The following is a 69873-nucleotide window of genomic DNA, read 5'->3' as shown; positions in this document are numbered from 1 at the left end:
TTTTCGAATTGATTGTTTTGGATCAATTAAAGATGGAACACATCGAGGAAAGGGTAACTGAGATACAAACGTTTGTATGAGTCATCTGTGGCGAAAGTTTTAGTCGCCATTGTTGAAAGTAAAGCAGGAAGTGGAAACAAAAATGCACAAGTATAAATGGCTCGCACCGGCGTAGGCTACGTACGTAGGCTACGATGTTTATGTACAGCAGAGTCATAAACTGCGCTTTATGGTGATGGTGACGGCCAAAGCACACATGGAATAAATTAAAGGATTATCTATCTATCTATGTACAGTCAATGGTTCAGATCCCGTGCATTAATTAATTAATTAATTTTATGCCTTGTATTGGTAATTTAATTAATATTATCTTAAACGATTTCCAATTGTGTTTTTAGATCAACGTCATCAGCTTTAAACTGTCTTATTAACGCTGTTAAGGAAAATCTTAGACTAACAGGAGACGTATATGGGATTTCAAGTCATTTAGACAGATTAACATTGAACCAAATAATAGACTGAGATGCAGAGTAAAGACTTTATCAAGTGCTACGACCACAATGTGAAACTCAACGTACTCAGGGCGGCAGACGCGTGGCTGTAAGAACAGTAAGGCCGAGCTCTGATCAGAATAATTTATAATTTATGACACTCGTGCACCGAACTGACAAAGCCTTGCCGATAGTAACGTTCACATCATATGAGACACCGCAGCGCAGGAAGAAAGAAAAGCCTGACGTCACTGCAGCAAGTCTTTAATGGAAGGAGCTACAGCTGCATGGCAGGAACAAAAGATGTGGAGGGATAAGGAAGGAAAGGGAAAGATGGGTTTTGATTACATGTCTTCTACTTATTAATATTTATATATTCCCTGAGGAAGTTTCTGCTTTATTTCTTCATTTGTTTTTGTAGATAATTGGTGTTTTAATATGTTCATACAATTATGTGAATGCAAAAATTGCAGGTGCAACGTTTCTCAGCTCCACATATTGAGAAATTAACGCATCACTCATGCATGCACCGCTCTACAATGCTCCTCGACCGTCTCTCTCTTTGCTTACATGCATTAGATTGTGTCACGCTGCAGAGCTCTATTACGGTAAATACCAAACACGCGGCCATCAATCACACTCAACCGTTAACATGTCTCTTGGTCGTATGTAGCATGTGCTGCTCAGCCACCTCCGCTCCCTCCTGACAATGCTCTGCAGCCGAGGCACAATAGCCCTTCAGGGAGGCCGTCGTTTCTCCACAGATGATCTCTTGTCTCAGCCCTGACAGGCCCTTAGCTTTTAATAGGTCGCTGCATCCTCGCCACATGTTCCAGCAATCCATTACTGTTGGAAATGGCACCGAGCTCAAATGAAAACATACACAGGTTATTGGGTTTCTTTTTCTTTCTCTGTCAGATTGTGTGGATTTTTTTTCTCTAACTTTCATCTGGGCAGTGAAACTGGAGATGAGTCAGTGAGGTGACACCACCCAGGCAGCAGGACGGCTCTGATTAATCTGAACAGCTCCTTATTGCTCACCACTCCCTAGCAACAGATCTTTAAAGGGATGCAGTTTCCTTCATCCGTCCTCAACGCTGCGACGGCGAGGATGTAGAAACAAGAAACTGCTTCAGCTTACGATCAGCATATCCAGGGTGGTGACCAGTTCATGCCTTCACGTATTACCAGAACACAAAACGTGTATCACTTTATAATAACTGCACACAATAAAACATTAGTAAACACTTAATTAGTCATTTATAAAGCATTACGCTTAAGCATTTACAGCTGTATTTATAAACTGCTTCCTAACATCTGTTAATGTCATAAATAATGCTTCATAAATGTTGAATCAGTTTATTATAAAGATCTACCAACATTTCTGTCTCAGTTATTTATTTGATGAAGATGTTAAAATTTTGGAGCCTTCTATTTTTGCAACGGTTCTAGCATTGATACTTAAATCTTCAGCTACTCATAACTTTTTGAACATGTCATTATTACTATAATATATAAAAATCAGCCACAACATTAAAACCACTGACAGGAGAAGTGAATAACATTGACCATCTTGTGACGATTCAATGTTCTGCTGGGAAACTTTTGGACCTGGCATTCATTGGTGTGGATGTTACTTAGACATGTAGCACCCACCTAGACCAGACCAGACACCCCCACCCCATAGCAATGACACTCCTTGATGGCAGCAGCCATCCCCAGCAGGATGCAGCCTGACACAGACACACACACAAAAACGCTTTAGGAACAACTCAAAAAACATGAAGAACAGCACAAGGTGTTGACCTGGCCTCCAAATTCACTAGATCCCAAACTGATCAAGAATCTGTGGGATAATCCACAGAGGTCCCTCCCCTCAAAGGCCCCCCCACTAACAACATTAACTGTTACCAGACACCACAGGACACCCTCAGAGGGCCCATGTCCATTCTCTGATGAGTCACAACTGTTTTGGAGGCACAAGGGAGACCTACACAATATTAGTCATAATGTTATGCCTGATCGGTGCCTTAACCTGAACCAAATTCTACAAATATTGATTTGAGGTTTCATGATCAGTCAAGTTTGATTGATAACCTGCAACATCTTGTCTTAAAACATATTACGCTATTATTTTGCTGCAACTTCTAAGTCAGAACATCTTGAATAGATATTCAGTCTGAAGTTTATTAATTAGCCCATCCCACGTACATTTGCAATAGCACCTGGTTTTTTTGTGCATGTAGTTGAATTTTCCAGAGTCTACATATACAGTAGTTAAAGGAAGAGCTTTAATATGATGTTCTCTAAAAAGAGCTTCGTCAGGCTGGACCTCCATCTCCCTCATAATGAAGTGAAATCACAGCACAGTGTATTTATTCCCTATTTTCCTCATTTGACTGAGATTTCTAAACGACTGTTTAGATTTGAAACACGACACACACCGAGTCCAGTGTCTCGGAATGGAAACGAGATATCCTACACCGACAGTGTTGGAAAAGAAAAATTGAATCTATGGCCCCTGTGGGAATCCCCTTGAGAACCAGAAGGATCAATTGCTAATGGTAACATCTGGCTGGATGGTTAGTATTACTGACAGAGTCCGGCTCAAAGACTTTTTTTTTTTTTTTTGCATGTGAGTGTTTGTGCCTGACACACACCCTGTCATTTAGAGGGTAGAAATGCCAGGGCTCTCGACGCCGATAGGAAACTTTGAAAGGGTGCTGTACTGGCAGGTTGGAGCTGGATCTGGAAAAACCATTGATAGCGAGATGAGCTGTGTGCAGAGAGAGCGAGACAGAAGGGGGCAGGGAAAGAGAGGAGAGAGTTCCTCACAATAAAGCGGGTTGATTAGATTACAGAGCTAAGTCAAGCCGGCCATTTGTTACACAGAGAGCCAGACCTCGACTGTAGAAGTCGTGCAAAAGAAAAAGGAAAAGCCACATTTGTGAATGTCACAGACAAAAAAAAAAAAAAGATTTTTACTACAGTGTGCTGCAGATGATCTAAGAGGAAACCCAAAGTTGTCATAAAAATGCTGCATAAAGGCTGTTGACTGACCTGTAACAGTGTGCGCGTTTAAACCGGAAACTTAATTCGTCACAGTAAAAAGTGGTTGTGTGATATAAAACGTGCACAAGAGCACACACGAATATATCTCTACTACAGGTACCAAGCATCAGTGGGGACACAAAGGAAAAGAAGGTGCCACACCCAGTCGGCACAGAGCATGCTCTGTATTACGTCAACTTTATGCTGGATTGGTAGCACCGTCTGCAGACACAATTAAAATGACCTTACTCACACACACACTGCAGAGACTGCAGGAGGATTTAAAGATGCTGCCTCTCAAACTACAGCCTACACTCATGTTTAACATTTCATTTATAGCTTAAAGTCACTGCACATATCTAAATACCTAAAACTCCTCTGTCATGATACAGAATGATACAGAAAATTGTGAAAGCCTTGATATGTGCAGGCTGTTTTCACATTAGAAAAAAAATGGGATGTTATAACTTTTTAGTTGCCAGTCCTTCTTCTATTTCTTGCAAATGATCTTTATATTCCCATATTTCTAGCTTCTATTTAGTGACTTTTTCTTTACTATATTAGCTGTTTTTACTTCAGCTGAAACCAGGACAAACTCTGCAGGAGAGCCTAAAGCACCACATATACAAAGAGAAGTGTCATTGAGCATTAACTGTCCTTGCTTGGCTATATTGTGCATCCGCTTGTTAAATAATCTCGTTAAAAGTTGCATCAAATTCAAAATGAAAAAGGTGAAAAGGATGACATTTACTGAAGCTGGTAGTCTGCGACCTGTGTTACCTGTAAGTCCCAAGTCTATGTGAACTGACTGGTAGCCCCCCCCCAAAAAAAAACAAACAAACTCAGAAACATCTGACCACTCTGACCATACTCTAACAGGGATTACTGGATATTGAGCATTTTTCAAAGGATAGAATAACTGCAGAGTCATGGCTCTGCCCCAGACTCCCAGAATATCAATAAAGTATTCCATTACTGTAAAAGGAGAGGCGGCCAAAGAGGAGGGAGGGGAGGGAGACAAATGGAGGGGTTGGAAAGGAATCTAATCAATGTATTTATTTGATTCAATTCAGGTTAGAATTTCACATTTCTTTATGGAGAACCAGGTAACAGAATCCTGAGCGGACACGTCTGATAGTAGGAACATGAGAGGTGAGGAAAGAGGAGTTGTATTTCACGGTGTATGTATGGGAATCATGTGGAGGAACACTGACAGAGTAAGCATGAGTGAGAAGTGTCAACGAGGGGACAACTATAAGAGGGGAGGGGGGGGGGGCGGACGTGAGGAAACGTCTTCCGCCCAGAGCAGTAATGTGGATGGTAGTCGGGCTTCTTGCCAAGTTCTCTGGTTAAAAGGGTGGAACTGTCCAGACGTAGGGAAGAGACGGAGCATCGGTGGAAGCACAGAGGGGGGCAGGGTCTCTCTCTGAAGGGCAGGGAGTGGTCAGGGCTTGTATGCTGATGAGTGATTGAGAAAGGAAGGCTTCGTGTGGGTGGGGTGAGCAGAAATGAAGGAGGGGGGAGGTGTGTGATGCTGATAGGGTAACCAGCCTGAGTGCATAAAAGCCCTGAGCACGCTTCAGTCTGGTGTCCTGTTGCTTGACGAGCATCTCGAAGCCTTCAGCTCTCCATCTTCACACAGCGGCAGAGAACAGAACCAGACCGACCATGAGCCATTCATCAATGCATACATCCACCTCCTACAGGCGGACTTTTGGAAGCCCGCACCCCATCTCAATGTCCTCCTACTCCCCCGTGTCCTCCCGTATGCCCATGTCCGGCGGGCGCTATGTGCGTTCGATGTCGCCCGTGGTGACATCCCGCTCCACCACCTACCACCAACAGCGCTCCCGCCCCAGCCCTCAGCCCCCTCGCCTCTCCTACGACAAGGTGGACTTCACCCTGGCCGAGGCCATCAACCAGGAGTTCCTCACCACCCGCAGCAACGAGAAGGCCGAGCTGCAGGAGCTCAACGACCGCTTCGCCAGCTTCATCGAGAAGGTGCGCTACCTGGAGCAGCAGAACGGCGCGCTGCAGCAGGAGCTCAACCAGTTCAAGGGTCAGCAGCAGCACGGCCAGCCCAACCGTGCCTCCGAGCTCTTCCAGGAGGAGCTGAGGGAGATGCGGCGCCAGATGGACGCTGTCGGCAAAGAGAGGGACCAGTACCAGCTGGAGAGGGACAACCTGGCTGAAGACCTGGCTCTAATCAAGCAGAGGTTGGTTCTCTCTCTAATAAATTCCAGTACTGTTGTGATTCTGTCAGTTGTGTGTGGCCAACTGTGCTAACCCTCATCATCTCATCTTTCCCTGATGCTTATAATACACTACACATGATCTGCACTACACCATTGAGCCCAGCTGAGGCAGAGTCCTTAGGCAACTGCCACTTTACTCCAGTAATGATGATGATGATGGTGGTGGTGTAGGGCGTGGCACAAGGGCAGCAGCCGGATACAAGGAGCTGCACTGCATTGTGTTGATTGTATGTCATGTATGATTGACTGTCTGTACTGGGCATCATGTGTTATGTGAATTAAAAGTAAGACGAATAACCTTGGTACCGGAAGACATGAAAAAGTCAGGATGTCTTGTAACACAACTTTGTAAGCTTTCAGAAATGCACACAATTATGTATTAAGAAAAAAATAATTAAATAAATGACAGCAGAAGAGAGGAGGAGGATGGACGGACCAGACACAGGGTGGGGCCGGCTGAGGAAAAGGGAGGAAATGGGACCAGAGGAAGAGAGGTTGGATATCAGGCGTGGCAAGAACAGCGTCAGAAAAAAATCAATGTGACTCAATGACTCCATTAGGTGTGTTTTCAGTGTCCCTCTGTCCTGATGGGATGGTGCCAGAGAGCCCATTAGGACAAGAGGGCCAGTGTAGCACCACATGAATTAAAGATGAGGGGAGCAGGACCCACTAATCTACTTTATGTATGTCCAGCCCGGGGAAGACTCCTGTCCTCTGACAAAACAGATGGAGCCGGATTCAGCCACATGCAGCACATCAGTCAGGAAAAAGCTCATACACTAATTAAGATGCAGTTCGTGAGAAGTATGTGATAAAAGTCAAAGTTTAAATTGAATGAAATGTTCTTTTTCATTTCACTTCTTTGAGGATTTTTAGTAAGAACAATTAAATTTTGGCGTCCAAAACCATCCAAATCTTGCATAGCCTTGCAAACGTGACTAGTCCTGTTGTTCCCCGAGCTAACAATACAACAATAAGAGTTAAAATCGTTAAAAGACGGGAAGTGTGTGTGTGCAGATGACCCTATTGAACTGCAGAGATCCCACATTAGTTGAAAGGAGCAGCTGCTGATCCCAGTGGGCACGCTCCCAAAACCCTTTTTACAGGACAGTGAATTAACAAATTGATCCAGAAAGCTTTTTGCCAGCTGATGCCCCGGTGCAACAGACAGAAAGGGAGTTCTTGGGAGGGGGTTTGTCTCTTCTTCTCTTGCACCTTTTTGTTGAAAAGGGAGATTGTTGGTGCCTGAAAGAAATTTGATTGAATTATTTCGTCTCACTCTTAGGTTGGAGGAAGAAGCCCAGAAGAGGGCCGACGCCGAGGGCAACCTGGTTGCCTTCCGCAAGGTAAACGCTCGCTGGACCATGATTTCTCTATCGATTGCAGTGTCCTCATCTTCAGATAACATGTCAACAGTTTTGTTCTGTCTCCAACACTTCCATTATAGTGTCACAGAAATATGACATGATAGATTTCTCAAATGTTATTGATCCAGACCTCTGCACAGGAAACATTTTTTGCTAATGGACCTTTCTATAAAAATAATTTCCCCTCAGGCTGCAATGATTTACACAAGTGAAACAGTCAAATGCATCCTAGTCGTAGTTGTTCAGCAGTATGTAATAGAGTTTATTTTTTATTTTTTTTCCGTGTGTGTGTGTGTCTTTTAAAACAACCAGGATGTGGATGATGCCACACTGGCCCGTCTGGAGCTGGAAAGGAAGATCGAGTCTCTGATGGATGAGATCGAATTCCTTAAGAAACTCCATGATGAAGTAAGTGATGCTATCTCTGCACTGGGCTCATAGAGATGGAAAAATCATTTTATCTGTCATCTATTGACATAAATAATCCGTAGACCGGCGGATTAACCGACTGAACATACTGAACTTCAGTAAACTCATCCCAGTGATCAGTTAATCGATAATGTGTAAACGCTGAAGAGGTTTTAGATCAGATGGTTTTGTCTTTAATGGGTAGTTGTGTACGGTTGGGAAAGGAGCTAGATATAAAGGCAGCTTGTTTGATCTTTAAGCTGTATATAAAGAAAAATATATGGGACGTGTTTTGTAAGACTTTTGTAAAGGAGTCGCAGCGTACTTCACAACAACAACAAACGAATTTCTCATACTATCAGGAAATCCAGGATGTCCAAGTGAGCGTCCAGACCCACCAGCTGAAGATGGAGGTGGACAGCACCTCCAGGCCCGACCTGACTGGTGCTCTGAGGGACATCAGGGCCCAGTACGAGACCATCGCCTTAAAGAACATGCAAGAATCCGAGGACTGGTACAAGTCCAAGGTAGGAAAGACGGACAAACAGACGCATGCACCGCACGGCCGCAACACGAACGCGCACAAAAACTCATTTGTTCCTTTTTGTTCTTGCAGTTTGCTGATTTGACTGAGTCTGCCAAGCGCAACACTGATGCTCTGAGGCAGGCCAAGCAGGAAGCCAACGAGTCCAGGAGGCAGATTCAGTCTCTCAACTGTGAAGTTGATGCAATGAAGAACACTGTAAGGCCAAATACCGCCTCTCAATAATCCATACTGTAGGAGTGTTTCAGATGTAAAAGCTGCTTAAAAATCCGACTCTTTTAGAACGAAGCCCTGCTGAGGCAGATGCGTGAAATGGAGGACCAGTTCGGCAATGAGATCGGCAACTACCAAGACAATGTAGGCCGACTGGAGGACGAGATCCGCCACCTGAAGGATGAGATGGCTCGCCACCTCCGGGAGTACCAGGACCTCCTCAATGTCAAAATGGCTCTGGACATTGAGATCGCTACTTACCGTAAACTGCTGGAGGGGGAGGAGAGCAGGTGAGAGCAGGCCCCCCGTCTCTGCTATTTAGTTTTTCTTTAACCTATGCCAATCTCAAACCGATATGCAACTTTAACATCATGCAAAGTGAAGCAAGTTACTTTTCCTTCAAGGATTTAACACAATAACTGTATTTCTCCTGTTTAGGATTACTGTTCCCATCCTCAATATTGGCATGAGCAATCACTTTGGTGACCGAGGTGAGTTGTAGTTCTTTTTTATTTCCCATGCTCAAATATAAGTTGATTAAAGTCTCTTTCAGTCGTAGTTGTGATGGAGAGCTGCTCGTTCTGGAAGTACTGTCCCTACTCTGATTTTTATCTCGTATCATCACTTATTCTCAGCATGGGCATGTGAAAGTTAAATTATCTCCACTTTATTTCTGAGCATCCTTGTTTTATCCATCAGTTTGGTATGTGGAACAGCTCTAAGCACTACAAAACCCTTGATCCTCAGTATGTATGGAGGTGAAGAAGATCAGAGGCACAAATCATTATAGTTCAGCTGAATTAATACAAAATTGATGCAAAGTAAATTCTAAAGTAATATGTTTCTTGCAGCATAAACGTTTGTTGCTGAAATGCACCATGGGAACTGTAGTTAACTTCTCATCTTTCCACGTCCATGTTTTTCTTTTACCTTCGGGTTATTTAAATCAAAGATATTTAACAAACCAGATTAGTTTAATGCCACTGCCAGCTGTGGAAGTGATCTAGTTGTCCGTCCACACCTCATCACTGATGGGATTTTTACTTCCAGAACCAGCGCTGTGCTGAAATCCCATTCGTCTCATCAGCTGGTGGTTTCAGCTTTCGAAATGATTCTTCAAAAAAATTAAAAATTAAAATAAAGTATATGTGTATATTGACATTATACATGTGTAAAAGTCTCAATCTGACTTTTCATAGACTATGAAAAACCTCCAGAAAGCCAGAGCAAGAGGACTGTGGTGATAAAGACAGTTGAGACTAGAGATGGAGAGGTACAACGACTTATACAAAAATGACATAATAACTAGCTTGACAGCATTCATGTGCAATTGCAAGCAACATAAGCACAAAATACTGAGCCTTGCGCCATTTTATTTTTTAAACTAACCTGGTGCTGTGTTCTTCATCAGGTGGTGAAGGAATCCAGGAGGGAGAAGGAGAGAGACTCGGATAAAAGTGACAAGGAGGACAAGGAGGAGTAAAAACTCATTAGATAATGTGAAGGCCAGTGCCATGATAGAAAAAAAATAAAGTGGAAAAAATAGAAAAAAGACAACTCCGATCTATATAGCCCTCATTCCTACTAGTTATGTGTTTTATTGTCTCAGCATAGGCGCAATGTTGGATGAATTCCTTCAGAGAGTGTCCATTTGGTGCTATTTGGAGCCACCCGACTTTTGCTAAACACTTTGTGTCTTCTTTAGAACTGTGCAAAACCACTTTATTAACAGACCACCTGAGGCCTTCATTTACAGTGCAATCCCGTGGAATCCTTAGACGACCACACGTTTGTAGTCGAGCATTAATCTACTAAATAGGCAGGATTTCATTCAGTAGAGAGTGTCCTAGATATGACTTGCTAACAAACATCCTGACACTGCCCTTTGGCCAGCACACCTTAAAAGGCAGACATTTATTTTAGGTGCTTCGCTATCGTCTTATTGTGCAAACTACCTTTTCACCAAAGACATGCATTCTTAATAAACGCGTGACACGCAGGAAATGTTGACACTGAAAATCTGACAGTCACCAACTGAGTAGACTTTTTTGCTGAATGTGCTTTGTAACGCTGTGGTGTGTATCTGGCACGACTGATGAAAGAATATGTACTTGCAAAATAAACCTGATTGGATCAAATCAGTGGTCTCTGGACTTTTTTCTGCTCATTTGATGTGTTGTTTCTTGTGATCTACTGATTTCCTCTTTTGTTCCATCCAAGCAAGGTATCTGCAACGCAGTGCAGTGCTGTTATAGACTGTATAATAAAAGACAGACATCACAAACCCCCTCTAAATGTCACCCACTGAAGAATGCTCTGCTCCACCACTCTTGGATAGTCCAAAAATGGGAATGGGGATGCAGCATTAGGCTTACTGACACCTGGCTGTTGAAACATGCCCACCCCAACTCGAGCTTTCCACGCTAGCTAAGGCCTCCAAGCTAGGCTAAGTGCTGCTCTCTGTTCCACCCCCCCACTCACGTTTAAATTAGCTATAGAGAGTAAAACCATGCTTTGCAGCAGGCTGTAAACGTGTTAATTTTTGCTGTAAAGTTGATAATTTTAACTTGGGAGCAATAAGGCTGCTTTAAATGAGAGCACCTTCAACTCAGCTTATTTGAAACAGGTTGTTGTCCCAAGGCACAGCGAAGTGATACAGGTCGAAAGTTCATTCATAGATTTTCAAACATGTTGTTGGCGCACCAGAGCACCGAGTGCCTCTTATATTTTCAAAGAGCTGATGAGATTTGGTCATTTTTTTTTTCAAATCTAAATTAAAATGAATTAAAAGACGAAGAAAAGGTCAACAAACTCTCTGCACAAATATTAGTGTTTTATCGGTGAACCATAAACCACTGGATCAAACCTGATCTTCTGTCTCCGTCAGCAACGAGCAGCAAAGATCAACGCCGTCACACAGACCATCGTCAACCGACTCACGTCCGTCAAACACCGCCAAATACTCCCAACAACCCGTTCTCGCACACGTCCGGCATCGTTGGCCACTGACAACGAGCGCCACCTCGAGGACATAACTGTCAACTACAGTTTCTTACAAGTGATATATCCTGATCATAAATGCATTCACATCAGGCATCGAGAAGAGAAATGTTTATTGTAACTAAAACCTAAGACACATGGGCCGACTAGGGCCTTTCTATTTGGAGTTTACATGTTCTCCCTGTGTCTGCGTGGGTTCTCTCCAGGTACTCCAGCTTCCTCCCACCGTCCAAAGACATGCTGGTTAGGTTCATTGGTGATTCTAAATTGCCCGTAGGTGTGAGTGTGAATGGTTGTCTGTCTCTCTGTGTTAGACCTGTGATAGACTGACGACCTGTCCAGGGTGTACACCGCCTCTCGCCCCAATGACAGCTGGGATAGGCTCCAGCCCCCGGGCCACCCTTCACAGTACAAGCGTTTACAGAAGAAGATGAACATGTATGTATGCATTATAGTTCTCACAGAGCACAGTGCAAAGGGGTGAATAAGTTTCCTTCCTGGTTGCTAAAAAGTTTTCACACAAGTCCTGACAGTAAACAAAGAGAACCCAATAAAACAAAGTAAACATATATATATATTATATTTCTGTATTTATTTATTCAAGAAAATGAATCATTTGTATATATGTGTGTGTGTTGCTACAGTATGTGAACCCTTCTCACCAGTATCCTCTCTTGTGCAGCTTTAACAGCAACTAAGCGTATCCAGTTGTTGATGGAGCGTCTGGGAGGGGGTTTTAGCGAATTAAAAGAAAAAGAAAAGGTCAACAAACTGCACAAATAATCGTAATTAATTTGATCTTCATCATCGTGGTCATCATCATCTTCATCGTCCTCATCCTCAGTCATGACGTCATCACATCAGAACAGAACGAGAACAATGACATCAAAGGAAAAGTTTTTTCCTGTGATGTTCTTTGATGTGTTACGATGACGTCACACTCCAAACCTCTTAAAGCCAAATCAGAGCAGAAGTTTCTCAACAATTAGCCACGATCAGCAACGATCAACGCACTCAGACTACCGTCAACCGACTCACGTCCGTCAGACACCGTCAGATACTCCGAACAAACCGTTCACACACATCCGGCATCGTTAACCACAGACAACGAGCGCCACCTCGAGGATTTAACTGTCAACTACAGTTTCCTACAACTGATCAATCCTGATCATCAATGCCTTCACAACAGGCATCGAGAAGAGCTCAGGCTCGCACCCACCAGGGTAACTCTCAACGTGCAGGAGTGCCCCCCAGCTCGGATATGCACTCACATCAGGCATCGCGCAGAGCTCAGGCTCGCGCCCCCCAGCAGCATCGCCAGCACCGGGATAACATGCAACCTGCAGGAGTGCCCCCCAGCTCAGATATGGGCTCACAACAGGGATCGCAAAGAGCACAGACTCACGCCCCCCAGCATCCCAGGCCATGGCACGACATACAACCTGGAGAGATGTATCAAAGCTCTGATGTGCTCGCAGTCAGAGAAGAACTTCATATTGCGAAGAACCAAAATCAGGGGATGAAATCTGCATTGAGCACCGTGTCAGGTCTTGCGACCCAACAGGAGCACACAAATATGCAGATGGAAATCAACAATCGCTGCTTACAGAGCAAGCTGGGCAGAAAGCTGTATATGGCCAACGAGAAGATCAGCCAGTTGGAAAGAGCTTTAAACGCCGCAAGGAAAGACGAGGAGCAGAACCTGATGAAAGAAGAACAAATCCGCTCACTCCGTGCTGAAGTAGAGGCATCAGAGAAACGCAAAGTCTTCTGGATGAACACTGCAGACCGTCTGAAGGCTACCTATGAGAATGAGCTGACAAAGCTCAGATCGACATACGACACCCAGCGCAGCTCTGACCTGCAGCAAATGGAAACTGAATGTCAGAAGAAGGTGAACCAGCTGCAGGAGCAGGTCACAGAGAAAGACAACCTGATTGACACCGTCAAGAATGACCTATCGGCCATTTCATCTGAGCTCAGCCTCAAACGAACTGATCTGGACCAGAGCATCAACAAGTGTCGGGCTCTGGAGGAGAAGTTTAATGAGAAGCTGGCTGAGGAGCGCAAGAGAAGTGAGGAAATTATTCTGGAGAAAGACCGGGAAATCTCCTCTCTTCAAGAAACTCTTCATGCTCAGAAGACGGAGACAGAAACAGTCACAGATTCATTGATGAAAACCTGTGACCAGATGAAGACTGACTTTGACAATGAGCTGAAAAAGCTCAGATCGACATACGACACCCAGCTCAGCTCTGACCTGCAGCAAATGGAAACTGAATGTCAGAAGAAGGTGAACCAGCTGCAGGAGCAGGTCACCGAGAAAGACAACCTGATTGACACTGTAAGAAGTGACCATTTGGTCATTTCATCTGAGCTCAGCCTCAAACAAGATGAACTGGACCAGAGCATCAACCAGTGCCAGGCTCTGGAGGAGAAGTTCAAGGAGGAGCTGGCTGAGAGAGAGGAGAGCTCAGAGACCAGACTGAAAGAGATGGAGAAGCTGTGGCTGGAGAAAGAAGAGGCCCTGAAGGAGAAGGCCAGCAAAGCCGAAGAAGACCTGAAGCTTGTGATCGCCGAAAACATCCGTCTTCAAGAGCTTGCCCTTCAGAACAAGAAGAAACCAAAGAATAAGAAGAAGAAGAAGAGGGGCTTGACGTGTGAAAACCAGCAAAACGGCAGCACTGAAGAGGATGCTGTTGTATCTCCATCTCAGGATGAACAGAAAGACGACAGAAAGAAGAAACATCATGGCTTGTGGTGCAGAGCTCGCAAGATGATGAGCCGCCGCCACAGCGACACTACACCGGACTAGACACCCCCCACCCCCAACCCTTACCCCCCTCCCCCTTTGTGAAGTTTCTCAGTCATCCAGATCATTACATATTCCTCCAAATTCTACAGACAACTGGACATTTTTAAAAGCTTTAAAAGTGTTTTAAAAACGTTGCACCACTCTTGCTAGGGGCTTCCTCAGCCCTTAGAGATGAGTGGTGCAACCAGTCCAGTTGTTTTTGTTCATACACCATGATCTGGGTGACTGACAGTCTTCACAAACATTTCCACCCCAACAAAAATAAATAAAAAACATTAGCATTAGCCTCTGTGAGAGTGTGTATTAGCTTACTATCACATAAGTTAAACTGTGTACATAAAGCACTAATCTGTATTAATCATGAGGTCAATGTCAAGTTGAAGTTTTATAGAAATGACTCAGGTTTAAATATTTATTTACAGGATATTAAGGTTTCTGTGTGTTTCACTCCGTGTCACATTAACAAGTATTCAGAAATAGCTTAAACATTTCAAGTTGATGTGTTAAACACAAGGTAAATGTGGAGTGACTTTTACAAGGTCCAACTTCTGATGCTTATTCAATTGGGTTAGAGTCTGGTTGTCCATGCTGACCCTGTCCACTGCGAAGGACAGCTGAGCATCAGGACCAGACCACGCACCAAAGTTCAATGTCCATGTGGTTTTATCTGTTAAAGTAACATCTGCAAAAATGCCAGGATCAGGCCAGGTGTCCTGGTGAAACATTATATAGTAATGTATATATATATCAGTGTTATTCACTTCACAAGTTGGTGGTTTTAATGTTGTGGCTGATCGGTGTCAGCAGGCCAAGACTGGGAGATCGTGTCCCATAGTGGGATACTGAAACTTGGGCCTAAAGAGAACAAAACTCTGACCAAAAACACACCACTCCACTGTTGTGCTGCAGTGGCATGTGCCGGTGTTAAGTATATCGCTATTTTACCCTGCGTTTAACCTCTCAGGCACTTTAACATAAATTGTAAACAAGTTCCACGAAGTTCACAAAGTCTGGCACACAAACAAAAAAAATATAATGGCCTCAGTCTCCCTTTCAAGTCTCTCCAACTCTCTCTCTTATATAGTTCGTTAAAGAGAAGTACTCCGTCTATCAAAGTGCTGCCTGAAAGGCTAGACTCAGGGCTATTGTAACTCCGGATGTGACGATGTTCTACTTCCGCTTTCTGAGTTTTCGCTCGCTGTCTTGGCGCGAGACTTTGTCCGAGTTGTCAGATTTGTGAAGCAGCAGGTAGAAAAACAGACTTTATACTAAATGAAACCGCTGTAACAGCACACACCGACGGTTATTGAGCAAGGCAGCCGCAGAGGGATTCCATTTGGACGACCTGGTGGGTTAGTCTGTTGTGTTTTGTTTTGTTGTTTTTGTCTTTTTCTGTACTCGGGACTGTGTTCATTTCATTTTAAGGTGAAGCTAACAGAAGCTATTGCTACATAACATTAGCTCTGTGAGGAGTTTAATTACATAAATGAACTCGTAAAGTACTTAATTACAGAGTACTTTACGAGTACAGAAATATTGGCAGCAAATATATTTAACGTATTAAGTTAAAATACTGTTTTGGTACTATTTGGCTGATATGTTATTAGATTTTTAAGGGTTTAAGTATTATTCTCTATGTATTTGCTGGAAGAGATTTAATTAGAGATCAAATAAAACTAAAGAACAGCTCTCATATACATATCTATTTTCACTTTTTAACATGTATTGAAATTAAATAATTTGCAAAGGTTTAAAGGTAAAAACAAAAATAAAAACAATTTGGTTTTGTCGCTGACAACTCCGACATCTGAAATGTGATCCAGTCTATTCTCTGCCTTTTTTTAAAAACAACAACACAGAAGCCACAGGTTTAACTGCATCTGAGATTTTGTGGAAATATAAAGTAGCATTTATAATTTTACATATTAATTTTTAATTGCAGTATTTGTGTACACATACTTAGTTACTGTCAACAATTTTTATTTATGTTTATTTCACTTCAAGTTATATTAAATCCATTGGTAAGGCCATCCCCAAGTGGTCCTGGGACAAGAGAATCCAAGAAAAGACAAGATAAATAATCTTTGATTCATACAAGGCCATTAGTGAACAATATACACTCAATTGCCAGTTCATTAGGTACACTAGTGAAACCAAATCTTAGCTCTGTGAAGGTTGTGGGTTTTAAAATAACTGAGAGAGTTGATTACTTATCTATATATTCATTTTGGAGGCTGTAGTTGGTAGTTCTGTTGTATCGTGTTGTACCGACACATGTTTCTATTATTTTGACAACCCCATTTTAGTCAGTGGGCTAGGCTATGTAACAGAAACACGTTTGTTATTTGAGTCAGTCCAGTTTAACAGCACCACACAAACTACATCCTACAAATCATACTGTTGAATTACAAACTTTCTTACACTGTTGCAACATAATTCAAACATTAAAACAGCCGTGAAAGGTGCATTTAGTGCAGGACTGTTTTATTAAAATACATTTGTGTACTTAATTAAATGGCAAGTTAACAAAAAAACATGAGCAGGGTTAAGCTATTACTCTGGTCTTCAAGAATAACACACAAAATATGAGAAAAAAACAAGTTTCCTATAATGTTTTGTTCATCTTCTGTTCAGACTGGCTCTTCCGGGTGATGGTGCACGGACTTACTCAGGATGAACTGTGAACTGTTGGCAACGTGCAGCGCTCTCGGTTATCTGGAGGGAGACACCTATCACAAGGAGCCTGACTGCTTGGGTGAATGTTTTTGAAGTGGAAAAAAAAAAAATAATAATAATAATTTAGTTGCGAATAAATTTGGATCAAGACCAGTCATGCTTTAACAGTAGTCCTGTCTCTGTGTTACAGAGAGCGTGAAAGACTTGATCCGCTATTTACGCCATGAAGATGACAGCCGTGACGTCCGGCAGCAGCTGGGTGCAGGCCAGATTGTACAGAACGACCTTCTTCCTATCATCACGCAGCACAGAGAAGACAAAACCTTATTTGACGCCTGCATCAGGTACGAACCACAAAACACGACTCTCCAAATTAAAATGTATGCTAATTAATAGTCAAATAGGCATGTGACAAAGCCAGTTTGTTCATAATAAAAACAAAAATGATATCATTATACAGTGCAACAACTCATTATTGTTAGAAGTGTTCAAAATATTGGTTAAGTAAACATACTGGCAGTAAGTTAAGCTAATGTGGCGTCTCTTGAAGTTGTGTGAATAAGGAAGTGTTGCTGAAATGACTCTGATTCTGTTTTATTCTCAGGCTCATGGTCAACCTCACTCAGCCGGCCATGCTTTGTTTTGGTAAAGTCCCAGATGACCCAGTGTTTAGACGTCACTTTTTACAAGTGACAGCTCATTTACAAGCCTATAAAGAGGTACTTTTATAGTATATGTAAAACACATACACCGATCAGTCACAACATTATGACCACTGACAGGAGAAGTAAATAACTTCGACCATCATGTGACAATTCAGTGTTCTGCTGGGAAACTTTTGGACCTGGCATTCATTTGTGTGGATGTTGCCACCCACCTAGACAAGACCAGGCACCCAGACCACCCCATAGCAATGACACTCCTTGATGGCAGCAGCCATCCCCAAAAGGATGCAGCCTGACACAGACACACACACTAAAACACTTTAGGAACAACAAAAAAAAAAAAGAACAGCACGAAGTGTTGACCTGGCCTCCAAATTCACTAGATCATAAACTGATCAAATATCTGTGGGTCCGCAAAGGTCCCCCCACTAACAACATCCTGTTACCAGACACCACAGGACACTCTCAGAAGGACCATGTCCATTCTCTGATGAGTCACAACTGTAGAGGCACAAGGGAGATCTACACAATACTAGGATAATGTATCAGGCATAATGTTATGCCTGATCGGTGTATTTATGTGTTGGATAATTTCTACAGTTATGCTCATAATAGTTCAGTCTTTATATGAGCTACTTTAAAAAGCACTGCTGTGTCTTTTCGTGTCCTTTTACTTTCAGGCGTTCGCCAGTGAGAGTGTGTTTGGCATTTTAAGCGAGTCTCTGTACAACCTTCTACAACTCGTGAGTATTGTTTCCTTTTCAGTAAAATGGGCCCAGTTTTCCATGAGTTGTTTCTCAATGATTTCCCTTTCCGTGTCTTCACACTACCCATCCTTCATTCAGGACTGGGAGCAGAGACAGGAGGAAGATAACCTGCTGATAGAGAGGATTTTGCTGCTGGTCAGGAATGTGCTTCATGTCCCTGCGGACCCCTGTGAAGAGAAGGTCTGACTCTAACATGAATATATTAAGACAGCTTGTGTTGGACTTGTCCTTTACAGCCTCCTCTCTCAATCTCTGTTCTTCCTTCTGGCTGCAGAAAGTGGATGATGATGCAAGTATCCACGACAGGGTGCTGTGGGCCATTCACATGAGCGGGTTTGATGACCTGGTCAAGTTCCTGGCGTCGGCCCAGAGTGAGCAGCAGTGGAGCATGCACGTGTTGGAAATAATCTCCCTCATGTTCAGAGACCAGGTTAGACAGAAGAACCTTTTTTTGGGGGGTTACTCTTATAGATTTCCAGCGGCTCTACCTTTGAGCGTCTGTTTTTTTCCTTCTCCTTTCCAGACACCAGAAGCTTTGGTGAGCGCCGGTCATGCTCGTTCAGCGGAAGAGAAGCAGAGAGACTCTCAAGAGCTAGAGGCGCTGAGGCAGAGGGAGCTTGCAGAGAAACGTTCTCGCACATTTCAAAGAGGAACCAGGTGCAGACGAGCAGATGTAGCTGTATTTATATACACTGAACACTGAACACACTTTTCCTGCTATGCTTTTACAGACAGATACACAATAGTCCTGCAGGATTGTGAAGTAAAGCTCTTGTCGAACCAGGGTTGTAACTATCTATGTTGGTTTTTCTGTTAGACACTCTCGCTTCGGAGGCTCTTTTGTTGTTCGAGGCCTCAAGGCCATCGGAGACAAAGATGTGATCTATCACAGAAATCTTCATAATGTAAGTTGTGCAACCGGAGCTCTTCTCTGATAAACCACAAAAGTCGTGCATTATAAATCAGTAAAGGCAGCAAAAATGATTCATGTGTTTGTGTCTTCTTCTCATTCAGTTCAAAAATTACACTCACGACATCGACAAAGCAGTGAGACGCGTTCCCAAGAGGAACCGACGGGCCCAGGACTGTAAAGAGAAACGGCGCTCGGCCCTGAATGTCCGACTCTTCCTGCGGGAGTTTTGTGTGGACTTCCTGGAGAACTGCTACAATCGGCTCATGTATCTGGTCAAGGTCAGCCGCTGTGACGTGACGTATTATTTGTTTGTGGGTTTTTTTGGGAGCATACGCACAAGAGACCGGGTATCACAAATAAAGCAAATTTGATCCACTTCAGGGGGGGCGGCACAGTGGTGTGGTGGTTAGTACTGATGCCTCACAGCAAGAAGGTTCTGGGTTTGAATCCAGGCCGACTGGAGCCTTTCTGTGTGTAGTTTGCATGTTCTCCCTGTGTCTGCGTGGGTTCTCTCCAGCTTCCTCCCACCGTCAAAAGACATGCTTGTTAGGTTCATTGGTGATTCTAAATTGGCCGTAGGTGTGAATGTGAGTCTCTCCCTCTGTATTAGCCTCTGTAATAGACTGGAGACCTGTCCAGGATGTACCCCGCCTCTTGCCCAATGACAGCTAGGATAGGCTCCAGCCCCCTACGACCCTCCAGAGGACAAGCAGTTACAAAAAAATGAATGAATGATCCACTTGCATATGAACAAAATCTTTACACATATGAACTTAACTGAAACAGGCTCTTGAAACAGTTGAGTTCAGTTCTGCGTTGGCAGAAAAGTTCAATACTCACCAGACTTTTGTTTTTCCCCTTGTCTCGTCTCTCCCCCTGCAGGAAAGTCTAATTCGGGAGCAGACTCAACAACACGATGAGACCTATTACCTCTGGGCCCTCAGCTTTTTCATGGCTTTCAACCGTGGCAACGGCTTCCGCGCCGACTTAGTTTCCGAGACCATGTCTATCCGTGCTTTTCATTTTATTGAGCGCAACATTACCAACTACTACGAGATGCTGCTCACAGACCGCAAAGAGGCCACATCCTGGTCCCGCAGGTAAGAAGATCGATGGGAGTCGGGGTTAATAGAAGCAAACATGCGAGTGCGGCCCCGCGCTAGTAACGTTTGTTCTTTTTAGGATGCACTTAGCGCTAAAGGCGTATCAAGAGCTGCTGCTGACTGTGAACGAGATGGACCATTCACAGGATGAAAGCATCCGTCAGAGTTCCAGTGTTATTAAAAGTAAGATGCCTTTAAATCTGCTCACATTACTCCTAAAAGAGGCAGATGTGAAACACATTTTTAGATGTACTACTAGAACAATATTCAGTTTTAATTATTGTTTATATTAAAAAAAATGAAAGAAAAATGTCTCATCTGTTTGCCTTCACCTCCAATTCAGGTAACATATTCTACCTGATGGAGTACAGGGAGATTTTCCTGACCTTGCTGAGAAAGTACGATGAAACCAGTCAGCCTCACTCCTACCTCAAAGACCTGGTGGAGTCAACTCATCTCTTCTTGCGCATGTTAGAACGTTTCTCCAAAGGCCGCAAGAGCTTGATGGTGCAGGTAGGTTCTTGCGTTAAATTTGCAGTCTCTGTGTCTGTGTGTGTACATTTGTGCCTCTCGACCCTCCTTTAATATGTTAATATGTAACACCACAGAAGAAGAAGGTGAAGAGGAAAAGGTCTCACGGTAAAAGGAAGCCGTCGGCTCCAGAAACAAGTCCCGAGGCTCTGGAGGAGACCTGGAAGATTGTGGAGGAGGAGCTGAAGGCTACGGGGTTGCAGGTCAGGATCGACCTCCAGGGGGAGCCGAGTGCAAAATAATGCTCATACACAAGAGGACTTAAGTATTAAAACATACCAGTTAGACTTTGATGAATTGACGATACAAACGGAGTCTACTGTCTTCTGTCTGCAGCTGTCAGAGTCTTTAACTGAAAGCATCGTGCCATTTGATGCCACGTCTGAAACTCCTCCTGAGGAGCAGCGTACGGAGGCTATGGTGCGAGTTCAAGATGCCCTGCTGGCTCGACTCGGACCAGAAGCACTGGGGTTGCTGCGCGCCGCCCGGTCAGCGAGCCTCCACATTATTATACATAGTCCTTTAATCTGCCTGCATGTTTTTTTTTTTTTTTACATTTTAAAATAACGTCTGGCCAAAACAATCAGTTTAAATCATATAAAGACAGAAAGAAACAAAGATCATCCCCATTAATTCCCACTTTGCAGCTATTTACTAAGGTCTTTCCTCTCCTCATCCTCAGGGAGGTGTGGCCAGAGGGAGACGTGTTTGGTTCTGTTGATGTGGAACCTGAAGAAGAACTGGAACTCCTTAAGCAGATCCTCCACGCCAACCTGCCAAGTAATTTTATTTATTTATTTTAAAGTTTATTTCCAACCCTTTGTGCCGCCGCATCTTTGCACCATTTAAACCTTCGCTTTCAATTTCAGGGTCATCTCCTCCCGAGATCCCCGTGGAGGAAGAGGAGGATGATGGAGCAGAGTTAGAAGAGGAAGAGCTGGAGGCTGTTCAGGTTTCTGAAACAGAGTTTAACTTCCATGACTTCATCAAGAGGTGAGGATTATAGCAGTAACCTGATGGCACAAGCTAAATAAACACATGATGTAACCCTCTTCACGGCATGCATGCTTCTTTTTTTTTCTTTTGTTGCAGGTTTGCCAACCCCGGCATCGTGCATCCATACCTTCTCCTGTTAAAGTCCTATTCAAAAAACACGCCGCACACAAACCACTGCATCATTCGGATGCTGCACCGCTTGGCCGTCGACCTCAAAATGGACGCGCTGCTGTTCCAGCTGTCAGCTTTCCACCTTTTCAACAAAATCCTGAGCGACCCCGCCGCAGCTGCCTACAAGGTGCGGCCGTAACGCAAGAGAAGTTAACTCTCTGCGGCGTCGTCCAGCTTTCAGGGGGTTGTTTACTGTAGATGGTACTCAGGCGTTTACCATTTTCTCTCTCTCCTTCTCAGGAACTCGTGACCTTTGCCAAGTATGTGCTGAACCGTTTCTTTTCAGTGGCTGCAGAGAACAACAAGGCATATGTTGAACTGCTGTTCTGGAAAAATGTGGGGGCCGTACGTGAGATGACGGAAGGCTACAGTAAAGATGGGTGGGTGCTCTGCTCTGCTTTTTTTATTTATTTATTTATATCAGGTGCTTACTTCAGGTAAAGCTGACCGTTCCATTTGTATATAACAGAGATGATAAGAAACCATCGTGGACTGAAGAGGAGGAAGAGGAGTTGCGTAAGCTCTATGAGGAGCACCGTGATTCTGAAGGTTTCCTTTTTGTTTGTTTGTTGTTTGCACGGCTTTTCCATTTGTTGTGTTATAAGTTACTGGCTTCTGTCACTGACTTGTAATCCTTGTGCTCAGTGCCGGACATAGTTGAGACTCTGCTGCCTTTACTGAGCGACGCCACCCGAACCCGGCGGCAGGTAGTGACACAGCTGGTGCGCATGGGTCTGGTGGACAACGCCAAGGAACTCAAGAAACAGACGTATGTACGCCCAGTTTAAGTGAGGGACGTCACGCAAAATGACTAATATTGTTAAAGACTTTTTTTCTTTTTGTTCTTTTCCAAAGCAAAGGCACTCGAATCGTTCTGTGGACAGAGGAGCAGGAGCAGGAGCTGCAGATGCTCTTTGAGGAGTTCAAAGACTCTGACGGTACTGGATGTCATATTGTTTATATATTAAATACATGACCGAAAAATGAGGTAGCCTTTTATTGTGCGTTCGTCCTCCATATTAGTCCCTGTGAAGGCAACAGTGTCTGGTATAATTCATGGCTTATTTTTTTATTTATTTTTTACAGATGTCCTGGGTAACATCCTGAAGAAGATCACAGCCAAGCGCTCCCGTGCACGTGTGGTGGACAAGCTGCTCAGTATGGGCTTAGTGTCTGAGAGAAGAGAACTTTATAAGAAGAGAAGTCGCAGTGCTCAAGGAAAGAGCTCTGGGAGAAGAATGGTACAGTACTTTGGTCTTTACACTGAAGCGAGATATATACACCGATCAGCCACAATATTAAAACCACTGACGGGAGAAGTGAACAACATTGATCATCTTCTGACAATACAGTGTTCTGCTGGGAAACTTTAGGACCTGGCATTCATTCATTCATGTGGATGTTACTTAGACATGTAGCAGCCACCTAGACCAGACCAGGCACCCCCACCCCAGTTGTACTGAGCGGCTGTGGCTCAGTAGGTAGAGCAGGTTGTCCACGAACCAGAGGGTTAGCGGTTCAAATGTCCTTGAGCAAGACACTGAACCCCCAGTTGCTCCCAGTGCGTGGCACTGGTGTGTGAATGTGTGAGTGCTTGTGTGAGCGAATGGGTAGATGTGTCTGTGACTGTAAAGCTTAGAGTACCAGTAGGTAGAAAAGCTCTATATAAAAGCAAGGCCATTTACCATTTACCATAGCAATGACACTCCTTGATGGCAGCAGCCATCCCCAGCAGGATGCAGCCTGACACAGACACACACACAAAAACACTTTAGGAACAACTTAAAAAAACATGGAGAACAGCGCAAGGTGTTGACCTGGCCTCCAAAGTCACTAGAGCCCAAACTGATCAAGTATCTGTGGGATGATCCACAGAGGACCCTCCCCTCAAAGACCCCCACTAGCAACATTCTGTTGCCAGGCACCACAGGACACCCTCAGAAGGCCCATGTCCATTCTCTGATGAGTCCCTAGCCAGACAGGACCTCCCTAGAAATGTAACTGCAAGTCACAGCACAGTGATACAGTCCACAACACTTGTGATTGGTCCAGTATGTGCCCACATCTCTCCGTGGCCAGAAGAGCATCCTTCTGCCTCTTACAACCTATCCACTCAGGCGTCTTGTTTCTTTTCCGTGTTGCAGTGATTTCAATGAAAGTAACTGTTGAACTTTTATCAGCTCCAATTCTAACATGAGCTGCTCAGTTCCAGTCATTGTAGTTTGACGAACAAGAAAAACTCAATGCAGTTGACTGTCCCCTGACTAGTGCTTTAGTGGCGTAATTACAGATCAATACGATTGCGAAGTTTAAACCAACCTGAAGACTATGTAGTAGGTTAATATGAGGAAACAGAAAAATAAGTGTATCATACATAACTATAATTAATTTAAAGAAAATGTTGTCTCTAGTGTAAATGAAACAAAAATGTCTAAACTTTTCCGCTGCAGACTGAAGAAGATTTCCTAGCTGAGCTAACACAAGGCTTCCCAGATGATCATGGGGACAGAGATGATGAAGATGAGAGAGACGACGAGTCCGAAGAGAGCGAGGAGGAGGAGGAGGATGAGGAGCACAATGAAGAAGAGCAAGGGAGAGAAAAAATGCAAAATGGTGGAAGGAGGAGCCAAAGCATGCACTCCCCAGTAGAGAGGAGGGCTGATATAGGCAACATGGTGAATGCTCTGCAACAGAAAGGTGAGATGAAGGCCGAGCTGCCTCTGAATATGTAATATGGTGTCAAAAAATTTGTGTATTGGATTAACTTTATTTATATCTTAGTCTCCTCATTTGAAAATGTGAGCTGAAGACGTTTTGTGCTTTGACAGGCATGTCTGAACCCCTGCTGTGGCTGCAGAAATGTCTAAACAGAACCGCGGATGATCGTAAAAAATACGGTCAGTGCAGCTTGTCAAAACATGGTGGAAGTGTGTGAAACAAACCCTTAGAGTACTTATTGTTGTCCATGCCGCAGGTATCTCGCAGCCTGTTGCACTCGTCCCTCTGACAGAGGCGAGTGAAGAAGCCATGGAAGACAAGAGCTTCCATAAGCTGCTGAAAAAACTGGGACTGCGACAACCTGCAAATGAGCAGGTGTGTGTGTATGTGTTTTTATGTGTGATATTTCACAACCTAATCGGTCCTCTGACCTCATTCAAATTCAAAAGATACGCTTTGCTCATTTAGATTGATTTGAGATGGTGTTGTTTCTATGGTTAATGGTTGAAAAGTCCTTTTGTAATTATGTAGCCTGAAAATTAAACAGCTGATCCTTCACTGTACTTGGTGTAAACAGTACAATCATCACTGTTCTGTCACTAGGAGTCCTTCTGGAGGATCCCAGCAAAGATCACTATATCCCAGCTTCAGAGTGCAGCCGCAGCTCTTAGTCCAAAGGAGGACGAACCTAAAGACGGTGAGGAGAAGAACGGGCCGAGAAGCCCAACCGTAGAACCACGGGAGCAGCAGCAGCAGGAGGAGGAGGAGAAGGAGGAGGAGGTGGTTTCAGGTGAACAGAGAACTCAGGCTCTGAGAGACCTGCTGCTCGCACGCAACAGAAAACAGCACACCACCAAGGACACAGGTATGTGTGGGAGTTTCGTCTTCTGTGCCTTGTTTCTGCGTTTAATTACAGCTTTCACTCCCATAGGTGAGCATTAAGTTACGTGGTGCACATATAGAAACCCTACCTGTTTTACAGCATGCGTTGCCTTGTCACACAGCCAAGAATGTGGTAGTGAAACTACACGTATTTTTAAATGTAAACAGTCCACGGTTATGATTCAGTTTCCGAAGAATATTGTAATATTTGAGAAATCCACTACTGTGTTAATGTTCTCCGTTAAACTTTGCTGAGTCACAGTAGCTCAGTTGCACGTAAGAAAAACACTTTTGAAAACCACTAATAAAGAGGAAAAATAGGTATAAGATAGTTAAAAGATGTTTTTTTCATAAAGTAAAATAAAATAATCAAATACAGTAGTGTAAGCAAAACATATACAAGGTTTGTGTGTGTAAAAATCTATAAGAAATAGAAGTAAATTTACATGATATATATATAGGAAGGATAAATAATATGGATGGAAAAGCACTGGCATGAATAAGATGTTGTTTTACATTTTAAATCAAGATTGAAAGTGACATTTTGATTGGTTTGCACCTTAAATAAATTGCTGGGGGGGGGGGGGGGGACAACTAAAAGAAGAGCAACACTAAAAAAAGAAAAACTGAAAGCCAAGATAATAGTTCATCTACCTTATGCAGCGTATTCCTGCTCCTGTGAAGCAAAGACAGGAGAAGAGGATTAGTGACGGTCTTTAATGGACTGTAAAACCTGCAGACAGGAGTTTACATAAAGGTTCCTCAAGCTGCTTTGAGGCGAATCCAGCCCCCTGGAGGTCGGCTGTCTAGACGGCAGAATCTCTGTTAACTGAATACCAAGCAAACCAGAGAAATGGGACCTTAGACCTGCTTCTTTTTATATATATATATTCTGTAGATCCTATAAGGCTATCTCACCTTGTGTGAAGCCACTGCAGGGGATTTTAATTAGATTCTTAATTATATGTGAAGCATTTTACACATGGCTTTTTCCACCTGTTAAAATCAGCCATCTTAAATCTGATGCTAATGACAGATGGGTCAGTGATTCAGATGATCTTGTTCATATCTTTCTTTTACTGTTTTCAGATCTGGTGTCAGTTGTGACTCCTGCTGAAGATGCAGACGCTGTAACTCAGAGGTGAGGTGTTATTTTATGCAAAGTTAAGTCAAACCCCAGCAGCGACTCTTAATGTTCTTCGTGTGTTCCCGTCCACATCAGGTCCCAGGAGAAGACTTCAGCCAAAAGAAGCAGAAGTAGAGTTTTGGACGACGACGAGGAGGAGGAGGAGGAGGAGAAGGAGAAGGGTATTTGTTCTCTTGCTGTTTTTTTTTAATGTTTGGATAATGACTTACACAACATCCAGATGGAAAACTAAAAACAGTCTTCTATTAAAGTTTTATTCATTATTATATCATAAATATAAATTCTGTGATTAACCATTTTAAACTTTTCCCTAATGATGGATTCAGTGCAGACTTATACATCGTGTTGACTATGATTTAACTTCAGTGGCTTGTAGTTATTGTGACTGGAAATGCACTTTTATTATTTATCTGCAAAAGGTTACTTACAGCCGCTTGGAGCGCACCGTTAATGGACATCTATGCTGTTTAGTTTTATAGGTCTACATGTGCACTAACAACTTGCAAGTACACTGGAAAGCAGCGCTGCCAAACTAGCCATTAGCATCTTCTCTAGGGAGTCACAACAACGAATGCCAGGCACTGACCACCTAACCAGCAATCAGACACAACTCACTGCTGTCCAGTCACTGCGAAGGATCTTTATTTCATGCCAGGCCTCACATCCGTACCTGGACCATTAGAAAGTCCTTACGGTTTTGAGTGATGACTGAACCGCTGCTTTCCCGTCTTTACAGAGAATGACTCACCCACTGCGATGGACACAAACGGCGCTGCAGATTCGGACGGGGAGGAGATCTCCGCTCCTGTGAAGCGACGACGCAAGATGGTCGTAATTGATGAAGAGGAAGATGAGGATTAGAGACGGTCTTTAATGGGCTCTAAGAGCTGCAGACAGGAGATGGATAAAGGCTAACCCTTGTTGCTCAGAGTTGGATGCAGCTCTCTGGAGGTCTGCTGTATGGACAACAATCTATTAATGGAATACCAAACATCTCCAGGAGCGGGACTTTTCTTTTTATTCATGTCTCTATGGAAACATAAATCCTATTTAGCAATATCTCTTTAGTAAGCTGTTGAGCTGTGCCCTTGTTTTGTTACGGTAAAAAGCTTCTGTTAGTTCCCAGCGTCGTCACAAGATAAACAATGTTTGATTAACTCAGTAATGTCATTTTTGATCTGAAAGTTGTTGTTACCTTAAATACTTTGGGTTTCACAGTAAAAGTTGTGCGTACTTATTAATAAATACCACTGTTGTCAGAATACGTTACAGGCTCCCTGGTAGTTTTTGTTGCACTACACCATTTTTAACACTAGAGGGCACATACACGTTATTATTTATGTAAAATTACAGGATTACAGTCTATTATTAAATAGATGGATTCATTTTAACTTTTAATTTTGCTTTAGGTTTTTTAACAAGTCTTACTTTTTTTATCAGTAATTGATTTTGTGTTTTTTAGTTTTCCTTTAAATGAGAGGCAGAGAAACAGCTGACACAGGAATATCTTTTTACTTTTGTCACGCTTTTGCAAGAACGACATAAACAAATGTTTTTTGATTCCACTTTCTTCCACCCATGAATCCCATATCATGTGCATATATCCGCAGCCGCTGCCTGCAGCCGTCCACGTTTTCCAGCTGTGTCGGAGGTGGTCTCTTGTCCTCACATCTGGACCATGTTAGTAACTTCCTGTCACAGCATATGCTCTGCCCCCATCCCACACAGCCGAGGAGTAGACCTGACAATCCACAGATACTGCTGTGACTTTAGCATGCTCAGCTCAGTGATGTGTGGGTGCAGTTCATGAGGCTAAGGGGGAAAAGGTACGGCACTTCCTCTGCACAGTGAAACGTCTAAAGGGTCTCCGTGAAGTTTGGCTTAAGCAAAACTTGGAGAGTTTGTATATTAAACAGGGGTGACTCATTGCTTTGTGACCGACTGCAAATTGTCTGCAGGTTGTGTTGTGTACATGTGAGCAGCAGATGGGTTGTGCTAGCCATTAAATCAAACCTCCTGCAAATGAAAACCATATAAAGGACTTGTTTTTGCCAGTGAAGAGTTGGCTGTTGTTTCAGAAGAAAGCTTGAGTTTTTAAGTTTATACACGAAGCTCAACAAATATATATTTAACTCAAAGTGGCAGTTCAGAAATAGAGCTTAGGTGAAAAGAAAAGATTTACAGCTTGGGAAACATTTAACAGCCGTTCTGAAACTTTTAGTCAAATTCCATAACTTTGTATCTCTAAATGGAGTGGAGAAAATCTTCTTGTCTACTTTCAGCAGCTAAAAAACACTTTAACCCCAATGTACCTTTATGTTGCTAAAACTCTCAGACATGTCTTATTTTTAAAACCATGCACAGTTTCTTACGTCACCCGCGTTGCTGAAGGCGCCAACAGCCCCCGATGTTACCCCGGAGGCGCAGACTTCTCCCACTAAATTCTCAGGGAAGCGTATACCTGTCAGTGCAGCTCCATGTTGCAACACAGCCTCAAAAGACACACAGCCTTTACCCAACACCTGTCAGGTTTTCAGCATGTGTGTCAGGTAGACCATATACTTTTCATGGATTAAACCGACACGGTGCGACTCCGAATAAGAAAACAACGTCTTTACTCAACACTAGTACTTGATGCTTTTAACCACACTGAAAAGAAAGGGGCATGAGTTCTTCACTGTGAAGAACACAAGAGATCACTTTCACCTACTTATTGTAATCTCTGCAACCTACAGCCACACATTTGTTTTCCTGGAAATGCAGCGACAGTTACAGTTACATAGCACAAAGATGTACTGACGTATTTCCAGGTAATGATTTACACTACTTATGACCTGCTCAGTCAAGTCAAACGTGAATAGATCAGATGACTATGTATATTTTGAATATATGTGGGTGTAAGGTTTTAACCACTGGTGTATCAGCTGGAACGACAAGACTGTCACTGGCCCACGTAGCTCCTCCGGCAAAAGGAGTGCTCGCACTAACAGCACTCACAGCTGCAGCTCATTCCTGTGTGTACCAGCACAATCCTCGGGGTCCCGTGTCACCAGTTGTTACCCAGCAAATTCCCAGGCTGAGTATAAAAAGAGAAGCCATTGAGTTAGCCTGTAATTAAACCAGTCTACCTAACGCTGCTTGCTGCCTTGATACACAGAACTCATTACTGGCCTAACTACAGGCAGCTGTAGTCATGTCTTTAAAGTTGGAGTAAAAGTGCCGTCCTTATTAAAGATTTGAAAATTCTTTTGTAATAGTTAAACTATTTACTACGTCTTTACGGGGCTGTTATGAGATTCTGAATAGGGCCCACTGTGAGGCAGTAAAAAAAATCCCTCTAACTAGTCCAGTCATGATTAGATGATAAAAATCTCTTTGACACTGGCCTTGCCATCTTTGGATGGTGCTTGATAAGATAAATGCATGCATGTTTGATCTTGATTTATTTAAATTAACAGTTTGAGATAAATTGAGAGAATGGACATGGGCCTTCTGAGGGTGTCCTGTGGTGTCTGGCAGCAGAATCTTGTTAGTGGGGGCCTTTGGGTCCTATGGGTTGAGCGGAGGGGCCTCTGTGGATCATCCCACAGATACTTGATCAGTTTGGGATCTAGGGAATTTGGAGGCTCCTGCTGGGGATGGCTGCTGCCATTAAGGAGTGTCATTGCTATGGGGTGGGGGTGGCCTGGTCTGGTCTAGGTGGGTGGTAGTCCTACACGTCTAACATCCACATGAATGAATTCCAGGTCCAAAAGTTTCCCAGCAGGACACTGAATTGTCACAAGATGATTAATGTTTTTTACTTCTCCTGTCAGTGGTTTTAATGTTGTGGCTGATTCATGTATGTTGTAGTTTAGCTACTTAAGTGCTTCTTAAAGTAAATAATTTATTTGCCATTACACATAATTTATATGTGAGTGGTGTCTCATTAATTTTTTCATCTTCTAAAAAAAAAAACCATTAGCTAGCATGAGTTAGCTTTTAGAATGTTTAAAGAAAAAATAAAGACTGCTTTATTTATTTATTTATTTATTCCTTTTTTTTGGGGGGGGGGGGTACAAAATAAAGTTTAAGGTCTTATTGTAAATTAATTATTGTATTATTTATTATTTAATAATATTTCTTTAATATCCAGATGAAGGCAGAAATTCAAGCTAACTCATGCTAATTCAAGATGTTAGCATGTTATCAGATTAGCTCAGGTACAGCTAGCTAGCTCCCTGGAGCCACCCCTCCCCTCCCCACTCCGCCCCCACCGCCTACCAACGGCCCAACGGCCGACGCTGGATGGAGATAGAGAGGGGATTACCTCGGAGGGGGGGAGAGAGGGAAAACTTTCTCCCCTTTGTTTTTTTTTTGTAAGTGCCATTAATTTCAGAGGAGAGCAAAAAGGAGAAGGCGAGGGGAAGGTTTTGTTCCTCAGAGGTGGACCGAGGCTCTGTCAGAGAGGAGCCTGCGTCGGGAAGTTCAACGGTTAATTTAGTTTCGGAGCGAGTGAGGAGCAAGGAGGACGCCCGCGGAGAAGAATGGAAACTAGCTAACCTTCCCCTACATCTGCCGTCAGAGCCAGCTTTAAAAAAAAAAAAATAAGAAGAAGAAGATTTGCATAAAGCAGAGGCAGGAACATAAAAAAAGAAAAATGCCGCAGTTGTCGGTTTAGTGCGGCTTGAAAGTTTAAAAAAAAAAAAGAGCCCCGGGATAAGTTGAGACAAAACCGGTTTTCCCTGGTACCCTACCACCGCTGCTGCTTTGTGTTTGTGAATGGTGGGCTGGTTTTCCTGCCTGACAGGGCCGATTGTCAGCGAGAAGTTAGGACAGCCGGACTCATCGGTAAGTTTTTAAACGAACACCCTGGAAACGTTAAAGTTACGCGTTTTAGTCTGTGACAGCAGAATGACTTCTAATCCAAATCTCAGGAGTTTCCCGTGTCATTTGACATTTGTATGAAACAACAGCATGTGTCTTACTAGCGTTTATTGATCATATTTGATTAATCCCACTCCAGACTCTTGACTGTCGATCGGTGCCAAACCCTTACAGCTGGAAGTGTTTGTAATAACACGTAGATAGCCAGGCTGCTTCCACGTCTGCTCCTTTTCCTTTCTTTCTTTCTTTCTTTCTTTCTTTTTTTTAAATTGTTTTTACACCGAGCCACATAATGCAGTTTATCCTCCAAATTTAGGGGGACAAAGACGTAATCATCCAGGATAATCAAGGCTTTATTGGTGTGCACTGAACCAGGCATCCAAACCGAAGCAGCTCAGTTATGTACCGTAATCAGCAGTGTCTGTTTTAAGTTAGCTGTTGTGCATGATGTGTGATTAGTTTTCTATCTTGCAGGTCTTCAATGGAGTAATAAATCCTCACAGATTTGTGCTTTTTAAAGTCATTTAAGTCTAAAACCCTACAAGTAGTTTGAGACTTGTTGTTTAGTCCATTGTGATGCATTCAAGGATAACTGTCTGCAGTAGAGTTTTCTTTTTTTTTAAGGCGAATGGTTCATGTGACCTAATGGCCCATGTAGCGTGCAAAAAGCCCTACCCTGTGGTTCTGCTGTGTGACCCAGGGTGGGAGTGCCTCTTGGTTTTTGGGCCAGCGTGATGACAGCCTACAGGTCCTGTCTTTACTGGGGAGCGCGGTCTGTAGTTAACCTCCCCCCCCTTGCTTTTACTTGACCTACTCTGTCTGTCAGCCTGCACCAGATGGTTTTGCCCCTTTGAAAAGGCCGAGAGGAAGCCCTTCCCTGCTTTTGGGAAGCGGAGACGGCAGGAAAGGAGGCATGAAGAGCAAGAGTTGGTGAAAGACGGACTGCACGTGTTTTGTTTTTTCATAGTGGTTTTTAATTAGCAGCACGGACGCGAGGGTCTCGGTCTTGGCCTTGTTGTTGGAACATGCACGCTACAACGCTGACGACTCCTATCTCCACTGGTCAAACACACATCATGACACTGGTAAAAAGTTGAACTCCAAACTTTACCGAAAATAGCAGGAGCAGCTGACCTGCACGGCGCAGCAGGACTTCCCATTTTTATCAGGAAGCGCTTTGGTTTGAAGTTTGGGTTCACATCTGCTTTCTTTTTTAGACAGCAACATGGCTCTAATGTTTTATTCCAATTAAAGTTTCGACCGACTCTCTGGCCTTTCTTTATATCTCCAGTTTCAAACCTATATGAAGCTGTGGCATTGACGAATCATTTTTGTAGAAAAACATATATATTTTTTTACATTATATGCACATTAAAGCAATAATGAGGGACTTTTAAATACAAATAAACGTGTACACTCAAGCTCGTGCAAAATGAGCTTGCACAATGCTGATTAATCTAATCTAATGCTCAAAATATTCACCATCTCTTGTGGTCAGGAAGAAAAAAGAGCCTGGGAAGTGTCCAAGAAAAGTTTTCTAGTGGCTCCCAATAAAAAAAAACCTCTGCATTTAGAAGACTTAAGATTATAGTCTAAAAAAAATAAAGTTATCGACTGCGAGGACAAACAAGGACTATGGCTGGTGTGGCTTTTTCTCGCTGGTGACTGTTGAAAGAAGATATGTCGCTGGGACATGTACTTAGATTTCCTCGGAAGGCACAGCTCCGTACGCTGCGCCGTGCCGCAGCCTAATCAGGATTAAGACTGTGAATTTCTTACTTTGCTTTCAGGAGAAATGTACATACTGAGGTTTAAAACCCGTCGCAAACGCCCTTTCACAATGACAGCTGCTGCAGAAGATTTATTTGGGTGGGTTTACCTCAGAAGGACCCTTTTTGGTTGCCACGTGACCGTATCTATCAATATTGCAGTGCGCATGGGCAGCTAAACAGACCGAGGAGTGACTCTAAGCTTTGTCATTATGAATATGGAGAGCTGTAGCGTGTGGACTCGTCGGCGTGGTTAATCTAATAAACCGCAGCGATCTGTATCTTTTTGGCTTTCTCTTCTGCTTAGAAAATGCATCAATTCCTGTTACAGACTTATCTGTTCCGCACTTTTCGTTCAGTTCGACCCGTCCCCCCTGTACAGTTAGGAAAGTATTGTGAAAGTAACACAGAGGTTATTTTGTTTGGATGATGTAAAAGATAACTATAATTGAATACTTTCATAATCAGTTTGAAGTGTAATTGCTTCTTCTTCTTGTTCTTGTTCTTTAATGGCCGCCATAGCCTGTCTGGGAGAGCTGACATGAGCAACAACCCGAGTTTGTCTCACACAATTGAGATGGACGTAACTGGTGGCTCCCGGGGTGCGACAAAACATCTAGGCAGTGGTTTTCAAACATCATCCATAGACTACTTTCAGCGCTAAACATCGGTTCTAGCTGTGACATGAGAGGGGCGATGGGCCGGCTGGGAAAATGAAGGACCCGCGCGATATTTTAGGCTCGTGAGCTCGCTCGTAGGAGGTGCAATTATTGCAGAGTGGAATATTTAGAAAGACGGGTTAGATGCCTGCTCTAAATGATAGAGCTGCAGTGGAAGGGCTGTAGACGTATATAGGCACTGACTGCACGGGAGGTCTGAACCGCTGCCCCTTCTGCTGCTACTAGAGCATATATACTTCATGTACAGATGATTACAATTAAATCACTTTAGCTTGTAGACAATTTACTTCGGCAGCCTGCACAAGTAACCGTGTTTCTGTGTGCACCAACTCCCTTTGCGTAAAGTAAACGTAATAAAAGCCAAACAAAGGCAAAATGATATTATGAAAGAGCCCAAGCTTGATTATAGAGTTGGAGACAAAAAGCTGTTTGCTCTGACTGTTCCCCCCCCGGCTTAGTGTTCGTCAGCAGCATATATTATCTCACATACAGTGATACAGTGTCATGCTCTCGCTGACATGTGGACGTCAGACTCCACCACGCCGCCTACTAAATGCTGCTCTGCACCACAAACCTTAATAGAGCGTTGTGGAACCGCTCCTCCTATAACTGCGCACTCCTTCATCTCCTCGCTGTTCCAGCTTACTGCAGCGCAAACGTGTGGATGGATGTTATTGCTTTAATGCGTTACACACTCATGCACTCATCGACATGTGACTCTCTTCAAAAAGCCTCCTTGTTGTGTTTTTAGATCATTTCATGCCCGTTTATTCCATAAGAAGTAGCTCTCTGCGGTCTTAGGTTGAAAGACCCCTATTGTTTTAGAGCACAGTCAGGCAAGCGTTGAAATGGAGAGATTATGAGGGCAAAAGAAGTTAGATAACTCTAACAAAAGATGGGTACAAGGCAACATTACGGCGGCCCAGAGCTACGCGGGCCAGATGAAATATATAAATGTGACTGATGGTTCTGGAGTCAGAGTCGGGGAGTTAACGGACCTTTTACACAGCAGGAAAAACCAGATGAGTCTTAATGATGGTCTGCGCTCGACTTAGGAGAGGTCCTGCTTTAGTGCATTCTGATTCACTTCGCTTTTATGAGCTAACCTAATGGAAAGGAGCCACCGGCCGGCGTGTTCCTTACTAAGTCAAAACGTCTGCTGTGAAAAAAGGGTCTGCTAGAAATATGTTATTCTGAAAGCCGTCGGGTTCAACCGTGTCTTGAGAAATGATGCTCGGCCATTGACTTGGGTCTGTTTTTGAGTCATTGACCATGTTTACATGTTCTTTAGTTTTTGAAGTATCCCGTTTTCGTGTTTGTCCATGTAAACACCATATCCCGAATTCAGAAATCGGGATATGCTCATTTCCCGATTTCAAGAAACCCGGTTTTGCCACCTGGAGTACTCCGATAGAAGCCGGGATACTGGAGCATGTATACACCTTATCCCGATCTCTGACGGCTGCCCACTGTCTGCGCAGGTCGCGAGTGACGCCAAGTGACGCACTAGATATACAAACAACATGGCGGCAACGAGAACGTCTCACTTTTGGAGCGACGAAGAGACAGAATTTTCCCTTAAAGCAATGAAAGAACTAAACATAACGACGTGTTTAGATGGCAGAAAACACCGACATGCCGATGTATTCAAATCTGTTGCGGAAAAGCTACGTGACGCTGGTTTTCCACCTCGCTCCGTTGAACAAGTTAGGTCGCGTTGGGAAAACATTGAAAAAGACGTGAAACACGCAGATAGGAGGCAAAACGGGTTTCTGGTATTTATCATGTATACGGGGATATGAATAACCGGGTTTCTCTGTGTTCCATGTAAACACCATATCCCGGATATGCTCAAAGCCGGGAGAAGCCTCAAAACCAGGATACTAAAGAACATGTAAACGCAGTCTATGTAAAGGTGGATTCTGAGAGTTTCTTTGGATTCTCTACTTTAAGAATGAATTTTTGTGATTGTTGAGTTCCTCAGTTATGGCTGTAATTCGGGCAGACCAGCTGGATGTGACCATTTAGTAAGAAGCAATTGTGCAGGGGAAAAAAAAATAAGCAGTCCTGATATTTTGGTAGTTTACTGGAGCGCTCGCAGCGTTGGAATAATATGTGGAAAGTTACGGAAGCGGCCACAGTACGTGGCATGAGTGGACTCGTGCTAAGGCTGCCAGAAACACATGTCACGTAGAGGATTGTGTGTCTGAGTGCGTCCCACCGGGCCACATACAACGTCAGCTTTGACATTTTTTATTGCTGTGAATATTAATTTGTGTATGTTTTATTATTGCGGCAGTCAGGACGAATGAGCGGCGGAAGGTGAATCTAAATGAATTTTTAAAAAAAAATCATCTGGACAGTGGGGAGTGAAGGCATGTACGTTGGGGTGAGCTTATTTATTAATTTATTCATCGCTGGAGAGTAATAATGAACAACAAATCAGTTTAATTTGAGCGTGACTTCAATCCAAGACAAGAACATTCAAAAGTCTGGGAAACGTGAAAACTGGCTATCATGCGGTGCTTTGTTTATTATGCAAGATGTTACGGCACACAAACACAGCGCTGGCTGCACAAAATCTCTTCTGAAATAGTCTTAATCACATAAGCAGAGGCACTTTAACACAATAGTTAGTGTTATGTGTGGATTAGCCCGCAAGACAGACAGATTACTAGCTTATTTTTGTCGTATCACAGTGCTGCCATCCTGCTGCTTCCTCGTGGCCACATTTCCAATATCTGACAGAGCAAAACACACCCAGGAAACGCAGTCTTTCCTGGTAAGAGGGTCTCGGGACTTGTTGATTAGCTTCAGCGCCGATAGTCCAACACTTTGCTTCTGCCTCTGCTCGGTGTGACAAACATAACGACGGCGAGTTCCTGCTGAAACGTGATGTTCCACTTCCTCATCTGGTCCCGGAGCTTCCTGCTGTGGAGGGGCAGGAAGCTCAGTAGTAGGGGCATATGATGTCTTGCTTAACACGCTTCAGATTTTTACTCAACACAGTATGGCATAATGTTAATAGCCCCACGGTGACGCTTAGCTTTTATCCCCATGGTTTCTTATATCTAGTCTTTCAGCTGGTTGGGGCGTTCAAGCTTAAAGTGGTGTGATTTATAGCTACAACTGTTCAGGCCCCCGTGCATCTCGCATTCTTCAGAGTCTTCCTCCAACTGAAGCTGCCAAACAGCCAAGTCACAACACTGAAGGTTTTCGGCTTCTCAGCTGTTGATTAAACACACCCAAATTAGCAATGTGGGGAACTTCTTTTTTGCCTGTTCCTCAGCAGCTGAGCACTCAGATCTGCACTGCTCAGCCCCCCCCCTGTAATGTTTGCTCAAGGGGAGTATACCCAAGGCTAACATAATTTTCCAATAGCTCACACGCAGCTGATACTTACTCGTGTAAACTCTCAGTTCTTCTCTGTCACGTTTTCTCGTCTTTATCACCTGACAACGTAAACTATCTCATTTTTTAGGAGTTTATTTCAGGAGTCTCATTTGCTCAAAGAAAGTCCATGCCTGAAGAGAAATGCTCAAATGTTTGGAGCCACGGTCAGTTCAAAGCAACACATCTGAACAGACACTGGATGCCAAGAAGATTGACAGTTTTGTTTTTGTGTGAAATGCTTTCTTAACCTTTTATGGCGTCTTAACCCATTTAGGCCTGAAACGCCTGCTAAAAAAGGCCTTTTTATGCCTAAATACTCTTCTGTAAACCCCCTCTCAAAACCTGAGGTTTTTCAAAATATGTCAACGCTTACTAAAACCTTAATTTCTCAGGCTCTGTAGCAGATAAAAAGCATTTGACAGCTTACTTCTTTGGCTTTCAACTTGACTGACTTGCTAGGGCATAATCTTCAAATGCATTTTTTTTTAAATCCCAATAAACATCAAACATTTTAAAAATTTTGAAAATCAGCAAAGATCTATTTTTCCAATTATTTCGTCAATATCACTTCCTTCACTTGAGTCAGCCGTGACGGATCGCTAGCACGGTGTTTAAAATTTTCGACCAAAACATACTCCACGTGTCAGGCTTATTTCGACCAATCACAAAGCGTTTTATTAGTCACATGAGTTTAAAAAAAATCCCTAAGGGTGCATCCGAATACTAGGGATGCACCGATCCGATATTGGTATCGGGTATCGGCCCCGATATTGGAAAAAATAGCTGGATCGGGTATCGGTAAAATTAACCGATCCACGGGCCGATCCAGTTTTCTTTTCTTTTCTTTTCTTTTTTTCCTCCGTCGCAGCAAATCCTTCGTCATTCGTTAGCAGCATGGTGGAACGAGTTGGAGATCCTGTAGTAGTCCAGTAGGTGGCGGTATGTCGTAAAGATATGATCCGCCATTAAACAGAAGAAGAAGAAGAAGAACGAGCTGGAGCGTTTAACATGGAGCGAGCGAAAGAGTCGGGTGTGTGGAGGCATTTCACGGGTTATATTCTCAGGTTCAGCTGCTTTTGTATTTTGAATTCCTGCAGTACTTTGCACTTAATATATGTTTTACATGTTTACAGTGTTTGGTAACTTGTTTTGATTACTGTTTTGTTTCTACTACTACATTTTATTTATTTAAATTTATTTTAAGAAGTTTGATTACATTTTATTTTCAATTTGGATGCACAATTGTTCAAATAACAAATAAATAAGTATTCAATACATTACATCTATGTTATTTTGTCTTAGTTAGGAAAGTCTGGTGCCTTTAGATTCTTCTACATGGTGGAAGGAAGGTATAAGGTGGAAGGTATGCAGTTTATTATATTAATTCAACGGTATCGGATCGGTATCGGGTATCGACAGATATACAAAGCCCAGGCATCGGTATCGGTATCGGGACTGAAAAAGTCGGATCGGTGCATCCCTACCGAATACCCATACTGACGTACTGTTCAGTAGGCGAGACGCAGTACGCCACAGTAGTAGTACGTCCGAATTCTTAGTAGACATCGACTAGTAGGCGAAAAATACCCGGATGGCCTACTACCTCCACAGTATACAACGGTAGCTCACTACGCTATCCCACAATTCAGCGGGAGCCCGCTAAGCGTAGAAGAAGACGAGCCGCCGGGAAAATCAAATCAGACAAAATGGCTGAGACCGTTGTGACAGCTACAGCTACGACAACCGAAGTTTATAAATGTCAGTATATTAGGATAAATGTTGAGTTTAAGATGTTGGTTGTTTCGAAAACACTTCTCCGAGGTGGCTTTAAAATTTCGCGGCACCCGCCGGTGTGCGTCATATGTGTCGGCGTCACATGTAAACATCCGGGGTCTAAGGACAGGCAAGATGGCTGCCCAGTACGTCCAAATTGTATGCCTACTACTCGCTCGCATACATAAATAACGTACTAAATTGATGGTTGAGTAGTCCGTTCTAACCGACGTTAGTATGTACTGACTATTCGGATGCACCCTAAGCATCTCTGTCACTCACCCCAAGAATATTTCAGCCAATCACAGTGCATATAATTGACCTTTGGCTAAGCCCCGCCCTAGAATGTAGATTGACCAATCACAGCCAAGAGAGCTCCCACAGGGGTCCGACACTTTTTCCACAGCGCTCCATTGACTTTAACGCAGGCGTCTCATATTTTCGGTCTCGGCAGGCTATACTGTCGGTATATATCCAGCATCCAGGGTATGGATAAGCCCAATGATGTGCGCGCAAAACCCTGTGGAGCTAACCAAAACATCACCGTTACAGCTTAAGTTGCATAGTTGTTGATACGCTAGCACACGCTGAAGAAATACAACGTTATACGTGCGTAACGTTAGTCCGTTTGCTTCGTAATAACGATTATAGAAGTGAATAGAGACGTACCCAGCTTTGCATGAACAGTGTTGCTCCTTGATATTGATACCAGAGCCTTATAGATAACCAGAAAACCCGAGCCCAGAAGAGAATGTCGGACGTAGCAACAGTAACCAAGGGGGGCGGGGCTTAGCCAAAGGTCAATTGGCCATGTGCCTCGAAAAAGACGACAGCGCTCAAAATGACACGGACGCGTTTGCCGGCCTTAATGGTAACTACGCACAGATGCGTGATCCGGTCTGAATGGGTTAAATAGAACACTGTAGAGATAGACAGGAAACGATGGACAACAGAAAGACATGCAGCACACGTTATTGAAATGCAGACATTGCAGTTACACCGTGGTATCATTAGGACATCCAACTTTCTAATTGATTCCTGTGATTTGCTGTAACGTCCCAAGAGGATGAATTCTCAGTTTGTGAAGCCTTTCCTTTCACCTGGCGTCGTTATTGGGTCAAAATCTGCACGGCATCGTTACAAACATACGGTTAAAAAGGGGGAACAGGGTAGCATTGTCACTTTTTAGTGTATATTTGCATGATTAATTCACCGTGTAACTCACGGCACTGCCACGCTGAAGGACGGCCTCACAGAGCCGTTAGCGTGACTGTAGACTCTCAGTCTGGTTGACTAGCACTGAATCAGTTGCCAGGCAACTTTAGCCTGCAGAATATTCGGGGCACTGGGAAAGGCCTCCGGAGAGCTCAGTCATTAAGACAGATAGCTCTGCTTCTAGTCAGGACCCCCCTCCTGCTCGTCACTCACCAGCCCTCTGCGGGCAAATACTTGGCACCCATGTTAAAGCAAACAACTTGGGATGTAGCAGCTTCCTTGCCGCTCTCAGCCGTCCTCATGTGGTCTCCGTCCGCATGGTTTCCTCTGAGTGCCACTAGAGGTCACAGCATGGGCCTCAGAGTCTTTGTTTTGCCCCATAATGGCTCCATTCTCCCACAGCAGCGGTGACTTCCAAGGCTGCTGGACATAGGACACCATTGTGGCGAAGGGAGGTGGTAACACGAGGCAAGAGACGTGGGAGTGTGTACGTGGGTGTATATGCATCAAGAGTTAAGTAAATTGCTCTTGAAATGGCGTTGAAATATTTATTCGTTAACACTCACAGTGCTGTTTTAAATTAAGATGTAATTTTTCCAGTTTCAATATCGAATTTAACGGTAACCAAGTATGATATGTGGAAGAAAGGAGGAGGACTGGGACCTCATCATTTTCTGCTACTCCTGATGACTTCTCATGGTTTAACTTAATCTAATAAACTCACCCAAAGGCTTTCATTATTTGTCCTGGCCTGCCATGTGCCTACAGTGTAATATCTTACAGTTCACTTTATGCAACGTCAGTCACACGGGTTTCCTTTAAATAACTCTCCGCACATCGAGTAAAGCACAAATTATCTCCAACAGAAGTGCAGTTTGTAAAAGGAATCAGCCGATTAGCGCAGGATATAATTTGTACCGTGTCAAACGGAGTTCCCGTCAAGAGAAACAATGCCGAGAAGCGCAAACGGTGAAAGGTCACCAAACAGGTTCGCTCCACATATAGAGCAGCCGGTTGGCGCAGGTGTTTTTCATATCCAAGCTGACCCACACGGTCCGTGCCAGGTGTCGTATCGGACCAAGAGGCCAATTGAAGACAAACCAGCAGCTCTCATCAACATCAAGTTACATTTATTTTAAAAAGTCAACTCTGCTCGGGAGCAAAGCGTAACAAAACCCTCTTTTCTTCTCATACGACTGCATCTATGGCAGATCACAGCACCACCCAAACTAGAGGGAAACAAAAGCTCATTACTTTTTTTTTTTTTTTTTCCTCTAAGCCGCATTTCCTGTTCAGGGTCTCGACTTAGTGACTAAGGGAAGTCAGACTATCACAACATGTTAAGCCTAAAAAAGCATCAAGCCTCAGTGTCGCATCTGGACATTCTCGAGTTAATTAGCATTTCTTAAGATGGAGAGTTAACCCTTACAGACAGAGCTGCCTCTTGTTCACAGTTTTATAGAACTCATTGTGTTCGAAAGATTTAAGTTCGGATTTGTCTCGTTCTCTCGGTTTACTATTTCTATCTAGTCCTGCTCGTCAACAAAAGCTCGAGCTGGTTTCTGTAATACTGGTTCTAGTCGTTCCTTTTGTTCAGCCTGATACACATGATACACAAATGAGCAAAAAGGGTTTGTTTGTTGTCCAATAATACAACTGTAACTGTATTTATGAGCCGCTTTATATGTTTATATCCTTAAAGTACGCATCAACTATTCACGATAACAAATAACAGACTGTGACTGAACGCTTATTTTCTTTCCCAGTTCGATCTTTCGGCGCAGAACTGAGACGCTGCAGCTGTCAGTGATAAAAAAGCAGAAAGAGGGAGAGAGAGAGAGAGAAAAGGTACTGAAGAAGTGACCGAGGAAGAAAAGAGGACTTTCCAGTCCAGTCGTCTCATTTTTTCCGTGTAAAGTCATCCATAGGCAGGGCATGCAAATTACACGGTCGGAGAAAACGGCAAAACAAACGCGCCCCGTTCTCTTGAAAGTGGATTTAAAGGTGGGGGAACTCTTGAGGTGAAGAGGGAGAGGTCAAAGACTGACACGGAGGAGCTGGCAGTTGGGGAGGAGAAAAGGCAGGACCCCTCTGTTCCTGACTGTTTGTCTCGAGCAGAAAACGTGAGTTAGCTGTAATCGGATCTCAGCTGTGGTGAGCTCATACAGGAGGCCTGCCAGCAGTCCACCCATGAGCCTGAGGTCCCCACGGCAGCCCTCTGTGGCTCTCTGCAGGCCTGCCAGATTAAATATCATCTATAATCTTTCAAGAGGACGAGTTGGTGCACTTCCACTGAAACTGAAATTATAAAGGAGGAGGAGGAAGGAAGGAAGGACGGACGCGTGGAGGCCAAATATACTACTAGGAAAATGTTTTAAGCAGTGTTTTCCATATAGCTGGATAAAGACTGGGCATTTTAGACTGTAGTTTAGTACATGTATACCTTACTGATCTCGGCATGTGTCGTAATTTGTTTTTTAAGTCAAGGATTAAACTGAAGGGGGAAGACGGTTGGTTGGTTTTCAAATGATGGTAACATCTGTCACAGTTATGAGTGGAAAATAAAAAAAAATAGGTCATTTACAGACACAAAAGAAAAGAAAGCATCGTTCGCCCCCTTCACCTTCCCGTTAAACGTTTTAAGGGACGGCTCAAACTAAAGTTAATCCAGAGTGCTCAGACGTGCATTCGCTGGGTGGGTTCATGACCCTGAACGTTTCCTGAAAACAGATCTTGCCCGTGGATTATGTGGGAGCGAATGAAGTGTTTGTGTGTGTTTGCTGCCACACACTCACCGCTGAGTTGCACTGACAGCTGCACGTACCGAGAAGCTCGGAAGAAGTCACAGTTGAACCTCAGCTATACTCGAGTTCTCTGAAATCGATATTTAGATTGTAGTTTATTTATTTCTCTCCTCTCACAGTCACCAAACCTGCTCAGATGGGCTCCAGATAACGCCAACTGAAGTTCTACCCCCCATCCCGAACTTCAGCCGGAGCCTCCGACTTTCAACCGCGATGGCAGACCCCACGGAGTTCAGCTCTGAGGGGGCGGGGGCCGGCGTCGCTGAGATCGACGCTTGTAGTTTGGAGATAGAGAGGAAGTATGAAGTCATCCCTGCCGTCATCTGCTCAATGTGTTGCCTGTTCGGCATCATCTACTGCTTCTTTGGTGAGGATTATTAGCGGCCCACAGGCTTGACCCTGAAGCTGTGACTTGGAGACATTTTCTTACCCTGACTCTATATGTGCCAGTAGCATTCAGCGCTTTCATTATGGCCGTACAATGGTCCTTAAAACTCTTCATTTCTCATCCTCCTCCAGGTTACCGCTGTTTCAAGGCTGTGATGTTCCTGTCAGGTCTGATGTTCGGCTCCGTCATCATTTTCCTGCTGTGCCACAAGGAGCACGTGCTGGACACCCAGCTGAGCGTCGAGGCCAGCGCCGGCATCGGCCTGGGTATAGGCCTCCTGTGCGGCCTGGTCACCATGCTGGTGCGAAGCGTCGGCCTCTTCATGACGGGCCTGCTGCTGGGGCTCCTCCTGGCCCTCGCTGCCCTGCTGCTCACCCACCAGTTCTACACCCCGACCACGGTCTGGCTGCCCCTGGGCGTTCTTCTGGGGACCGGCATGCTGTTCGCCGTGCTGACTCTGCAGTGGCAAAAGACCTTCACCATGCTCTCCACGGCCGTGTTCGGGGCGGCCATCATGACAGTGTGTGCCGACTACTTTGTGGAGATGCTGGCGTTGGCCACGCACGTGTACGAATGTTTGCGCCTCACTCCGGGGCCGGCGCTCTGCTGGTACAGCTGGGTCATTCTGGGCATCTGGCCGGCCCTCAGCCTCGTAGGAGTTCTGGTCCAGTGGAAACTGACGGACAACAGCTTCTCGCACACGGAGGGTGAGGATGAAATATCATGATGCTGTCCCTCTGTTGTAGGTTTAACTCAGGGCCTGAACTCCTGAGAATCATGCTGCGTTCACACTACAGCTGCACTGTTTGCAGGGTTGCTCATCAGTTAGCTTTAAAAGTCAAGCGATGAATCAGACATACTAGATGATTGACTCACCCTCCATTTAAAATGTGTCACACCCTTCACATAGCGTCATGTGTGGGACATCAGTTTGTGCCTGGCTTCCATCGAAAATGAATTCTAGCCCGTTGCTTTCATTTCTAGTAACTCTAGCTTGTACACAACTAAAAGGAGGACACAAATCTAAACCGAGTATGGAGAATAGGACGCATTCATCAACCTGCCCTTAAAAGAGTCTAAAGTAACATTTAAACACAGTCACAAGTGATCATAGGATCAATCACAAGTTTGCTTTGGTACAGGACCAGCCAGTTGAAGACACAGTTGTATTCAGTTCTTTTCACTGAACTATCAACTTATGAAACTTACAACAATGGCATTTATTTATTACAGCCAGACGCAAAGATTAGACTTTTCATCCACCATGAGCCCCGCTAGTTTGTTGACAAATTCAAGAATTAACTCCTTTTCGACAGATTTTCATAGATTCTTCGTTTTCTGAATGTGGGCGCCAAAGGTTTTAGTCAGGATGTTGAAATTCTGGAAAAACTGATTTTGAATTCCTCTCCATAGTCGTCATCAGCCGGAGACAGAAGAGAGTCCAGCTGATGCGGATTCGAGAGAAGGACGCCAAGAAGCGGCAGCAGGCAGGTGGGCAGGAAGGCACGTACCGCCGTAAACCCACCCCAGTCAAACGTTACGCTGGGGATCTACTGGCGCCGGTCAGTGTCACCCAACATGGCGTGTGCTGTAGTGATGATTAGTGTGTTTTTATAGTGTCAGTACCACAAAGATCAAAAAAAAAAAATAGAGGAGAATTGTTCCTATCTTGTCAAATTCATCTGTTCATTTTTTCCAACCTCACTCATCTGTGCCTGTGATGCTTCTCCTCTCAGAGCTACCTACAAAGTCTGCGAGACAGGCAGATGGGCACAGGTACGTCCCTTAGCAGCCTGGGCACCGCCAACCACACCACGATCGACCTGGACTACGACACGGGCTCCACCGTGCCCCTCACCGCCACCACCCCGGTCGTCAGGGTCTGAGCAACACAGAGATAAGAAGGGACTGCTTAGTGTCTTTCTAACGTGAAGTAGAACTTAATAGCAGCTCCACTATCCGAGGGGTTTTATTGCCCTTTAATTGGTTTGGAGCGAGGATGTGATCGGAGTTCAACGAAGCAGGAAGATGCTTTCTGGGGAGAAACTAAAACCACTACAGCCGCTGTGTGTTACTCAGAGAAACACTAAAGAACAGCTACTAACAAACTAAGGTCACCCCTTTCCACTCATTATGTATTAAATACATAACAGCGAGTACGAGCCTCAAAACCACATGTATTTCCGTTTTGATAGTGATTATGACATTGTGTGTACTGTACTTCGAAGGTTAGTCATTGCCAGGAAGTGTTGTCTTATTACTGCTTAACTGTGTGGTCGTAGGATTTGTGGAAGTTTATCAGTAAAAGTGACTTTAATTGTGTATTACTTTTTTTTTTAAATGGAGCGTGGCGAGAGAGTCTGACAAAGTGAAGCAAAAACTAAATGATTCAAACATTTATTGCTGGAGCCTTGAAGAGGATCGTTTTCTAGCAGCACTCTAACAATGTAGCTCGGGAAGAATTTTAGACTGTTGTGTTTTTATGAATTAATTTATATAATGACCAAGTACCTGGTAGTGTTGAAAAGAAAAATACAAAAAAAAAACAAAGCATGTTTGTTGTTTATTTGTAGATTATTATTTTTTTTTTCCTTTTTAAAGAATTATCCGTTTGTTCGGGCGACACACACCTGTTACCTGAGTCTGTAAATACCTGTGGATAGAAATTTCAAAGATAAATAAATTTGTTTGATAAAAAAAGAAACCGCGTTGAGCCCCGTTGCTCTGTTTGTTTTACTCTGGTTCTTAGCAACACTGGCAGCGCTACTCACCAGATTTTTCATCGCCAATAAAGAGGTCATGGGGAGGATTTCCTACTCTCCAGCCGATTGGGGTTGCCATGGCGCTTTTGCCGACAGCTCACTGCAGGGACAGACCACCCTTTCTTTATTTCGCGACCGTTGAATATCTCTCTATCGTTTTCTCGTGTGATTGTGAAGAAGCAACCCCTTCTGCTTTCTGCAACCAGGAAATTGTCGTCTTTATTTGTCGTGTCTTGTTTAAAAAGTACAAAATCTTACACTTCCACTTGAAATCAAGAGACAAAGCGATGCCTCGTGATTTTCTCACAAACCAGCGTGATGAGTCATGACACAATGGAAGTGTGCAGTTAAGACGTACACAAAGTGCACACTGCCATCATAGTATTACATCTCACTGAAAGCATTACCACATAATCCAACACATGTGCCAAAGAAGAAAAAAAACAAAAAACAGAAGGGGGATAATTTTTCCCGGAGATCATAAGAAAGCTTTTATAATTCTGCAGTCAAGTAAGCCTCACAAATATTAGCCAGCTCTGGAGGATAACTTGGCTGTAGTCCAGTGAAATGAAAATCATACTAGTTCGTCCCTAATGATCATCTAGTACTCGTCACTACTGTTGAGGTCGAGTGGTTGTCAATGCCCCTGGGGAGTGGAACCGGCACCCCCATTCTTGCTTCACACCTCTTGGTAGCTGCTGCCCCCTCTTGGTCGACCCTCAGCACCGCATCCAGCGCTCCTTCTTGCTCAGGGGGTATCCTCTGTCCGCCCTGAGCTGCTCGTTCACCCGCCAGTACTCGTCCCCCTTGAAGAAGAAGATCTTGCCGTTGGTCCAGGTGAAGGCTGCGTCGGGGGGGGACGGCACTCCGCTGAAGAGCGTGCTGAGCGGTTTGGGGTAGAAAGTCAAGTCGTTGTACTTCAGCTCGTCCCACTGCCAGTGCTCTGAACCCTGGGAAGAGATTGCAATAAAAACTGGTGTCTGTGAAGGTTCTCAGCCATCCAGATCATGGATCACCTAGACTCGACCCAAGTGGGTCATTAGACTACCTTTCATTGGGTATATAGTCGTTAAAGGGGAACAACTGTTTTTTACAACCTGGACCTTATTTCTGGCATAAAATACGGTCGTTTACTCACCCATATAACTTTTGTGTAATTTGTATTCCTTCGGGAGATATTTGGATTTGCGTATATCCATATAGTGGGAGTGACTGGGGCACCGAAACGCAGCCTCTAAATAACGCATTTTCTCCCGGAAAACTCGTTCATTTCACCAATATTTTGTTATAGTACGCTAGTGCTATTCCCCGTTGAGTCCGGAGTTACCTGTTATCATCATCATGATGTCTTCTGACCTGGATGACGTCGTCTCTAAGCGCTGCCTTATTTAGAGGCTGCGTTTCGGTGCCCCAGTCACTCCCACTATATGGATATACGCTGATCTAAATATCTCCCGAAGGACTACACATGACACAAAAGTTATATGGGTGAGTAAACAACTGTATTTTATGCCAGAAATAAGTTCCAGGTTATAAAAAAACACTAGTTCCCCTTTAACAGAGCCTAATCCGTCGAGTTTCAGGTGGACAACACCCATAGATGTTCCTAAGAAAAACCCAAACTCCCCACTACTCATTTACAACTGAAGAAGCCACATGGATGATGGTGAAACATCTTCATTAGATAGTCTAATCGACCTTTGTTCCAAATCGCTGATGCTTTCTCCAAGAGGACTGACAAATTTATGTTATTCTGCTCACAAATACCTTAATGAACACCAGTTTATTGTTCTTCTCCAGGTACAAGGCCGCGTCGATGTTAGGGGGGATCCGTTTCACCGTTTTGGGGTAGCCGTAGTCCAGCATGAACCTGGTGTACCTCCACACATCACTGCCTGCCACCACAAAGAGGACATTTACACTCGGCTGCAGAACAAGAAATCAGCTTAACGGGACAAAAACAACAACAGCAGCAGCAGCATACCTTTAAAGAAGTACGTCCTGTTGGTTCTTTGGGAGTGCACGGCGGCGTCCAGGTTTCCAGGGAGCTCACTCCACAGTCTGTTAATTTTTATCGGTGTGTTGTGTCCCAGATCAGAGATGGTCCAGACGTAATCCCCACTAAAAGCAAAGGTTTTTCTCCACGGACCTGATCAAACAAACGGGATTTAATATGAAAAGGTTCTTTAAAACTGCTCTTATCGAGTGATAGATAGTTTGCCTGGCCTCTGTTAATTCAGTGCGTTCATGCTCCAACACTACCTAATATAATGGCATCCAGAGACGCAGTGCAGGGATCAGGGACGCTCTCGGTCCCCAGGCTGTTTTCAGAGGGAGTCATACTTTCTGTAGTCGGCTGGAATGTGCTGGTGCTGCGTTTGCCTAAAACAGAAAATAGAAAAGATTTCATTTTGAGCCATTAGACTTTAGATTTAGATTTGAGCAGAGTGTCACTGAGTCGAGACAACTGAAGGTACTGTCAGATGAGGAGCTGTGATCAGAATGGACGATAAGCCAGTTCTGCATCAGACAGCATTATTGGTAGCAGTATACACATGATCAGGCAGAACATTACGACCACCTTCCTAATATTGCGTAGATCTCCCTTGTGCCTCAAAAACAGTTCTGATTCATCAGAGAATGGACATGGGCCTTCTGAGGGTGTCCTGTGGTGTCTGGTAACAGGATGTTGTTAGTGGGGGGGCCTTTGGGTCCTATGGGTTGAGGGGAGGGGCCTCTGTGGATCATCCCACAGATATTTGGTCAGTTTGGGATCTAGTGAATTTGGAGGGAGTGTCATTGCTATGGGGTGGGGGTGCCTGGTCTGGTCTAGGTGGGTGCTACATGTCTAAGTAACATTCACATGAATGAATGCCAGGTCCAAAAGTTTCCCAGCAGAACAATGAATTTTGGTTTTAATGTTATGGCTGATCAGTGTATACTGCAGTATATATTCTGCAGCAATAGTTCCATGTGGAGACCATGCAAAATGTTCTCCGTTCTCACTACACTCACCGTACAGAGCCTGGATGCCATTCACATCATCTGAATCCAGCCTGAAGTTGGCACGGTAACCAGAGTAGACGGGCGCCATCAGAGCGCTCCTGAACTGAGAGTGGCCCAGGCCGAGGGCATGGCCTATTTCATGAGCAGCTACAATACGCAGGTTAGTGCCATAGTATGATCTCTCGGTCCAGAACTCATCCTCGTCAAAGTGGACGATACCAGACTCTGGTGCCTCAGCGTGGGCCAGTACGTGACCTGCAGGCGGTACAAACACACAGCGATGACTGCGAGCTCCAGGAGACAAGCGTCGGCCAGATGATTTCTGTTTCATACAAACACTGACCGCGGCCGTCGAACGGGACGGCACAGCCGTCTTTCTTGTGGAAGGAGATCTTGATGTCCGCTCGGCCGTAGTTGACCTCTCTGAAGGTCAGAGGCGTCACGTCGCTCCAGTACCTGAAGCCAGCCTGGATGGCTTCCCTGACGTCTGACCTCTTCATGTCAGGGGTGTAGTTGTAAATGCGGTAGGTCAGACTCTTTTTCCTCCAACGGCCTGAAACAGAAGAACATTTTTGAAATCTTCATAACGAAACTGAAAAAAGGAGAAAAAAAATCAGTGTTTGCAGCCAAGATAAACTTTTTCAAGAACAGCTGAGAGTCTTCAGGTTAATACTGATGAGTGGAGATGTGCCTGTGTGCACACTTCTGCAGTTATTGTCTATGCAATGCCACTGGAAATCTATGTCATGCATTTAAGAGGAAAAAAAGAAAAAGAAAATCTTCACAACAAAACTGAAAAAATCAGAAAAACAACGTTTGCAATCAAGACAAAAAGCTTTAACAAGAACAGCTTCAGGTGTGTGAAGATGTGCCACACTGATGCCGTTATTTCCTTCAAAGTTTTTTATTTTTCTCTTTTTTCTGCTAAATGCATCACGCTGGTTTCCAGTGGGGTTGCATAGGTTGTATTTTTCAAAATAAAACCACATAAGTTCTCATATGATTCATCACTGTCTGATTAATAAAACTGAGAGGAGTGTGCAGAGATTTTTATGCCCGTCCCGAGCACTGAAACACCCACAATCTAATTTGTCTCACACTGTTAACAATCAGGACCCAGTGATGTAACATTGTTAATATAGTTTTATCCTGTGCTATTAAATAAAGTCAATGAAATTAGTCTGAGCAGTAAAACATAGTGTCAGTCTTGTAAAAATGGACCGTTCTCAAAGCAAAAGGTCAGACTTGAAACTTTTATTGAAGGGCAACAGATGATTTCTGCGTCGAGCTCTGTTTCTAGAGACTGAACTAAATAAACACTGATGCACGGATGAAATTCTGCGACTCACCCATCACTCTGTACTTGTGAAATTTCTTGTTGAAGGAGTCCTCCATACCGCAGCGGGGCTGTCTCATCACATCCAGGGTGGCGTCATCGATTTCTCCAGTAGGTGGCAGATCGTTCACCGACTGGAAGACCCTGAGGAGACAATGGAGGATCACACATCTGCAGACTTGAGGAATGAAATAACACAGCAGCTCTAATATTTCCCTACAGACCCTGGTCTAAAAGTTGCAGTATGTTTTACAAAAGTAAAAATCTTTGTCACCTGAGAGCTTCAATGAGCTCCAGCAGATAATTAGTGTCCTGTGGATCAGCGGGGTCGTTCAGGTAGCCGTACTGCTTCAGATAGGCCTGTACATGTTCAAACAAACAAAGCAATCCTGAATTCAAAAGAACAATTTCAAATGCAAATCTTCTCGCAAACTAGTTAAAAGCCGTTCTTTTATATGTTTAATACATGATCTTACTTTTGAGAAGAACCAAACACGTGAAAGCCTGACTTTTCAGACAGATTACAAAGCCAGCTTTCATCTCACCTTTGCTTCGTTTAACTCGGCCCATTGCACGACTGCACAAAAAGTTCGCCTGAGGCAGAGCACCAGCAGCAGCAGCAGGAGCGCAGAGTAGTCCATGATCGAATCTCCACCAGCAGATTCTGTCCCGGATCCCCTTGACTGATTCTTGAAAAAAAAAAAAGAGTAGAGGCTGGGAAGTGTTGAGCGGAAGAGTCCCTCTGCAGACTCTGTTTGCTCTCTGAGCGTTGCTCCAAGTTTTTAACTCAGCCGCCCCATGAGTCAGACCTGTGGCTTCGATGATCCACCTCTGAAGTATGAGGATTACAAGAGCAGCCAGCTGACCTACATCTATCATGTCTACTGTTAAATAGTACAGCTGTTCAGAGAGGACCCCCCCGTACCTAACACACTTTATAGAGTCAAGCCTGCAGTAGTGAGCTTCAGTTCTGCCTCTTTACAAGCCACTAAAGATAGTGCACTCTCCCTGAAACTACCACCGGAACATCCCTATATTGTTCCTCGAGATCACAGCCAGTTTGTTATTCCCCTGCCGTCCCGTGTCCCGTGTCCCGTGTATCACAGCTCAATTATGGGGTCAAACCACAGGAAGAGCCTCGCCCTCTGTCTCCGCATACGTGTCGTACCCACAACTAAATTAGTCGGGTCAAATGTTTGTGTTTACATCTCTCAAATTGATCCACGGCCCATCTGAGGAGGGACAGGTCGAGCTAACGTGTTTGATTTTTGATTTTTATGGCACCCAAGTGTGTTTCAGTAGCAGAGGAAAGGAGGATCATCTCACACAGCATTGAGTTGTTATTACTATTTTCTAATAATAATGAGTTTATTTTAATCTCTTCTGCTCATAAATACCTCAAACCAAGTTATTTTCATTAGATCAAGAGATGAACAGTGAATGATAAATAGTGTTATTTTTAATACAAATATGTATCACCCAACTCTGGAGCAAACCAAGCTTTTAGATTTACATCCCACTTTAGACTGCTGCTGTTTTTGCAGCAAATAATAAAAAACCCGTATATAAGCTATGATATGCAATTACGTGCTACATGTCCAGCATCAGAGACGTTAGCAATTAGTTGTTAAAATGTAAACAAGTGAACGGATGTTTGGTAATTGGAAATGATTGACCTGAGGGAGAGCTGGGTAGAGATTGCACAAGTGATTTTGGTCTGTGGCAGAAACTCTTTCTCCAAAGGGATGGTCGTGTTGTTACGTCTGCTGGAATTGTTAGTAGCCACAACATGGGGTGATAACACGTTAAAGGCCCTTGATTCGTCAGCTTTTCATGGCGTTTTTCTGCCACCTGGTGGCCAAATATTCACCAATAGAGCTTTAATATAATATAACATAATATAATATAACATAATATAATATAATATAATATAATATAATATAATATAATATAATATAATATAATATATATAAGGGACGGCCGTTAGTGTTTATCTACTTTGAGTAGAAGAAGAAGAAGTTAATCTGCTGACCAATGTCTTTTTGGCTCTTTTACCGACAACATATGTTACGTTACTATTTTCTATCAAGGAAAAGATAATTATGGTTTTTGCATTGCCAGCAAATTAGATTACTTCTGTTTTCCATACATCTGAGCACGGCAGCAGTGTCATATTTGTGTTAAATTTAGATCAATTTGGAGATTAAAGGGGAACTACTGTTTTTTACAACCTGGACCTTATTTCTGGCATAAAATCATTTACTCACCCATATATATATAATTTTAGTCCTTCGGGAGATATTTAGATCAGCGTATATCCATATAGTGGGAGTGACTGGGGCACCAAAACACAGCCTCTAAATAACGCATTGTCTGCCGTGAAACTCGTTAATTTCACCGATATTTTGTTATCGTACGCTAGTGCTATTCCCCGTTGAGTCGGGAGTTACATGTTAACATCATCCGGGGTCTGTAGGTCAATCTACAGACCCCGGATGATGTCTTCTGATCCGGATGATGTCATCTCTGAGCGCCACGCCCCACCCGCGACGGTCGGCTTGTTTACCTGTAATTTGCTTCTGCTATGATTCGTCCACAACCTCAGAATCGGAAAAATATTCAGCCATGTTGCAAAAAACTAGCAGTAGCAAATTACAGGTAAACAAGCCGACCGTCGCGGGTGCGCGTGGAGATGACATCATCCAAGTCAGAAGACATCATCCGGGTTCTGTAGGTCAATCTATAGACCCAGGATGATGATAACAGGTAACTCCCGGCTCAATGGGGAATAGCACTAGCGTATCATAACAAAATATTGTTATATTGTTATAAGATAATGTGTTATTTAGAGGCTGCGTTTCGGTGCCCCAGTCACTCCCACTATATGGATATACGCAGATCTAATTATCTGCTGAAGGACTACAAATTACACCAAAGTTATATGGGTGAGTAAACGATCGTATTTTATACAAGAAATAAGGTCCAGGTTGTAGAAAAACAGTAGTTCCCCTTTAACAGAAAGACAGGCCGTGTACTCAGGCTTTTATGCTTGTAAAATTTCGTATACCGTCGCAAGAGACTCCTGCATGTGGAGCTGGTATGGAACAAGCACCTGGTCTCAAGATGTGAGGGCATAGTTGGCGTCGTAGAGCTGCAGAGGCAACACACAGAAAGTTTGTCTTTGTGCCCAACAGCACAGGTCCGACTTGAAATCTATGAGAGTGACAACCTTTTCATCTACTGTCTGCAACAATGAGACGAGCTATCCGCGTTCATTTGCAGATTAGCACAACGCCAAAAAAACTTTCTCATGCAGACTTGCACGGAAAATCCCTGGACAGACTTCATCCAGATCCTGCTCATTCCTCACCGTATCACGAATTACTGCACAAAGAAAAAAAAGAAAAAAAGATGAAGCTCTGCATTTATCACCCAGGTGACACAGTTCTCTGTATTTGCTGACGGGGAGAGCAGTAAAACCCAGTCAGCTTCACACTTCCTGTCCACTGTATTTGTCACTTTTGTCTCATTTTCATTAGGAACCGAAAGCAGGAACAAGCCAGATGTGGGAGTATAGTTGGTATTTAGGGATGAGGAAGCTTTTGGCACAACTCACATGAGGCAGTAGCACGAAGCTAGGAACTGTTTATCTAAAAGAAAAACAACTAAACATTGAGTACGTTTGAAATGAGGTGATATTCTTCAAGTTTTTGGTGACCTTGCTTCCCCCCCACTTCCTGTTGTTTCTCCTAAGGCTTAGCCAGTCATGCATGATTGAACACTATTGCACACGGACTCATACAATCATCACGGTTCTGTGCGTGAAACCAAGAGAATACATAAAAATCCCACAGCCCAGGGTCAGCCTAAGAACCACATAAAGTTGCTCCTTTTCATCCATTTGACGCAGTTCTGCTGGCACGTTAGTCATGTGTGAGTCAGAACCAGATGCATCCCAGAACCAAAACTGTTTCGTTCTTTGCGTTTACTTCAGTCTTTCCCGCCAGTCAGAGAAAACAACGTAACACGTACGGTCAATCTTGAGGACTGAAGGTCAGGACGAAGGACACTCATCATGACTCAAAGTCCACTAATTCACTGGGAAATCACAGAATTGAATTATCGTTCACATAAAAACGTACCTACAGTCATTTATCAGTGGTTCCCTGCGTATCTTTCTGTTTCTGTTTTCACCCCGACAACAAACTCTCTTCCCGCCTTGCCTCTTGCTCATCTTCAATCGACATTTTTAATTTTTTTGCCAGGAGTCTGTTCATATCCTGTTTCCTCTGCTAGCACATTCGGGAATCACCGAGTACATGAAGGAGGAGACGAGGGAGAAGTTCAGCACTCGTAGTTTTGCAGAAAGTCGCAGAAGAAAAAAAATAACGAAGATGCGTGAAACAACTTGTGAATGTTGCGAGAGATTGGAACGGAAAGGGACACTTGATTTTTTGCAAGCTGGGTCTTGGCGTCCACATTTGGCTCTCAAAACCGCAATATGTGACACAGACAGGGAGGTGAAATCTTTTGGGTGACCTAGTCTGACCTTTGAGGCACCTTAACATAACGGCTAAAGATGAACAATTAAAGGTGCTCCAAGAGAAATGTTGTAGTTTATGTGCAAATCTGCAGGGGAAAATACATTTTAAATCATGTTGCACACCGTTTCTGAGTCCGTGCCTGTTACAGTGCAACATGCATGGATTTTTTCAGGGGTAGAGGCTAAGGGCTTGATTAGGAAAAGCCCCCTGGGTCTAGATGCTGCTGGTGGTGAGGGGACAGAAATGCTGGAGATCTGGATGAGGATAGGACTCCGATGAACTCAGACTGAGGTTTTTAGATGGAAGGGAAAATGGAGGTGGACAGAGTCTGACGTGACAGTCTGATTGGGTTTGTGGAAATGTCTGGATTATTAAAATGGAAACTCATAGTTTTCTGGAAGAGTTGTGAATATGTGAGGATAAAAATAGTCTTCCCGACTGAACTGACGCCAAGTAAAAAAACAGTTGTAGTTTGTTTTTGAATGAATGCATGAATGAATGAAAGCTGTATGTGACCTTTAATTCAACCTTTGATTTCTGCGAAGCTTATTAGAAAGTTCATTAGAGATGATCTGTCCACTCACATCGTTTCCTTTCCTCCACGGTAAAATCGGACTCTTCCTGCTTTTTATCTCTTCCACTATCAACATCACCGCTCTTGTCCAATGATTCATTTGCCTGACGTCTGATCTCCTTAACCCTCCTCCTATTACCTTCAAATTTACTAACACTATTTTATCCATGGAGTCAATTTGACCCCAACAACGTAAACCTGATTGACCTTAAATTGGAAAGAGATATGCTTCAGTGGCTTTATGTGATTTCTAAGTACAAATTCTCATTATCTATAACACATATTATCAAGAATAATAACAGAATAATAACATATATTATGTCGGGGCCAGTGTCTGTGTCAGTGTCCCCATTAAATTAGAAAAAGTCATTAAATATGAAGCAAAAGAAAATGATGTTAATCAAATATTTAGGGAATTTAATGTGATCAAACTGACCCCAAAGATAATAGCTAGGGTTAAATTCACTGTCAATATGTCACTCTGCTTTTAGGCCATCAATCCTCTTCCTCTTCCTCCTCTACCTTACCTTGGTTGTCCTTGGGTTTCTTCATCTGACGTCTTCTCAGCTCTACGTTGCTGTTCCTCATCCGAGTCCAACCTCCACACTTGCTTAGCATCCTCATGTTACTGCAACAAAACTTTCGTCCTGTACTACTACTACTACTACTACTACTACTACTACCTTATGATCTTTTCTCATAGAATCAATCAGACGTACGTGTTAAAATTAGAGGTCTTTATTGTCAACAGTACTCACATTCAAAATACATCATGTAGTCCATGTGCACATCACAGGGCTGCTTGGCATGATAGGAACACACCTCTGTGACTTGAATTATTCAATAGGAGTCGACTGCATGTTTCTGTGACACTAAACTTCTTTTGGGAAACACGGTGCAGTTAGTCCACTGAATATTTAACTCTGGCATTTCAAAACCCTACACTACACAACGTTTACTACTCCTCTATCTCCGCGAAAGGAAAGAACCCTTGACTCTTGCCAACTTTCCCTAAATCACATATTTTTTTTTTTATTATTTATTATTTCGTTTGGTTGGCCTCTTCTTACTCAAACGGCCGACCACAAAGACAGCTGGACTCACTTCAGGTCAAAGCTGTGGTTAAACAGCGCTCAGACATCTGCCATGGGCTGTGGTGTTGGAGCATAAACACAGCTGGACTTTAGCTAGTCACTATGTGGGGGTGGTGCTTTATATCGTCTCTGAAAGAGCGGAGGACAGTTGATGTACCGGCTGAAACCAAGTATCAACGATCTCAGACACTGACAGTCAGAGCCTGAATAGTCTAGGTCAGGGGTTCTCAAACTTTTCCACGCCAAGGCCCCCCCAAACAGCATTAGCTTCTGGCCGGGGACCCCCTTTGCAAATCTACAGACAATGCTACAAAATATGTAAAGAAACGTAATTTTTTAATAATGTATTGTCTTCCTTTTATTCACTATTCAATAACTATTACATTTGTTAAGCATAAGTGCTGCCTCATACTGTATTTTCTGATTTTAGTTGGTCAGGAGTTCTTAGGTGTTTTTTGCAGCAGTGTCTTCCACGACAGGGCTGTTGGTCTGTTCCTTCGGTCTTGTCTTGAGGTCATGAACGATGTTTTGACTGGCAGGGAATCAGAAAGATGAGCATGGCAAATAACATTTAGATATGATATATTATTATGTTTTATGATAATGATTTAAAAAATAATTAGGTTATATTCTATAATAATGAATAATAAATAATTAGATTATATTTTATAATAATGGTTCAAAATAATTCGATTATATTTTTTTTAATTTTTCTAATTTTTTTTCTTATCTTCCCTCCGATTGTCTGAGGTAAAACCACTGGTCTAGGTTGTTCTGAGCGTCAGTATCCATATGGTCGACATAAAGTGAACACTTTTAAATTGACTTGATTAAAAGTAATAAAACTAAACGTACCACTCTTCAATCAGAAAATGAATTCAACACACTGTGCGTTTATCCCACAGACTGTATATAAATATGGACGACGTGTCTCCACTTCCTTGCATTGGCCAGACTGATGCTAGTTTCCCGTGTTTGGAGCTAGAGTCTGATCAGTACGGTCCGAGAGCGGAGCCACGGGAAGCCGCAATATCAACGACCGGCCCACACTTCCCCCAGACTCACTTGCGTTTCCGTTTAAGTAATACTGCGCTCTGCTCTACCTCCTACCAGTTACCAGTAAGAAATGTTTAAATTATACATTTTTGTACTTACTTTTAATTAGTATTATTTTTTTATTACAACTCTCACGGCCCCACTGGACCTATTTACAGAGTTGGCATGGCAACTGGTGATCGCTATTACGCCACATCCTGTTTCTATAGCGTCAAATAACTAACTCAAACAAAACTAATCCTTGAACATGTATCAGCATTATATTAATTACTTAAAATGATTGAAACCATCGTTGAAAAAAAATAATAAAATCTGACGTGTATTTTAGTCCCATTCACTAACATGGAGGGGGCGGAGCTTATGACCTATACTGCAGCCAGCCACCAGGGGGAGCTCTACTTGCTTTGGCTCTACTTTTGAGTTGCAGTTCCGTCGTCCATCTTTATTTACAGTCTGTGGTTTATCTTCAGCAGGAAGAATGCTAATTATAAAAATAAATGTTTTGTATAAATCCCAAAGACACGTTTTCACCCATAACTGAGTGTAATGGTTTGGCCATTAGCCTTTAGCTTCATCATACTGTAAATATGTACCACTGCAAGTCTTTTACAATCTCTGGCTGCATAAATACTGTACTTCAAGGCTGTGTGCCAAAAATACTTCAAAATATTGTTTCCAGTTTTCTTTTACGACTCAATCCCAGAGATAGATTTGAAGCGCAGTCCGCTCTATGATGATTCTGTTGCAGTCTATTCTAGTGAGTCTATTCTTCCCTCTCGTCCTCTTCGATCTTCACCTTCACTCGGTGCCAGGCGTTGCTCAGCACGCCCCTCAGGTTCCAGATGGGGGAAACTGTGTCCGGCTGCACGTTGTAACTGTTGTCAACGGCCTTGCAAACTATCTCCAGCTCTTCAGCCTCGTGAGGAAGGGGAGCCGTTACCTCCCACAGCTTCCAGGCCCAGGCTCGTCCTGGCGGAGGAGAAGGCCCGGGATCCTGTTCCTTCTCGCTGCCCCTCAGCTGGGCCACCTGCCACGTTTTGCCTCCGTCCAGAGAAACGTCCACGCGTACCACCTCTCTACCCCCGCCGCTCCACGCGTAGCCCTTCACGGTCACCGTTTCTACACTGCGATCGATCGTGGCGCCGTCTGCCGGTGTGGTGATCGCAGACTGAATGGGCAGCTCTTGGATGGCTGGAGAAGATTTGAAGTCCACCGTGTCCCAGTCCGTCCCAGGGGAGAATCCTTTGTAGTCGTTCTGCTGCCAGTGGCTGGTGCTCTCCTCTGCACTAACGATGATCTTACCCAGCCATTTCACGTTGCGTGCGCCCACTACGCCTGGTACCACAGCCCGCACAGGGAAGCCGTGGTCGAGGGGAATATCCTCGCCGTTCATTTCATAAGCCAGAAGCACATCACCTTCCTCACTTACCGCCTTGTTTATAGGGATAGAAGCACCATAGGTAGTCCCCGTCGCATCTTTATCTAATCCTTCAAACTGCACATGGCGAGCCCACTGCGCCACATCCGGCCTGTAACCAGCAGCCAGCAGCACATCCCTGAGCCGGGCGCCGCTCCATGTGGCATTACTAATAGCAGCTATGCCCCAGTTGAGTCCTTTCACCTGCTTCACCTTATTCATCTCGCTGCGCCGGTTACCTGCACACTGCAGCGTAGCGGTGATGGTGTGCTTGGGGAATCGAGTCTTCAAGTCTTCTAGAGACAGCGTCAGCGCTCCTCCGGGTAGTCCCTCCACTCGCAGCTGATATGTGGCCGGGTCCACGTGAGGAACTGGCAGGTGGTTTCTTTTGAAGAAGAAAGCGGAGGGCGTGACGTAGCTGTCGGTGAGGATGTCAGGAGGCGGCTCGGCGTTGAAGGGCTTCAGGCTGTTGACGTGCAGGACAGGGTGGCGCTCAGGGTCGGAAGAGTAAGGGTCAGATGATTTAACGGCCTGCTGCTTCTTCTGGTCTTCTAAACTCAGCTCACCAACCTTGTATGAAGCACAGACACAAGGGTTTAATTTGGCCCGGGACCAGGCAACAGAGACAATGAAAAAAAAACACATTTGTTCAAGAGAAGACTCCACAGGTAACTTAACGATGATAAATGAAAACACCAGATGAGTCTCTTCCGTCACTCACCACCTGAGGGAGTGCCAGCGTTCAGCCTACAGCTGTTAGTTTTTCCTCAGTATACAGTGCGCAGCGGACCTTTTCATATGCGTCTGCAGAAACCAAGTGCTCGACGTGAAAGACCAGTTCATTTAGGGATAAACTGCAGTCGCACAGATTCATCAACACGCAGAAAATATCAGTCGAAGCATTCGTTGTGCAATAAAAACAGACTGTAAACAAGCCACCTCCACACAGAAAGGCCCCAGTCAACCTGGATTAGGCAACTTTTATCTCTTCCAAATAAGTCTGAGGTTTTCCTACTACTATTATTATCATTGTTATTATTTCTGTCCTGTTTTTCCAGGTTTTCTGAGCTTTTCAAGGTGAAGCTGCACCCTGTATGTTACTGTTAAGCTGGAAGTCAGTGATGGTTGACACATAAAGTCAGCTGTACTGTTAATGTCTAAACATAAACTATAACTGCACCAGCTGCCTGTGGCCTTGTCTGATGAAAATATTTCCACCCACAAGATTATTTACTGAAAACACACTTTTTTTTTTCCCTTGCGTGACACCTTCGCTACCTGCACTGGTTTCATAGTAAATGCAACATAGACCGATCAGCCACAACATTAATACCACCAATTAAATGAAGTGGATATCATTGATGATGATCTTCTGGGAAACCTGCGTTCTGGCATTTGTGTAGATCAGTAGTAAGGCGGCTTGCCAAGATTGTGCGTGTTTTTCCCTATTGCTCCCAAAATCATCTCTTCCCATTAGTTAGATCATCTGTCCCTTCCTCCCCTTCCCAAATCCACCTCCCCCAGACTCCCCTTTCACACACACACCAGCCGCTCACCTACTCTGTTTTCAATTTAACCTGAGGGAGAAAACTATTTGTGTTGTTCACTAATAAAAATCAACGTAGGCGCCACCGTTTAAAATCTGACGTTTGTGCTCTTTGTTTTTTAGACCGTGGAGATTTAAAGTCATTTTAAAACCCGGAGGAGGCCAACTCCAGATGTAACTTGACCAGTAATTATAACCATGTGGTCATAAAGTTATGGCTGAATAGTAAAAATAAAAATCTAAAAGTGCTAGAAATCCCTATGCAGTTTTAAGTTTTTTTATCTTTTACATTTAGCTTTCGTTAAATCATCCACAGAAACAAACCTTATATTCTGAGAGGATTTCCAGCACATGTTCCTGCTTGTGCACAGCGTACAGCGCCCAAAAGGGTTCAAGAGCGCCACCTGCTGCCAGCAAGATTTTGTCCCCGCCGGGGTGCATGGCCACAAACTCGGTGATGTCATAGACGCCACCTTTGTAAGTGACCCACACGCCATTTTCCAGGGAGCGGTGCTTTGTAACTTCCTCCTGGCTGAAGACGGGAAGACCGGAGCGCTTCTCTACGTTCTGGACACCAACGTCTGCCTGCTCAGCCTGAAAGAGGAGAAAGGCAACATCACTTTTGAGATTTATTAAACCAGAGCTACAGCTACACCGGTAGAGATTTGCTTTGATTCTCAGGCGGAAAAAACGTCACACACAAAAACTTATTTTACATTTAGGCTTAAGTTCCAGCCTTTCCAGCAACCCCTAACATCTAAAACACACAACAGTGACCCTGGATACCTGAGTATTAACTGTGCAAACATCATGTGCTGGTCAGGCAGATGGTCTTTGTTTGTCATGTAGCAGCAGTAGCATGCTCCTGAGTGGTTAATGATTAGTTTAAATTCTCTGAAAAGCCCATCAGGAAAGAGACGAAGCAGAAAGGGAGCACAGACAGCAACGAGTTCTCATGGAAACACATGACTTACGCTATTGATACTGTGCAGTCTTACTGTTAATTATTCACATATTTATAGGAGAACAGGAGAACTGTACTTCTGCTCGGAAAAGTTAATATTTTCTCGTGCGTGATTTTTACCTTGCTACTTTTTGTTGGACAGCTGTTAAAAAAAGCATGCGTAACTGACTTAATTTAGGCTGGGCTCAACAGAATCAGATTAAACACCGACTGTTTTTACAGATCTTGTCTCATTCTAACCTTATGGTGGTATAGGCCATAGGCCAGTACAGCCCCCGAGCCAGCCAGCAGCCCAGCAAGAGCATGTCTCCACCTGAGACTGTGGGCGTGCTGGTACGATCTCTGGTCCTCGCCGCCGCTGCTGTAGAGACGCACTGCACACGAAGCTACAGCAGGTGACACCTGATGCCTAAGAAAAGAAAAAAACCTGAAAATGTAACTACAGTCTTAAAAGAGATCTAACACTGATTCAGACTGTGCTGCACGCTAAAGAAAAGCCGTGGAGTAGTGGTTAGAAGTGCAGCTTGGGACCGAGGGGTCAGATGCATGGGTCACACAGGAACTGAAATTTCCCCATTGCAGGGAAAAATGATCAAATTTCAGTTTTATAAACACAGGTTGAGGACGTTTGGTGGTGGTGATGCGTCACTGGGTTCAAATCCATCTATTTCTGTGTGGAGTTTGCATGTTCTCCCTGTGTCTGCGTGGGTTCTCTCCAGGTTCTCCAGCTTCCTCCCACCGTCCAAAGACATGCTGGTTAGGTTCATCTGTGATTCTAAATTGGCCGTAGGTGTGAGTGTGAATGGTTGTCTGTCTCTCTGTGTTAGCCCTGTGATAGACTGGAGACCTGTCCAGTGTGTGCCCCGCCTCTCGCCCAATGACAGCTGGGATAGGTTCCAGCCTCCCTGTGACCCTCCAGAGGACGAGCGGTTACAGAAGATGAATGAATGAATGAATGAAACACAGGGCTGAGTTGTCTTTTACAGTATACTCCCTCTTTAAACAGACAGATTTGTCTTGTAGGAGCTCAGATTCAGCTAAACTACTGTGTCAAGTCAAGTAACGATACCTAGGGCAATTCCTAACAATAAGCATTTAGTCCCAGGACTGTACCTCTGACTGCTGACAGGGCCAAATCGAGTCAGGCTGAGGCAGCGTCTGAGAAGCAGCATTGCATTGATGTCCTGGAAAGAAAGTGAAGCACACAGAAAGTCCTCGTTTAGTTTAAAATATTCTACAAAGAACATGATGGAAAAAATACTCTGTACAGATCAACAAAAAGTCACAATTCAACCTGTTTGTCATTTCTCCATTCATTGCCTGGGGATTGCACTTCTTTTTATTTAAAAACTTTTTTTTTAGTTGTTGTTTTTTTCAACATAAACTGAAAATAATAACAGTCATAAGTTTAGTGAAGGACTGTTAAATTATAATGCATCTGTTTTCACTAGTGTACCTAATGAACTGGCAAGTGAGTGTAGTTTTAATAAAGAAAGGGATCATTGAATCACAGAGTCCTGTGACAGTCCTGTGAAGTCCTGTGATAAAACTAATCCAATGCAAATCGGCATCTCTGTGATTTGAGGGGATGCATTTTTACTTTTTCAATATTTTTGTTTGATTCTCTGCTTTTTTTCTGCCTCTTGTCACTTAAGAATTATGAAGGATGTGCTGTAAGTCAAAGTTTGGACAGATGTAAGGGTGCAAAGTCAAGCTGTCGCTGACCCATTCACCCATTTAGACGGATGAAATCATTAAATCCAGCATTAAAGTGTTCATCAGTACAGGTGGGGCTGATTTAAATACTGCCAGGTCGTTCGTAATTTCTTCCCTGGGATCATCACATCGAACACAGCTGTCAGAAAGTGTAAAAATGTCCTCTGCCATGCAGTGGAGCGAAGCAGAAAGTAGCAGAGACATAACTATGGATAGTAAATTTGAGTAAAACACAGAGTTTTCTTGTCACATGTCAAAGGCGCCACATAAAACACAGACGTAGGAGGGTCAGTTCTGAACCACATGACGTCCCCAGGTAAAACTAATCTGTGCAAATAGGGCTTAAGACAATTACATGCTGTTGCACCACTCACCAAATTTCCTCTTAAATTCACAGCGCTCTCGTTAAATGACAAATTAAACCTTTAAAGTCAACTACTCCTACTCAACTGACCAACCAGCTCATACTTCAAATGTCAACAGGAGCCAACCGGCTGAGGGGGAGTGAACAGAGACGACCGGGAGGACTCAGCTTTCTGTCCTCTCTTCTGTGACCAAAGACACGCCGGAAGATGTCAACGTCCATAAAAGTAAACACAGACAGGCTGTCCAGCAATAAAGACAACTGCAAGAACTACATCATTTAACAGGCTGTCTTCTGCGCCCTGACATTTTAAGAATAAGAGAACGGGTCATGACTCAGTAACGACTCCAGACAAATGTCGAAGCTTTAAAAAAAAATAATAATAATTTGGGGTAGGGCTGTTTTCTGTGGAAATATCTGTGACTGACTGGAAGAACAAAAGTTTACAGACTTCCTCTGGTCACTGGAGCACCACCACACCATTCGTCACAGGGACATCATAAAATGACAGATAGCTCTCTCTTATCAGTAGATTACACTTATCAGTGTCTGCAGTAGTCATTAACTCAGGGTTATCTTGAACTGGCTTTCACTGACGGAGCTCGTCTGACAGCAGCGAGTGCAATTCTACATTACACCCTACTCTTTGTGTAGGGTGTAATGGTAATCTCCAAACATTTATCACTACTAAGTCTCACTACTAAGTGTAGTCACTGAGCTACGTGCCATCATAGCTGAAATAAAACCCCCTTATTTAGTTTTGTCTTTTTATGCTGGAAAAATCTAAATCTAAATATGGACTGTATATATATATATATATATATATATATATATATATAGATAGAGGAACTCTCCTTAACTTTACACATAGGAGCTGAGTGTGGGTGTCTGCAGCCACCGCCATCTTTGTAATACCTGACTAGACCGATCTCTCAGCTAATTCAAAAATGGGCACAGAGATGGAGCGTTTGTAGAGATGGTTATAGTTAAGGTAGACACACATGGCTACGGCTTTCCTCAATACCAAGGACGCAAAGTTTGACTTGTTGTAGATCAAAACGTGACGAGCTCAACTCTGACGTACAAACGGACGGGAGGATGAAGCACGGTGTCGAGGTGCATGGAGGAGGAAAAGAAATTGCAGCAAAGGTCAAGACTCCAGCAGCACTTAGTAGTATAAGGAACAACTTCATTAGACCGACGCGTTTCGGCTTGCGGCCTTCATCAGGGTCATACTGTAACTGGACCCACAGCGTACTTGATGGCGCACGCAAAATGCATTCTGGGATACGTGGTTGTCTCAAGTCCCCATAAGTTGCCTCCAGACGCGTCCTCGATAAAACTGCCTAGTTAGAACAAATGTAAATGGGCCTTGTTTTTATATAGCGCCTTTATACCTACTGGTCTTAGATTTCTACCTGCTCAGAGCGCTTTACAGTCACAGACGCATCTCCCCGTTTGCTGACACAAGCACTCACACATTCACACACACAACTGTGGGGTTCAGTGTCTTGCTCAAAGACACGTCGGCGCGTGGCACATTCGGAGGGATCGAACCGCTACCCCTCTGGTCCGTGGACAACCCTACTGAGCCACAGCCGCCCAGTTGTATTGTAATAGAACAGTCCTGCTCCCCTCTTCATGACTGTTATAATTTCATTTCGGTAACTGCTCGTCCTCTGGAGGGTCACGGGAAGGCTGGAGCCTATCCCAGCTGTCATCGGGGCGAGAGGCGGGGTACAACCTGGACAGGTCTCCAGTCTATCTCAGGGCTAACACAGAGAAACAGACAACCATTCACACTCACACCTACGGCCAATTTAGAATCACCAATGAACCTAACGAGCATGTCTTTGGACGGTGGGAGGAAGCTGGAGTACCTGGAGAGAACCAGACACAGGGAGAACATGCAAACTCCACACAGAAAAGAAAGGGCCCTGTCGGACGATGGAGACTGTCGTAATATTTAGTTTATGTTGAAACAGTGTCATAAAGGTGTATTCAACTGTATGATCTATTTGGATGAAGTAGAAGGTGTTATTTAGCGTACCACACTGACTAAAATGGGTCAAAATAATAGAAACGTGTCAGGAAGACACATTACGACTCAACGGTACTACAAACTACAGCCTCCAAAATGAAAACACAGCTGAGTCAACATCTCTCTCTGTTAATTTAAACAGATGCTTTTATTGATGGGTGTAAACTGGGGGTTAAAACTGAGCTACTGTAGTTTACTGGTGGTGAGACATTTCTTCACAGCTGATTAAAGCTATAGAGCTGCTGCCAAGCCGTGGCTGAGGCAGCATAACCGGCTTGTGCAAAGTCACATCAGCTCAAAAATACACAATACAAAGGGGAAAGTGGTTCAGAAAAACAAGCAGTCAATCAGTTGCTTCACAGTCCTTATCACTCCTGCTGTCACAGCAATACATTTAATGGTGGATTTGATGGGAGACGTGCATATACTTTAATAATCCCAGATATTGCTAACTCATAAAGTCTACTAAACATCTGGCATTTCCTCCAACATGATGTCAGATTAACAATAAAGTTTATTGTTAGCTTTGCAGGATCTTTGGGCATTAGCTAAACCAGTCTGACAGGGAGACTATAACAGCTGACTGTTTTCTGCTTTATTTAAAGCCAGTTTCGGGGGCGTCGTTATTAGCACACTAAACTACAACTATAACACGTTTAGTTAACCTTTAAGGAGCAAATGTGAGCTAGCTAAAGGAGGTTTCATCTGACGCTGCGCTTCATCCTCATTGGCTAATTTAGCTAAAGCTAGCAAGCGCGTCGCTCTCAGCCTCGCTTTTTACTTTTATTTTCTTTTTTTTTATTTTAAACATGTTCATAACCGCAGCAAACCTTCACGTTCGTTCCTGATATTTTATTTAAACCACCAATACTCACTTTTGTTGTGTCGGTCGCCTGCTCGAACCCAGATGTTTGACCCAAGATGAGCAACAGAAACAACTCCGGTGTCCCAGCTCTGAACGTTGCACAAACACACTGACCGAGTTGCGTTCAAGACCACCACTGCTAAATCTCAGCCCGCTGCGTGTACAGAACAGGCGAGGCGATCTTCACACGCCTAGAGTAATTAGTTCTGCCAGACATTAAATATTTGTCTTTGGAATAAACGCCGCCAGCTATTATCTTATATCTTAATAGCCAAATGAGTGGTTGATTGGTTTCCTACTACCTGTTATTCGTTTTAGCTCGGCTGAATGGCTGCAAAGTATCTGTAAACAACTTTTACTTATTTAGTTATTAACGAAACATCACCATTTATTTATTTATTTCATCTCACACAAATGATAAATCTGTGCGCAGACTTTCCACAAGTCCATTGCCCCCCTTCCATTTTTTTTTTTTTACAGTCCTCCAGACACACCCTGAATGCACCTTAACTCCAGGTTAATTCCAGGTGAACTGAGGGGTTTGCACAAATTTAAATATTGTCAGCAGTTAGTTTAGTTGTATATTATGCATCCTCCTTAAAAGGCAGAGGTGCAACATCAGCATGTGGGCTGTGACAAATAATCTGCAATCTGGAAAGCAGCTGCAGTGAAGGATTAATGCCAGTTTAATACATTTTGATTCATTTTTACTTAATTTGTGTTGAGCTGTGGTGCTCTGACTGGCTGACATCCTGTTATTGTTTGCTTCAGTCTACTACAGGCATATGTGTGTGAGGATGTTATTGTTCGGGGATTGTTCAGTGCTGGGCAACAAAATCCTTTTATGTACATCACGCCGCAAGGGAAATGTCTGATTGGTCCCAGCTTCATTTTACTGTTGAACAGTAAGTCCAAACACACAGCCACGACAAGAACAAAGAGTCCTTCATTAGATGAGCCGGCTTAGACAGAAGATGCTTAGAAAAGACTGAATACACAGAAGACACTTGACTTCAGTATCCTGGACAAATCTTCCTGTCAAGTATCTTGAAAAGTATCTTGAATACTGTCTTATTCATACTTCGACGACTAAAAGAGGAAAAACATATCAACGGTAACAGCTCTGAAAATGTTTTCTTTCTCATTCACCTTCCTGCCAATAATAAGATTTTTATTTTCCATTTATTTTCCATATTTTCCCAGTTACAGCCGTTAAAGCTCTGTGTTAAAATGTGTATAATACACAATAAACACACAGTATATAACATAAAACTAGCACAAAACTGACTATAGCACCTTCACTCCGACTCAGTTTCTCCTCTGTGTTTCGAGGCGGTGAGTCCTTAAAGTTCAGTCACCTCAAACATTTCAGAATAAGAATATCGCAGGTCGGTGTGTGTGCAAATACGACCACGGTTGTGTAAAATGCGGCCCAGTGTTTGCCCCGTTTAGACTTAGCCAAGGCGAGCCGTGCCACGTTTGAGGAATCCAGTCAAAACAGGGCCGGGGGCTGAGTTGATATGGCAACAGCAGATTCACCACGCCGCTGTCTGTCTGTCTGTTGCTGTGGAGTAATCCGGGTCCAGGTCCCTGAAGAACACTTTGTGAATGGACCAGTACGTGTTGTTGTTCACCGAAACATTTTTACAGATAAAACAGTTTGTTAAGCTCGTGGGTGGGGGTCAGACTTGGGACATTTTTGTGTATTAAGGGAGCCAACAATCAGGTTACACACACCTTCAATAAATATTGGTCTAACAGTAATGATATGGCCATTGTGTGCATTGTGTCTTTATGGCGGTTTGATGCAAACTATAGCCTGCATACTCTCTGCATTTAGTCCAGATTGTATATGACTTGATGATTTCACTCTTAATCTGAGAATTGAAATCAGAGTTAGTTTCTTGCAGAATATAGAATAAAATACTGTGATTTAATTTTATGTATGTCCTGGTGCCATATATATATTTTAGAGGGAAACATTAAGCCATTAAAATGGATTTTTAAACCATGCTCCTCATGCTGCGACAAAGTTCTTTGGAAAAATGTCCTCTGGTCTGATAAACAAAAAAAAAATAACTGTTTGGCCATATTGACCATTGTTATGTCTGGAGACCGTCCCAGCTGTGAAGCATGGGGGTGGCAGCATCATGTTGTTGTGGCCACATGTCAAAAAAAAATGAGGCCAGTGTAAGGTATGACGTTTATGTGGATATATTGAAACAACAATTTCAGCCAGGAAGTTAAAGTTCGGTCGTAAATTGGTCTAGACACAGCCCAGGGCATGCTTCCATAGTTGCGGCAAAAATGACGAGGTAGTGGAGTGGCCGTCACAAAGCCCTGACCTCGGTCTAAAATGCGTGAGCAAGCAAAGACGCCTACAAACCTCAATTATTTAACACCAGTTCCAAACAGGAGGAACTGGTTTGACCCAAGTTAAACAAAGCCACCGCTGTGACATATTGAAGTGTTCGGAAACGTTTAACCCACTGGAAATGTGGATAAGGACAATCTATCACATAATATAAAAACTGAACAATTAATTTTTGATACAGTAATTTTAACATAATACAATCTACAATCTACCCACCTACAATATGCTGAATGCATGTTTTTTCTGTCTTCACTGTTTAGTTGTGATTGTTCCAGTGCTTTCAGGCAGGTTTCAGTATCTTGAGACATTCTGGATTTGGTTATTGACTCTATATAAACTAAATTTAGTTGAACCACACTTGTAACAAATTGTAGAAATGGTGACCCACTCCTTATCTCTCTAGCGCCCTCTACTGGCAAACCGTGTAAAGTCAAAATTACACTTCACCTCATATCAGGGCTTTGCTGTTTACACTTCATTATAATGCTAATACTTTGACATGAGTCTGGCTTTTCAAATTGTTTGAGGCTACTTAAAAATCAACCCGGGACAAATCTGAGCAACAGGTCCTTAGGTTAAAACCAGTGCAGGCTTTATGACAGTCTAAAGAATC

At 43.6% G+C, this 69873-nt stretch overlaps 5 protein-coding genes across 7 annotated transcripts; 3 read left to right on the top strand and 2 right to left on the bottom strand.

The window, feature by feature from the left end:
* Positions 1-5195: 5195 nt before the first annotated feature.
* On the top strand, positions 5196-10407 carry prph (peripherin). The gene is made up of 9 exons (XM_084542630.1): positions 5196-5758; positions 7083-7143; positions 7477-7572; positions 7935-8099; positions 8189-8314; positions 8399-8619; positions 8768-8820; positions 9529-9602; positions 9741-10407. Exons 1-9 carry the CDS (start codon positions 5211-5213, stop codon positions 9810-9812), a joined length of 1416 nt encoding a protein of 471 aa, XP_084398756.1. The 5' UTR covers positions 5196-5210; the 3' UTR covers positions 9813-10407.
* A 4960-nt stretch (positions 10408-15367) lies between these two features.
* Positions 15368-27975, top strand: timeless (timeless circadian clock). Of its 2 annotated transcripts, XM_084543842.1 has the most exons (30): positions 15368-15492; positions 16779-16899; positions 17011-17164; positions 17425-17539; positions 18166-18228; positions 18331-18432; positions 18527-18682; positions 18776-18909; positions 19070-19157; positions 19267-19443; positions 20048-20265; positions 20348-20451; positions 20612-20781; positions 20877-21002; positions 21136-21287; positions 21482-21579; positions 21669-21792; positions 21892-22093; positions 22207-22346; positions 22436-22515; positions 22612-22735; positions 22822-22904; positions 23053-23207; positions 24417-24663; positions 24795-24863; positions 24941-25059; positions 25288-25549; positions 26656-26707; positions 26789-26874; positions 27450-27975. In XM_084543842.1, the coding sequence occupies exons 2-30, from the start codon at positions 16818-16820 to the stop codon at positions 27572-27574; spliced, it is 3807 nt and encodes a 1268-aa protein (XP_084399968.1). In that variant the 5' UTR covers positions 15368-15492; positions 16779-16817; the 3' UTR covers positions 27575-27975. The 2 variants fall into 2 exon arrangements, with proteins under 2 accessions (XP_084399968.1, XP_084399967.1); XM_084543841.1 differs by having other exon boundaries at positions 18166-18432.
* A 3044-nt stretch (positions 27976-31019) lies between these two features.
* LOC311486732 (transmembrane protein 198-like) lies at positions 31020-46394 on the top strand. 2 transcript variants are annotated; one of them, XM_084542716.1, is made up of 5 exons: positions 31020-31543; positions 43333-43580; positions 43733-44308; positions 45015-45092; positions 45338-46394. In XM_084542716.1, exons 2-5 carry the CDS (start codon positions 43427-43429, stop codon positions 45388-45390), a joined length of 861 nt encoding a protein of 286 aa, XP_084398842.1. In that variant the 5' UTR covers positions 31020-31543; positions 43333-43426; the 3' UTR covers positions 45391-46394. The 2 variants fall into 2 exon arrangements, with proteins under 2 accessions (XP_084398842.1, XP_084398841.1); XM_084542715.1 differs by having other exon boundaries at positions 45015-45163; positions 45338-46390.
* A 106-nt stretch (positions 46395-46500) lies between these two features.
* mmp19 (matrix metallopeptidase 19) lies at positions 46501-51509 on the bottom strand. The gene is made up of 9 exons (XM_084542714.1): positions 51251-51509; positions 50980-51065; positions 50719-50849; positions 49713-49922; positions 49379-49624; positions 48626-48745; positions 48348-48512; positions 48131-48258; positions 46501-47313 (listed from the first exon to the last, which is right to left on the bottom strand). The coding sequence occupies exons 1-9, from the start codon at positions 51344-51346 to the stop codon at positions 47083-47085; spliced, it is 1413 nt and encodes a 470-aa protein (XP_084398840.1). The 5' UTR covers positions 51347-51509; the 3' UTR covers positions 46501-47082.
* A 5036-nt stretch (positions 51510-56545) lies between these two features.
* suox (sulfite oxidase) lies at positions 56546-67228 on the bottom strand. The gene is made up of 5 exons (XM_084543459.1): positions 66897-67228; positions 63014-63084; positions 62141-62309; positions 61261-61530; positions 56546-59960 (listed from the first exon to the last, which is right to left on the bottom strand). The coding sequence occupies exons 2-5, from the start codon at positions 63070-63072 to the stop codon at positions 58737-58739; spliced, it is 1722 nt and encodes a 573-aa protein (XP_084399585.1). The 5' UTR covers positions 63073-63084; positions 66897-67228; the 3' UTR covers positions 56546-58736.
* Positions 67229-69873: the final 2645 nt, after the last annotated feature.

This window comes from Chelon labrosus (assembly GCF_963514085.1).
Source record: "Chelon labrosus genome assembly, chromosome: 4".
Lineage (NCBI taxonomy): Eukaryota > Metazoa > Chordata > Actinopteri > Mugiliformes > Mugilidae > Chelon > Chelon labrosus.
The sequence above is the reverse complement of the archived record's forward strand: the minus strand, read 5'-3'. Positions and strand labels throughout refer to the sequence as shown.

Coding starts and splice junctions, on each gene's coding strand:
- prph (XM_084542630.1), top strand. CDS start 5,211: ATGAGCCATTCATCAATGCATACATCCACCTCCTACAGGCGGACTTTT. Junction 7,144..7,476: donor ACCTGGTTGCCTTCCGCAAG/GTAAACGCTCGC, acceptor TAAAACAACCAG/GATGTGGATGATGCCACACT. Junction 8,620..8,767: donor CTGGAGGGGGAGGAGAGCAG/GTGAGAGCAGGC, acceptor TCTCCTGTTTAG/GATTACTGTTCCCATCCTCA.
- timeless (XM_084543841.1), top strand. CDS start 16,818: ATGAACTGTGAACTGTTGGCAACGTGCAGCGCTCTCGGTTATCTGGAG. Junction 18,910..19,069: donor ACATTTCAAAGAGGAACCAG/GTGCAGACGAGC, acceptor TTTTTCTGTTAG/ACACTCTCGCTTCGGAGGCT. Junction 22,736..22,821: donor AAGGAACTCAAGAAACAGAC/GTATGTACGCCC, acceptor TCTTTTCCAAAG/CAAAGGCACTCGAATCGTTC.
- LOC311486732 (XM_084542715.1), top strand. CDS start 43,427: ATGGCAGACCCCACGGAGTTCAGCTCTGAGGGGGCGGGGGCCGGCGTC. Junction 43,581..43,732: donor CATCATCTACTGCTTCTTTG/GTGAGGATTATT, acceptor ATCCTCCTCCAG/GTTACCGCTGTTTCAAGGCT. Junction 45,164..45,337: donor CTGGGGATCTACTGGCGCCG/GTCAGTGTCACC, acceptor TTCTCCTCTCAG/AGCTACCTACAAAGTCTGCG.
- mmp19 (XM_084542714.1), bottom strand. CDS start 51,346: ATGGACTACTCTGCGCTCCTGCTGCTGCTGCTGGTGCTCTGCCTCAGG. Junction 48,746..49,378: donor TGGCATCCAGGCTCTGTACG/GTGAGTGTAGTG, acceptor TTTCTGTTTTAG/GCAAACGCAGCACCAGCACA. Junction 47,314..48,130: donor ATAAACTGGTGTTCATTAAG/GTATTTGTGAGC, acceptor ATCTCTTCCCAG/GGTTCAGAGCACTGGCAGTG.
- suox (XM_084543459.1), bottom strand. CDS start 63,072: ATGCTGCTTCTCAGACGCTGCCTCAGCCTGACTCGATTTGGCCCTGTC. Junction 61,531..62,140: donor ATGGCCTATACCACCATAAG/GTTAGAATGAGA, acceptor CTCCTCTTTCAG/GCTGAGCAGGCAGACGTTGG. Junction 59,961..61,260: donor AAATCCTCTCAGAATATAAG/GTTTGTTTCTGT, acceptor GCTTCATACAAG/GTTGGTGAGCTGAGTTTAGA.